This window comes from Canis lupus, chromosome 1, assembly GCF_048164855.1.
Source record: "Canis lupus baileyi chromosome 1, mCanLup2.hap1, whole genome shotgun sequence".
NCBI classification, from domain to species: domain Eukaryota; kingdom Metazoa; phylum Chordata; class Mammalia; order Carnivora; family Canidae; genus Canis; species Canis lupus.
The window spans coordinates 61063584-61135672 of NC_132838.1; the positions used below are offsets into that span (position 1 = coordinate 61063584).

At 34.6% G+C, this 72089-nt stretch overlaps 1 pseudogene; it reads left to right on the forward strand.

The window, feature by feature from the left end:
* Positions 1-37098: 37098 nt before the first annotated feature.
* LOC140609078 (U4 spliceosomal RNA) lies at positions 37099-37247 on the forward strand (annotated as a pseudogene).
* The last annotated feature ends 34842 nt before the right edge of the window (positions 37248-72089 follow it).

A 72089-nucleotide genomic window follows, 5' to 3' on the forward strand; every position in this document is an offset into this window, starting at 1 on the left:
ACATTACACAGAGAAACAAATACATCTGAATACAAAATTTTAGAAAACTCTTGGTTTTCCAATAACTTAGTAAATCTTTAATTTTATCCTATCTCTTTATCCTTTGGTTACTGCACAGATTTTGAAGAGGAGCCTAGACCTTCAGGAGGACCCGGATCTGAGCCTAGAAATGAAAATACTTTGTATTAACACTTTCTAAAGTTTTCCCTTCTTGAATATAAAAGTTGTTTTAAATTACTTATCACAGTTTATCATTCTAATCTCCTGGAAACCCTTTCTGGGTAACCTAAAGAGGTCATGATTTAATATTCTTTACAACTTAATTTTAAATTGAGCTTCTTTCCTCATTATGTACATAACAACGTAATGCCAATATCAATAGGAATATCAGCAGTATATAAATTAAATTGTCTGGCTAACTGAATCATGCTTTTTATACCTTTTTTTTCAACAATTCCTTATTGAAAACAAGAAATGTGCCCCAAAATACATCCAAAATGCATAGAATATAATCTTTATAAAATTAATGGTATATACTAAATGCACTAATAATTATCCTCTGACTGGCTATCAGTTCCTGCTATAAACCACAGCACTGTTTCTCCAATGAGGGAAAAATAGTGCTCACAAGTGTCTGGTATTGATCTAAATAGCCTACATTTCATTTCTGTCTAATTTCTCTCTATTTCACTGGCATATATGTTTTGGGGTTGATTGAGCCTACCTTTTGAAATACAAAGCTCTTAAAAATGATGGGAACTTGACTCTTCTGTTCCTGATTGTGATATGTCTTCTCTCTTGCACAATACAAATTCTGTTGAATTATGAGACAACCAAATATTGGTTTCATTGATTTTTCTTTTTCTTTTTTCCCTTGATTTCCACTTTTATGTTTAATTCTTCTATATGCTCTAGGGTGAATTTTCCTTTTGTTTTTATTTCTAAATAGAGAATTTTAAGTTATTGATTTAAGATAATTAAATAATTTCTTTTTTTAAATGTAAATATTTAATAGCACCTGGGTTGTACTATCTGTTAAGAACCTGACTCTTGGTTTTAGCTTAGAGTTGTGATCTCAGGGTTGTGGAATGGAGCCCCGCATCAGACTCCATGCTCAGGGTAGAGTCTGCTTGTGACTCACTCTCTCTCTCTGTCTGTCTGTCCTTCTGCATCTCCCCCTGCACATGCCTTCTCTCCATCTCTCTCTTTCCCTCTCTTCTATAAAAAAATTAAATACATTTTAAGCATTTAAAAGCTACAAATTTTTCTCTGTGCATGGCTTTATACACTTTATCTATTTGGTATTTTGAAGTCTTACCAGATTCTAAAGATTTCAAAGATGGATTTTAACTTATTTGTCACAAATATAGTACAATAATCTCTGTTTACTGTTTAAAAAACCCTTAAGACAAGATAAAAAACTAATAATCATAGCATGAATGAGAAGCACTCCACACTACCCATGCATACATTTTCTAGTGACCGCCAACCTATCTTCCATCTTGAGTCACAACGGAATATATGGTTCTCAGTCTAATTACATCCAAACAGACTAAAGAGGGCTTCACAAACACTCTAAAATTTTTACTTTCTCCTCTTTTCCTCCTTTATATATTGTTCTTGAACTTTACAACTCTCAAGAACCAATCTTTCTTTGGCAGAAAGCTGCATGAGTGATAATCCAACTGAGCAGTGTCATTCACCTGAAGGATGACACTGGAAATTGCATGATTTGTAAGGGAAGAAATTGTCACATTCTGAATGGTGTTTCATTATGAGTCTGAGCTAAAGTATATCTTCATGCATACCACTCTTCTCACACCAATCCCAAATTATCCTGCTTTATGGAGTTCAAATCATGAATGTTCATATAGTTATAGCTCAAAAGGGCAATTTATACTTTAATTAATGTTCTTAAAAAATCTTAAAGGTGAAAAATGCTATAAGTTGTTGGAGGTAATTTGATGAGTCCTACATTAATGTTAGTTATTAAAGAGTTGCAGCCAGTATGTAGCATTTTCTTAGTTTTAAATACAGATTATTTAAGTCTAATTCATAAAATATGAACTTTATAAAGCAAGTACATAAGATTTAATTATTTTAAACATGGAAAATTTCTTTGGATTATTTGAAAGCAGATTTTTAGTCGGGGATTGCTTGCATATGATTAATAATTTGTTAAAGAGCCGAAGGTTAAGGAGGATTTTAATACTAAAATATTAACCTTATAAAAATATTAAAAATATTTTTAAAAAAAGGTTAGATATACACGTTTTAAAGTATTTGTCTATTGTGAAAGAAGAAGTGCATATTTTTCTGGAAAATGCAGCAGAATGGGACATTTTGATTTTAGCAAGTTACAAATGCTTTAATAGTATTTGACTTGAAAGTCCTTAGCTGCAAGTAAAGAACTTGTTGTTAAGGTCTGTTCTAGTTATAAAATCACAGTTTTATTTTTTGAATAGATATTTCAATATTCTTAATTCATATATATGATATGAATAGGTTTAAATTTATATCTTATCTGAATGTGATGAATGTTGAAAAAACTGCTGAAGTTTTTATATTGGCTATATCTATTATACTTGAATTTTGATTTAAATTGTCTTTATTTATATAATTCAGCTTTACATTAATATTTTCATAGTTTAAAAAGCTTAGAAGAATAATTACATTCAGTCATAGCTCCCAGAGAGTAGGCTATTTTTTATTAGGCAGATATCTACTATATCATTTTAATTCCGTTGTTGATTTTTGCCCATTTTTTAAAGTCTTACTGGCTGCTGTGGAGATTATAATATGTATTTATTTCCTCACAATTCTAGTCCAGATTAATACTAATTTAATTCTGGTAAATACAGAGGTATTCTTGGCATTCCCAAAATTTCCACCTTACATAGTATAATCTTGGGGATTTGGGGGCCCTTTCTGCTTTTTTTTCTTGTTTACCCTTTGCACCTTAGCTGGTATAGCAAAAAGAAACCTAGGGATCCAGTGAGCCAACTCTCCTGGGATTAGGTTTATCATTTTTCAATTCTATTGGTAAGTTTCACCTCTCATAAGAAATCACAGTTTAGCTTCTATTTACTATATGGGGGATTCCATAGAAATCCAGGCATCAGGGTTTCAGAATCCCTACCTCTTCCTCTTTTTTTCCCCCAAATAACATATTAGTCATACTTCTAAGAATGGAGATAATTCTAAAAAAAATCCATCATTGTTACTACATGGGTTAGGTGGTTCCCAGGTCCATTTGCATATTTGTTGATTTGTCAGAAGGATTCAAAGGACTTGGATTCTATTAAACTCATGGTTGTCAGGTATTACAGAGAAAGGATACACAACAGGATCAGCAAGGGGGAAAAGACCACATCTGGCAGAGCCTGGAGGAATCATCACAAACTTTCTATGTGCTCCTCAGAGACCACATGAAACACACCCCTTCCTCCACCAGTGAATTGCTATTTCTGCACAGGAAAGCCACTTTGAGACTCAGCATCTGAGGTCTTATTGGGGGTCACACAGGCACTGTGCCTAGCCACAGTGAACAAAACTTTAGATTCACAGAAGCAAAGTGGATGTTCACCATAAATCATATTATCAGTACAAACAGTCTAGATAAGATAGTACAGAGACCAGTGTACAGAATGCCCCAAAGTCAAGTTTCTTAAAATCCCCAGCGGATTCTGCAAACTGAGGCTTCTAAGGATTAGGCCTGCTATGCTAACCCTGTCTTGAACATTTTCCCATGTTGTCATTACTCAATTCCCACCCAGTATTTAATGCTAAGTCTTTAATACATGTTGCTCTATTAAATTCTCCCAATAATTCTTTGAGATATGTATTACTATTCCTTCCACTTTTCTGATTAAAAAACTGAGAATTGAAGAAACAAAATTAGTATATGTGCTGCTGAAGCAAGTACTGGAGAGACAAAACTAACTTCAAAAGTTCATATAACTAGAAAGAGGTAGCAAGGTTTGACTTCAAACCAGGATTTTAATTATTACAATATACCCATATGATATATCTTCAAGAAATATTTCCTGAATGAGTGGAAGCCAAGTGAATTGGGGCTGACATTACTGCGATATTGAAAATTACTGTATATGTACACAGTACTATTCTCTTACTGTAACTCTGTGAATTAAGTATAACAAAAGTTCTTATTCTCATTAGGCAGAAGAGGAAATTCAAGAGCTGAAGTATATAAAAATACATACTGTGTATACATAAATATGTACATATCATTATATATATTTATAATATTACATCATTTATATAATATTTATACTCTACATACTTACATGTATAGCTCTTTATTATCACTTAGGATTTAACTAAAATTCCTGATTCATTCCATGCTTTCTTTCTATGCCTGGAAATACGTGTCTGTCATTACAACTGTGGCTTTTAAATGTTCTAATTAATATGCCCACACACTGTCAGAACAGGAAAACTGCTTGCAATTTTAGAGGGAGATAAAGCTCAAAGGATTAAATGTAAGATGTGATCGCTTTTAGAATGCAGTTCAGTTGGATAGGAAAGCTTCTCTAGATTCTGTTCTTCAGGGGTGAATATTAATCCAGCACACAGTAATCTGCTCACATATCACATCAAGGCAGAGCTACTAATGTGTGGCAAGCTTGAACTTCATGGTACTCACAGAAACAAATTCATTCAGAGAACACTCCTCTTTTTTTTTTTCCTATTGTGAAACTAAATTATGCACAGTAAATATAAAGAAAAAGAAAAATGTTAAAGATTAATCCAACAATCAATATAATTTGGCTAGAGCAAAATAGAGTATACAAAATACTTCCCTTTATACAAAATAATTTCTTTATACTCCTTGAAAAAATCACAAATATTTCTCTCTAAAAGATAAGAGCTAGAAATTCAAACATTATGAGGGAGGTGCCTTATGCATCTATTCCAGTCATCTCAAAGAAGCTGGCTAAGAATGTATAACAAAGAGTGTGCTTTTAGAGAAGGTTTAGCTCTCAGAGAATACTTAGCATAAATTTCCTTTCTGATATCTTTCTCTCCCCCTCAATGTTAGCAGATTATCATAATTAGTACAGATTTTATTATTTATTGTTAGCCTCTTAAACTAATAAGAGAACTCTAAATTAGCATAGAGAATGTATACGAGTGCCTAGTATCAATTAATTAAAACACTTGCTAGGTATTTTAAGGTATAGCTAGGGCTGAGAACTATTGAATTAGAGGATTCCCATTCTGTTATTTATAGAATCTTTTGCAATTAACAATTTCAATACATTTCTATGTCAATGATACCAAATGTGCATTTCCTACATCTAGATAGCGGTTCATATAAAATAAATTATAATTTTGAAGAATACAAGGCATGTTATTATATAAACGTCTTTAAGTATCAATTTAAATTCCAACATGACATTTCGCACAGAGAATTTAGAAGACTGAAGCTTTTCAGTTTCATATATATAGTAATAAACAATGTTCTTATTGGCAAACATAATGCTTTCAATTTACATGGTAACTTGTCTCAGAGTTGATAAGAAAAAACAATGAAGTTCCTGAAATCAGCTAAGAGATCTATTTGTTCATCAGGGTCCTAAAAGGCAGTGCCTTTGTCTTTGTAAATGTTACTATATTGATTAAAATTTGTATCTGTAAGTTCTTTGGTTTGGCTTACAATGCCCTTTACAAACTAACTTCTCATGCATTCTAACTCTAGTGCCTGAGGCAGCGTGCTCTTTCATGATTCCAGACCCATAGACTCTTTTGTCTTCTGGAAATATCCTTCTTTTATCCCTTCTCATTCAAATTGGGATCTTAACACTACAAAGTCTTTTCCTTCGTTCTTTCTAATCAAAACTAAAGGTCACATCTCAATATATATGAAAAAATATATTTCAATGTATTGCAATTTGTCTCACTATAAATCTAATATACTACTTCGTGATTTCCTCTAAGGAAATCCGTTCTATCTTATTCATTTTTACATCATGTAACCTAGACTATTAATTCTTTATACATTCATAGAAGCTGCCTGGGTAAATTTTTTAAGATAATTTATTTATTTATTTATTTATTTATTTATTTATTTATTTATTTGACACAGAGAGACAGAGACAGAGAGAGAGTGGAAGGATGAGTGGGGGGCGGGGGGTAAGTAGACTGCAGCTGGGCATGGAGTCCAACAGGAGGCTTGACCCCATGAGCCTGAGATCATGGCCTGAGCCAAAATTCAAGTTGGAGGCTTACTTGCCTGAGCCACCCAGGTACCTCTGGATAATTTTTATACTTGAAGAGATTGGATTTGGCTTACACAGTTTCACATGGGACTGTTGGAAACATTGCTTAGTTGAGTGATTCTACAAACTAAGCAGCACATCAGAATCACTTATTTGATACAAAGCTATGTGCCGGGAAAACTAGCCAAGTATCTGGTAATTCTCATGCTAATATGAAAAACACCAGTTAATTCAATATATACCTATCCAATATGGTACTTGCAAGGTTCGAGGGGGGGTAACGGTGAACAAAACAGCCCTGGTGCTTACCTTTAGGGAGATAACAGAAAAAATATAATCAGGAGTGATAAATGCTTTCAAAGAAAATATGGGGAGCTTAACCAAAGCTTTCAAGGGGCAAGCAAAGCTTGTTTGAGAAAAAAAACATTTTAAAAAAGGACCACACAGGGATCCCTGGGTGGCGCAGCGGTTTGGCGCCTGCCTTTGGCCCAGAGTGCAATCCTGGAGACCCGGAATCGAATCCCACGTCGGGCTCCCGGTGCATGGAGCCTGCTTCTCCCTCTGCCTGTGTCTCTGCCTCTCTCTCTCTCTCTCTGTGACTATCATAAATAAATAAAAATTTAAAAAAAAAAGGACCACACAAAAATAAATGGAAGCTAAGTAGGTGAAGTCACAGGAAGCAATTAGGTGACAAAAAAAAAAAAACAAAAAAAACAAAAAAAACCATCTCAAATAGAAGGGAATTCATCAAAAAAAAAAAAAAAAAGGAATTCATCTACACTCTGAGGCAGCAAGACTGATCTTACAACTTTGACAAATCTATAGATCCCTGTGACTGGATCAATGGAGATTTGTGCAAAGTTACTTCAGAGTTGTGTATGGGCAGAGGGAGGAATCATTCAGGCTTTTAAAGTCAGGTTAAGGATTTTGATTGTTATTCCAAAAATAATGGGAAGGATTTTAAAGGTTTTCAGCAAGACATTTGTATGATCAAACTTGGATTTTATTTTTTTATAAATTTATTTTTTATTGGTGTTCAATTTGCCAACATATAGAATAACACCAGTACTCATCCATCAAGTGCCCCCTCAGTGCCCGTCACCCAGTCACCCCCACCCGCCACCCACTTCCCCTTCCACCACACCTAGTTTGTTTCCCAGAGTTAGGAGTCTCTCATGTTCTGTCTCCCTTTCTGATACTTGAGAAAGAACCATGTGCTGTGTGAAACCTCAGCAGGTTTGGGTGGAGGGTGGTTGTGGTAGGGACAAAGTGGAAGCAGAAAGGCCAGATAGAAGCTTAGCACAGGGACACCTTGGTGGCTCAGCAGTTGAGCACCTGTCCCTGGCTCAGGGCGTGATGTGCAGTCTCAGGATCGGGTCCCACATCAGGCTCCGTGCATGGAGCCTACTTCTCCCTCTGCCTGTGTCTCTGCCTTTCTCTCTCTGTGTCTTTCACAAATAAATAAATAAAATCTTTAAAAAAACAAAGAAGCTTAGCACAGAAAGTCAAATGAGTAATAATGATATCTTAGACTATGGTGACAGTCAGAGGTAGACAGAAGTAGACTTAGTCAAGACATATTAGGAATTAATGATTGTTTTTCATCCTTCAAAAATAGATTTCCTTTCTAATTCTATTTGAAGAGGAAATAACTTGAAATGGAAAACATAAGTGCTTTGAATTTGTAGGACTCATGTCTTAGCTCTTAGACCCCTATTGACTTGTCCCTTAAGTAAATCTTTCAAGCTTTCTCTTCCTCAATTCCTCATAAGGAAAATAGGGACTATGTTGACTAAACACAAGTTTTGATGTGTTATGAGACTATTCCTTATTTTTTCTCAAAGGGACTTGGGTCTTTAGTATAATTTGGTTATAATTTAGAACGCTCTTTCAGATTACTTGAAAGTTTTGATTTTCAGGAGACATCTTTGTCACATTTTGCAATTTATTGTCCTGAAGTATATTAAGGTAAACTTTGTAACACTAGCCCTGGAAAAAAAATCTCTCCACCTAAAATTAGGCTTAGTGCTGAATGATAGTGATATAATTACTTCCCTTTTTAAATAAAATACAGAGTATAAAAAGTAACTATTAAAATGATAGCTTAATTTAATGGAGTGTACACTTAACTTCATGTGCTATACAGTCCTAAACTCCTTGGAAATGATTGATAGCATAAGTCTTAATATACAAATGTTTTACACAAGGATTCCCAGCTTCTCCAAGAATTAACCAATATTAATTTTCTAATCATTTATTCATTCACTCAATTCATATTTATTAAGTGTCTCTTGGACACCACATATAAGTATCATGCCCTAGAGGACAATACAGGCCCATTACTTGGGGAAAATGGTGTCAGGGAAGGTTAATCAAAGGAAGTAGCATTTAAGATGAGACTAGGAGTATATTAGCTTCCTACTCCTGTTAAAACAAGGTACTAAAAACTGGATGGATTAAAATAACAGAAATTTATTGTTTCACAGTCTGGAGGTTAGAAGTCTGAAATCAAGGTATCAGTAAGGCCATGGGAATCGTCTTCGCCTCTTCTAGCATCTGCTGTTTGCAGGCAATTTTGGCATTCCTTGCCTTATGAATACATAACTGCAGTCACATCACCATTGTCTCCATGTCTCTTCACATTGTCTTCCTCTGTGTGTGTCTGTGTCCAAATTTCCCCTTTTAGTAAACACACTGGTCATACTGTATAAGGTCCACCTTAATGGTCTTGACTTTCACTTGACCACCTTTGTAAAGACCTTACATCCAAATTTGGTCAAATTCTGAGGTACTAGGAATTAGGACTGCAGTATATTTTTGTTGGGGCAAGGCAGGAGAGGGAACACAATTAAACCAGAACAAAGAGTAAAGTTAACCAAGCTAAAAACAGTAAAGCAGAAGCAAGAGAATTCCAGAGTTAAATGAGCTGTATGCCATTACTGACTTAAAATTCATGCTAAAAATAAGAGAGTAAAATGTGACTCATTAACAGGATCATTTTATATTTGTTAGAATAGTACCCCAAATGTTCTAATGAGTCTTATAGGGAAAGTTTTTAGCTAATGGTATAGAAATGTGAGACCCAGGAATATTTCTAGCACTCAGAGTTGAAGACTTAACTTCTCTCCTTTCTTTCCTGCCTCTCCTCTTGATGGCTGCCTCTCTGAGCTGCTGTTCTGTCACTTGTTTGTAAGGGTGTATGAGTTTTTCCTCCCCTGGTCAGGGATTTTTGATGTTTGCAGTGGGATGCCCAGGACAAAAGATGATCATGTCTGACACACTACTGGGCATTCTTCACTATCTTAAACTCCAGTTTTGTTTTGTTTTGTTTTGTTTCTTGTTTTCTATTCTCAGGAATAAATCAGATTGCATGAGAGTGAAAGTGGGTTTATTAGAAACATATCCTTGATATAAAACATAAAATACCATATTTATTTTTAAAGGAAATCACTGAAATGGCAATACTTGGCCATATCTTAATAGCCGTCATAACCTTTGAAAATATCAGGCTCAGCCACTATTCTTAAGAACATCTGACACCTGAAACTAATATTACACTGCATGCTAACTAACTGGAATTTAAATAAAACCTTAAAAAATAATAAAAAATTTTAAAAGAACACCTGACATCATTTGATTGCAGTTTATTCATTCATTTAGCCTTATAGCCATCAATTCGGCTCACATTTAATTAATGCCTAGCACTGTCCAAGGTAATGAAGATAAAAATATAATGACGCAAATATGAGGATATGAGTATGAGGAAGCCACTGAGTGTGCCTGTAAGTAGTTCACAATCTATCAGTGTGCTCAAAGGAGAGCATGAAGTAACTGTCATTCTGTCTTGATAATGTTGATTTTACCCCATCAGATGCCTAACCAGAAATGACTGATGCAAAGTAAAAGGTGATATTAAAAATGTTCTAATAAAGAGAGTATCTAGGTGGCTTAGCTAGTTGAACACCTGCCTTCAGCTCAGGGGTGATCCCAATCAAGTCCCACATTGGACTCCCTGCTCAGCAGGGAGTCTCCTTCTCCCTCTCTGTCTTCCCCTCCCTCTGCTCATGCTCATTCTCTCTCTCAAATAAACAAAAGTTGTGTTTTTTTTGTTTGTTTGGTTTTTTTTGTTTGTTTTTTTAAAAAGGTCTAGGGTAGCCCTGGTCTAAGGTCAGTGGTTTAACGCCATCTTCAGCCCAAGGCCTGATCCTGGAGACCTTGGATCAAGTCCCATGTCAGGCTCCCTGCATCTCCCTCTGCCTGTGTCTCTGCCTCTCTCTCTGTGTCTCTCATGAATAAATAAATAAAATCTTTAAAAAATTTAATCTAATTTAATTTAAAAATGGTCTAGTAAAAAAAGTATAAGAAGAAAAACTTGTTTTGTACTTACCTGTAGACAAGTTATATTTCTAGGCATTTTCCCTATTATCTGGTCCAGCACCCCCATCAACAAATATATTTGCATTTTTGTCTATTTTAATTCAAAAAATTCTCTGAACTCTCAGTTTTCTCAGGTCTATGGAGGATTCTAGGGATGTAAGGTTATATGGCTGTAAAGAGCCCCACACTTTTTATTTCTTTAATTTGAAGATTTTTCTTAATTTGAAGAAATCTCATTATATAGAGAGGCTAGGGAAGAATTTGCTATAAAAAATGAATCTTGTGAGTTGTCAGGCAGAGGGTTAGAAACTTGAATGCATAGGGCAGTAAAGTAAAAAGTTTAGGGGGTCGATTGTGAAGAAAAAAATTTCAGGTTCATCAAAGGATGTTTCAATTTAATGAATCATTCAAATAGATGGGATATTTTAGGGCAGAAGGAATAGGTGATCCAAATGCCCATAACCAAACATTACCTGTCCAAGACCCTCAGGGACACAGTAGACTTTGTGGTCCATTTTTAATCTGGTAAGAGACAGGGTTAGTGTCTTCCCAGTTCAATGCTTGTAGGCTGCCAAGAAAGGTTACTGTCAATGATATAATTATCTCAACAATATCCCTTCGAAATAGTATTTTCCATGAGAGATGGGCCAAAAAATTATATAACTATTAGTTTGGGGCAAAACTGTAAAATAAAGTGACAGAAAATGTATGAGAACTATAAACTGTTACATGATCTTTGTATTTGGACCACTGAAATCTGCTGCACCTATTTCAGAGGATAGGAGAGAAAGTCAAGAGAATTAAATGTGTTATGTCTCTAGTTAAGTAGTAAACTATGAATACATCTTGTGACTCTGATACCCAGTGAAAATTTTTTAGGTACCTGACATTAGCATGGACAGGTAAACTCAATGAGAACATTCACAAGGAATTGTTAAGAAGATCTGAGTAGCAGCTCATTTCTTAACGATTCTGAGGATAAAAATATCATCTTCAAAGTGTTAAGTGTTGGTGCCAGTAAAGAAAGAAGGTAGAACTTCTGGGGAAAAAAAAATCCATTTTTGAACTTATATAATGCTGAAAAGTGAATTGTTTTCCAATTGCTCTTACAAGATACACCTAACAGATTTGTAGAATATGCTAAGGCAGCCTTGACTTTGTTACCCCAAAGAGCAAGTGACCCACTTCTAATCTCTGCTATATTACAAGGCCGTATTTTATTAATTTAACCCTGGAAGTACATTTCCAGTTGCCTCTTCCCAATTACTAATTTCAGTAGAGGCAAAGGTAGTCATAGCACAGATATATCGGTGATTTCGTTCCAACTAAATATAAAACAATCATTTATACAACAGTATAAGTAAATGTTTACTATTTTCTTTCATAGTCTAGAAGAAGTGAATGGCTATGTTAAAAATATCCATTCAAAAAAAATATCCGTTCAGGGATGGACTTGACATTCCAGAGGAGTTACATATCTCCCAATAAACGCCATTTGTACTATTTAAACTAGGAAGGAGGGGAGGTTTTCATGGTTGGCGTTCCATTTATTTGTCTAAATGAATACATAGAAACACACCTTGAAGCTTTCTTACTCTCGTCCTACCTCAAGATATTAATAAGTTTTCCTGAACCCAGGAGACAAGACGGTAAAAGTTAAAATATAGGGGATCCCTGGGTGGCGCAGTGGTTTAGCGCCTGCCTTTGGCCCAGGGTGCGATCCTGGAGACCCGGGATCGAATTCCACGTCAGGCCCCCGGTGCATGGAGCCTGCTTCTCCCTCTGCCTGTGTCTCTGCCTCTCTCTCTCTCTCTCTGTGTGTGACTATCATAAATAAATTTAAAAAAATTAAAAAAAACTTAAAATATACTGTTATTAGGCCCAATCCAAATGTGGGTCTGTTGCAAGCATGGGCTTCAGTGCTGGTGCTGAAATTCTCTCTGTATTCTATGTCTCCTGAGTGGGACAAGTCCCTCAGGTTGGATATGATAAAAAAAAAAAATCTTTGTCATCAAATTCTAAGAAATATCATTTTGTTAAAAAGATTGATTTATTCATTTTATAGAAAGAGAGAGCAAGTAGGGGGAGGGACATAGGGAGAAGGAGAAGGAGAATCCTCAAGCCGACTCCCTGTTGAGCACAGAACCAGAAGCAGGGCCAATTCCTGGACCCCAAGATCATGACCAAAGCCAAAATCAAGAGTGTGCTCCTTAACCGACTGAACCACCAAGGTGCCCCTTAAAAAAAAGTCATTTTTATGTTGAATTCGCAAAAAACTTTTGTTGTTTACTATAACAAACTATTAACTTGACATGGCATCATTTTATCCCTTGTAACTGCATCTGAAATACCTACTCTAATAAAGGCTCATTAAAGTATTCCTATGTTAAAGGATCAAGTATTAGATGGTTTAGCAGTTTTCAATCAATTGGTCTTTTCTCAGACAGTAATATATAAGTTTTTAATGAATTTAGCAATTTAGTCTATGGTTTTCTTCCCATGAAGCATTGAGTTATGATATTACATAGGCAAGCAAGATAAATCTCTCACCGATGATGGCTGATTTATAACAAGGCTTTGTAAATTGAATATTCATGTTACAAAAAGTTCTTTTAAACATGAATGATATATAATGACATCCATAACTCATTTTTCTTCTTTTACTTCTGTTCACTGCAACACTGGTGTATTTCTTTCTTCTCCTTTCACTTTTATATGCTTGATTTACGATTTTCTTGAAATGGAAAATATATTTAATATGCAGTAAGGTGTATGTGTGTATGTGTTATGTGTATATGGTTGTGATTATATCAGCATAATCAGAGTAACTGATTTGATTTTGACTGAAGCATAGGAAGATTAACATTTGAGCTCAGGAATAAAATACTTCAATTATAACAAATCCTGAATAAGTAAATAACTGATATAAAAGCCCTCATGCATGCAGTGTAAATCTTGGATAATAAGGAGGAAGTTTTACTCTTTTGTATTTTAGGATCTAAAATGTTTTCTTGACATTCTCCATTACATTTAATTTTTAGCCTTTTCATACACAATTAAATTGGTTTGGACATATCTATAAAAACATTGGAAAATATTCTGATTTATTGGTTACTTTTGTGACTAATATTTGATCCAGACAGTATTTATAAACTGGGAAATTTCATACAACCTGAGTTTCCAGATTTTCTTGAAAAATCAGAAGATGGCAACATTGAGCTCATATTCTTCATGACAAAGAACTGAATGGTTCTTAGTAGCAGCATCTTTCGATAAGAGGGAAATCTTTCTCTAACTTAAACATTTCAAATGGTTGCAAGAGTCAAGAAGGGAAAGTAAATAAGTGAAGTCAGCCAGAAATAACACATTAGGGTGTTCCAGGGCTATAGCAAATGCACATCTTTTCTTGTAGGAAGCAGCTGCTACCCTGCACTAGTGTTATTGTGAGGGAATGCTGTCTCGATGTTGCCACATCTGACATTTCAAGAAAATCTGGAAACTCAGATTATAAGGTGGACTTTCTCAGTTTTAGAGTTCAGCATGAATAAAATGTTGGCTGCCTGTATCTAGCCTGCAGACTGCCAGGTTGCAACTCCTAAGGTGGATGATTTTTTTTTTTCTGCTTATTAAGGAGAATTTCAAACATACGTAAAAGTGGACAGGTTGGTATCAAGAACTTCCTTGTGCCCAACAAACATTAATCTATAGCTAGATCTGGCCCATCTATATGCCATCCACTTCTCTCATCCTGTACTGTTTAGAAGCTAATCCCAAACATCATTAACACATTATTTGTAAATATTTTAGGCTATATTAGAGTTGTTTTAGGAAAAATAGAATGGTAATATGTTTCAGCAAAAAGAGTATTTCTACTAGGTCACATAAACAAAAGTGATCCACCAATGTTTTATCTGATAAATCGCGTAAATCAAAAACTTACTGGAAGCACCCAAAATTACTTGAAAACTCAATACAATTCTAAAGAGCAAGAAACAGTGATACGGTTGGCCTTTTGGATTCCTGTCTCATTCTGCTCTCTCATATCAGTGAAAATGAAATAGGGTGCATGTTGATTTGCACACCACCTCAGGTAGAACTTATGAAATAACTTTATCACTGTGACTCCAAATTCTGGCTCATTTATAATAGTTGTCAGAGACTAATGTTGAAAATTCTAGTATTGACACCTAGATGAGCAAGAACAGAGCTCATGATAGAAAGAAACATCTGCTTGTGCCTTACTGACAAAACCATGATATTTAGAGAATTCACTCAGCTGATAACTAGAGCAAGTGAAATAGTTTATTCCTTCTGTGATTTCTTTGCTCCTGAGATTAGGTTTCTGGATGTTATAGTTTCAATGAGTATCCTTCTGAATCCCACTGTTTATAAAGTCACCCATAAAAAGTAAGTAAAACTTGAGGATAAGCCACTCTTACTTATTTCTAACTCATACTTTGAAACAACATATGCACATGAATTTTCTAATTATTTTAAAAATTATGTTTACATTAAGTGCAAATATAGTTTTACCATAAGAGAAAAAAAAAAACAGTAGAACTCTCCAGAGACCCCATTAGAAAACTGATTTTAAGAAAAGTAACAAAGGATAGTTATTTGCTATTCTGAATAAATTTTTTGAGAACATGCATCTTATTTTAGAAGGCATTTTACATTCAAGACTGCTCTGCCCCTGGACCGTAGGCACTAAACAAAAAAGTAGACTAAAAATTTTTAAATGGAAGGAATTTCACATAATTACCACGTGTTTGTTCACAGAATGTGGATATTATAATGATTTTGCCTGGCTCTGTGCAGCCATTTCAGAATGAAACTATAATAATCATACTTTTTCCTTCATTTTCAGATTCAGCTGAAGTGTTGAACTTCATTAACCTTGTTGGAAACTTAGAAATATAATAAATCTGCTTTTGAATGTCCCCTTTAACCTATGATTTAGATGAAACTGAAATTCAAAGCAAAATGGAATTGAAACTAGACAACACATACATTTGCAGAATTAAAACTGTAGTGTAATTTCATGCCATGGTGCCTTTATCAGATTTGCAATAGCAGGGGGTAATGCTATTGGGGACGAGAGCAAGTTTAATCACAAAGCTTTCACTTAATTACAGCTATATAAACAACCAAACTTCATATCACTTTTGATAGCCTAAATCGGGAAAAAGTATTTCTTTCCAGCAGGAGGCAGACATGCCAGTGGTGTGCTCATTGCACCTCTTGGATGGGAAGGTGAAGGGGGAAAGACAGAGCTTTTTCTGTTGTTTGCGTGGCTGGCCTTCTCAGCTCCCACTATTCCCATCATCATATACCTGCCAATCATCCTTACGAGATGCAGCTGGTCAACTAATTGGTCAACACTACAATGTTCACAACTATAAGCTGCATTCCCAATAATACCAAGGATTTCATAACTCGATGATTGCATATAGTAATGGGAGGGTGGAGGGCAGACAAGGCACTAATAACAAACTGCTTTAAACAACAACAGAGAAACAGCCTTTTCACACTTAGCCTCACTGCTCATTTGCTTTAACATCGCTGAGAATAGTAGTTTCTGGTTTAAATAGAAATGAGAGGCCTATTGGGAGGAGAAACTTGTTTCTCTCATTAAATCAGTCTTGGTTTGAATACAGGAAGAAAACATGGGTACAGACTGTTGCAGACCAGATACTAGACCAGTGAAGTTTGAGGGGTAAGAATCACTGAGTTTAAACAGTGCTATAGAAAAAAGCAGTGTAAGGTAATAGATTAATATATTAAATTCTTAGGGAAATTACTCATATTTGATGTGGTTCTTCATATAATTTAGTTATATCAAATATATATGGCAGTTATAAAATATTTATCATGTTGCTGCTTTAGCTGATTTTTATTTCCTCAAGATGTAGTAAATATATAATATTTTCAATTATACCATTACAGAAAATAGAATAAAATATCCATAGTAATAATGCAAATTTATAATAAAATTTCTCATATGAAAGCATTTTATTATGTAGCACATGAAGTATAATACTTCCCACCCCTGAAATGCAATTATCTCCGGACCAAAAGACAGCTAGTGTTTCAGAGCCTAGAACATCAGTACATAATAAAAAAGAAATGACTTCTTTAGGCTGGAATCAGAGAGGGATTTTAGGCATGCAGAATTTAATTATCTTCCTTAGAATCAGGCCAGGAGGCAAACCTTTATTCTCATGAGGAGCCCGATGGTACTTTTAATGATCACAATCAAGCACATTTGAGTTTTCTATATCATCTATATTCAACTTCTTTCCTAGAATAGCATCCTCTGTTCCAGGAGCATGTAAATACATGCAGTCATTTTGTCTCGGAGTCTAGCTCTTTTCCTTGACCTAATTTTATCCCCAAACTGACCAGGACTAGTCCTTGTGGTCCACAAGGTTTAATAAGCCTGGCAACATAAAACGTGCCTTACACCTTTTTACATGTTTCTAAATCAACACTATAATTCAGATTAACATTTAAGAGACAGCCTGTACCCAGAAAGTACACACCACCAATTCTAATTCCCACTGTCTTTATAAAATATACAACTCTGCACAGGATAAAGAGAAGTTTTTATTTTGTTAATTTGAGAAACCCATACTCATTCTCTTTGTGTGTTCCTAGACTCCGGACTGATTTTTTTAAGGAAAAGAGTTTAAATTATGTTTGTAACTAGAGGGAGTGAAACATGAGGTATAATGGACGACAAGTGCTGAACAGTGAATGTTTGAGGGCTACTGGAGGCTGGTGTTCTTTGCTCTCTTACTCAGGTATTTCTGTGAAATGTTGCTTATCACTGATCATTCATTCTTTCCAAGGAAAGGCTGGAAGTTCATTTGTTCTGCTTCGTGTGTTTAGAGATTAGAGTTGTCTTCAAAACAGCTCAGGGATTTTTGCTTTTTATCACCTCTAATGCTCGGTTTTGTCAAAGGTTTAGAGAGTATTTTTTGTTTTGTTTTCAATAACTTTTGGAAGAATCCACACAGATAAATAAAATCTTGACACTCTTAAGATGCTTTAAAAGTTGCTTTTGATTGTTATCTTCTTCAAGTTTAGGGTTTTTTTCAAATAGTTCTCGGTAAAATTTTGAGATCGCTTTTACAGGTTAAAAATATATAGCAATATCAATAAAAGTTTACTAAGCACATGTAAACTGCCCACATGGAATTACATATCATATTTTTAACCATAGTAATTATGAGTGTTTTTCCTTCCAAAGTTTGCAATTTAACATTTCATATTTTTTTTAGTTATGTGATTCTTTGGGAGATGCATATAATTCTTTCTTATATCATCTTTATTTTACATCACTCTGCTTCTTCTATCACTTTCATCATATACTTAAACTTGAGATCCAAGCAAAGATATCAGAATTTTGTTTCAGTAAACTCAAATTAGCACCAGAGTTTGGAACAGCAGGGAAATATCTGTGTAAATTGTTCAAATCGTTCTTTCTCTCAAATATGAGAAAATATGCATTTTGTGCTTTTTATGCTTCATACATTTCTGAATAATATTTATCCCACATTCAACTATTGTTGGCAGGATGGAATGGGAATATTTTAGCAGTAATCCTATGATATGAAGAGGACTTGAAAAGAATCAGTCCACTCCATAGTGTGGTAAAATCAGAGCTAAAGAACTCAGAATAAAAAGTGATCTTTTCTTTTTGTGATGGTTTCTATAAAGATTTCAAAGCCTTTCAGAGTAAGTATTTTAGTTGCCTGCATGCCAAACCATCTTTCCTATGTCATATATGAATTTAACTCATAATTAAAGCCCATTTTTGCATTTCAGAAGATATGGTGAACAGCTGTTCCCTTTACTTCTAATAATCACCTTAAATTTTCTAACATTTCATTACTGTCACCCACTCTGTTTAAGTTACTGTCTGGCATTCAATTTTCATTTTATTTTATTTTATTTTTTTGGAACAAAATGAGGCACAAGTACTATCTTTCTCAATACCTATTTTTTAAAAAATCACTTTCAAACCACCCTTCTGCAACCTTTTTATATCATTTCTGCCTTTCAGAGTTACATACTCTAACCTACCCAACAGACGTCAACCAGTGTTAATTATTGCATTTGCACTTATCAAATGTTTTGAAATGATGCCTCTACACCAGTCGCTACATGAAGCATAAAAGATATGACATCAAAGAAGAGGCCAAGTCCTGGGCCTCATGGAGTTTATAGTCTAGTGGGAGACGTAGACATCAAACCAACAAATATCCATGAAATAGGTCATGTGATGATGAAGTGGGCAGAAAAGACTTAATGCAGCAGACCTCATGCTGCTTACTTCTTTCCTATCTTTAGGAGGTCCTGCTTGTATCGTGGACCCTTGGTTGGTCCTGGGAATTTCTCCTGTTTCTAATTGATAAGGATGTTCTCAAAACCTGTGGCTCTGAATCAAACAAGTTTGTACCAGTTTGTCTTGCTAGTTTGTGGAAACAATATGATGAATGTGGACACCTGCTTTCCTTCTGGTCCTGGAGTTTCAGCAATCATGACTGGCCACCACACAGGTGGTATATATCTATAGGAGCAGCCTTCTTTAGAAGGCCGGAGCCCTGAGATTCAAGCCAGCTTTGCTGGGCAGAAACACCATATATACATTGTTATTACTTATTGCCAGAGGACTAAGTATGTCTTGGGTGCTACCTTAGTGGAAGAACTTCAGAAGCCTGCATCTGATTTCCTCTAGACTCCATCTGATTTGGCATTTTCCCTGTTGATCCAGCTTTATAACTATTTTATGTAATAAACTATAACCTTGAGAATGACTACTAATCCTGTGAGTCCTTTTAGCAAATCACTGAATGAATGATTGATTGGTCATGGGACCTTCCCCCAAACATGTCAGTGAAAAAAAAAAAAATGCAGCAGAGTAAAGGGTTAGAATGGTAAGAATGTGAGATTTCAGACAGGATTATCAGGAAGGCTGTCTCTAACAAAATGGCATTGCAGCAGAGACCTGAATAAAATGAGGGACCAGGTTAAGAAACTATGTTGGGGGAGAATGTTCCAGCTAGAGGCAAGAGCAACTGCAAAACCCAGGAATAGTAGCATACTTGATGTTTTCAGGGTGGCTAGAGATAAATAAGTGAGGTGGGGAGATGTATATGTTAGAGAGATAGTCTGGGCATGGGCTGTGTTTAACATAAAACAAATCAAAGAAACATTTATAACATGTTACGTGTCAGCAATTGATTAAGAAAACAAAGAATATATTAAATGGTTTCTGTTGAGAAAGGCCATATGTTGGCACATGACATTTTTCTCACTAAATGACTCTGAAAATGTACCTTAGTAAAGGACAGTGCAAATGAGACCTTATTAGTAAGAGATATAAAGCTTTTCTCTTGGAGTTAAATGAATAAAATCTATTTCATAAGTAATATTAATGTCCAGGAAAACAAAACCAAAAGGTTATCTATCTATATGACAACAGACTTTGAAGAAAAACAAAAACTCAATTCAAATTTATCTGAGAATCATTTCAAGGGTATTAAATCGGCCCAGTATTTGAGAACTTACAGAGTATTTGATAAAATGAAAAGAAAAACCCTACTAGACCAAGGGAGCAAATATTTGCTTTATGGCAAATGAGGGACAGTATGCACTTATGACCATAGGACCGAATAGTCCTATTAAATACCACACAATCCAGGGGCACCTGGGTGTCTCAGTAGCTGAGTGCCTGCCATCGGTCAGGTCGTGATCCCAGGGTCCTGGGATCGAATCCCACATTGGGCTCCTTGAAGGAAGCCTGCTTCTCCCTCTGCCGTGTCTCTGCCTCTCTCTGTGTCTCTCATGAATAAGTTAAAAAATCTTAAAAAAAAATAAATACTTCACAATCTAGAAGCTGACAGACTATTTAGAATAATGAAATAGACTTTTGAAGTCAGCCTGTGGAGTATCGTCTTGGAGATGACACCCTGCAAGCATGGGAAGCTATCCTTCCGGATGCAGTACATACCTGGTGAAAGGAAGCCGGACCTTGGATGCATGTTTATCTCTAGGGATGCCTGAAGCCTTCATACTTACCATTGGCCAAATTAAGGACAAAATATAGCACTTGATAATTTATAATGGTCAGTTCAAAGTCTGAAAGTAGCCTAGAGGCATCCTGTGCTTCCTTGTTTCTATCCTTTCTTACAAATTTACTAAATGATGGTTTACACCTGATTTAACTTGTTACACAGATCCCTCATATGTTGGCTTTTCTGAAACAAAGTAACTTGGCATGTATCTTCGTAGTTCATAATCCCCAAAGGAAGTGCATCCTGTACAAAGAACCCAGGCTGCTGTGCCTGAAAGTTTTTTAACGTTTGCCTGAATTTTTTCCTCATTCTTATCATATCCTTTACCATTATTGAAGTCTATTTGAGTATACCTTCTGGATTCTCAACAATTATCTGGCCCTGTACAATTTCTGTACTTTGTAAATTAACAATGATATTATAGTACTCTGTCCACAGAGTAGAATGCATGCTCTGAGATCCAAGAGATAGAACTGAGTAGTCAGCTTACTCATAATAAGGCTTCCATAAATAGAAACTATTTCTTCATTCATTAATTTAATAAATATTTATTGAGGGCATATTAATAACAGATACTGTCATGCAATATCATGAAGTAAGAATATTGTGGTGAATTGTCAATTTTTCTAGGCCACATACATGAAAGTACATGCCATGTATCCAAATCATTTAATATATTCTATTATGAAGTTTGAAATTCATAATATTTAGGCTTCCCATTTATTTCTGTAAATGATTAATAGCTTTATAGAATGTTTTTGAGGAGTTCATAATGAAAATGCTATACTGATTTTCTATTCTACTTGCCTTCTCAAAGCCATCTTTAGAAAAAGAAAACACCACAGGTAATGCTGGAAACCGAATTTAACCAAGAAAGAAAAATCTATATTTAAGCAAGGCATTGTATATGCTCAGACAAGCATCCTTAGCATAGCTTTAATCTTTTCTCTAAAGGAAGTTTATGACTGTAATACATATCAACTTTATTTTTATATGAGCAATTTAAAAAGAGAATGAAGGAGATTATACTGACCTTTGCAACAATATGGTTTCTATTCTTTACTTAGGCTTCTTTGGTTTATTTCTTGCTAAATGACCTGGTGATACAAAGACAACAGGGCAATTTATTATTTTTATTATACAACAGCTCATATCACATAGAGATATTGTCATTGAAAAAATTGGCTTGTGCCTCCAGATGCAATAACAAAATGACAGGTTTTATGACGAATTTCTTATTCACCAAGCTCCTGTATCTGTTCTAGTCCTTCGGTTACTAGAAACTAAGAACTATACAATTATATTCATTAGCAATAGTCCTTGTTTATTAGATATTTCTGTTTCTGGCTTTATTTTAACTGCTTGTCAGTCATAATTGGCAACATTTACTAAGACAAATGATAGCTTGTCACATTATTTGGAACCATATAATAAAATAGCGTTAGCATTAGTTCAAAGGCGCAATTCAAATGGCTCAATTGTATGACTATAAATTACAGTGGAAGTCCAAACTGTTTACTGACAGTGGAAGTTTCTCTCATTTAACATTCAACCTGCCATTTACATTATTTTAACTAAAAATAAAGGATGGTCCCATGACATGACATTTGCTAGAATTGTGTATAGAGCCAATTTAGAAATTATGTGATAAATTCAAGTAGTTTTAAAATAAAATCCCTAGTTTAAATGAAACAAAATGAATCTATCTCATTACTGCATTTTAGACATGGACACATTGTTTTATGACAGCTCTGAAAAAATACAGGGACTACAATATGCTTTAAAAGTGCAATGGAAAGAGCAGAGGTAATTAGGAAGCCTAGTAGGGACTTAAAATGTGACTGTTTTAATGGCTTTAAGACATTCCCAAAGTAAATAATGACGGAGAGAAAAAAAAAAAAACCTTCAAAGTTGACTTATTGTCAATAAGTGAGCAGTCCCTGATTTAAAAGATTACAAATATTCCTTGCTTCCACAATGTAAAATTGTCTCAAAAAATAAATTACCTTATGAAGATGCTTAAACATAACACACTTCTATAATGCTACCCCTACATCCACCTAATTCTAGTTATTCAAATACTTAACAGCTGTTTTTAAAATGTTATTTGATTGAATTCCAATACCACTTTGTATAGTTTGCTCAATTACTTCTAAATAATTTATATAATTGCATTTATTTTAATAGGTGTATCTCCTTATTTCATTTTCTAAAGTCCAATGATTATTGACTGATGAATATATGCCAAACTTTTTATCATTACCCACCACTTTAAGAGAAATCGTGTTTCTCTCTACAGAGCAATTCTCTAAAATACACAATGTTTAAATATACCATTTTTCTCACTGAAGGTGAATTATGACTATTTGGACGAAGAAGTGTAAACAGAACTGCATGTGAAGACATTTAAGCATTCTAAGGCTTTAATATGAACATATTTTTGAGAAATAAAAAGGAAACATTTCTTAATTGGGATGGTTGATGAGATTGGGAAGGGGTAATAACAAAATTTCCAGAGTTCTTTGATTAAACTAGTCATTATGGAAAATTAACAGTTAAAATGTGTTCTGCTAAAGCCAGGCTCATACGAATCTCTTTAGAAAATCAAATGCACCATTAAACTGAATTTATATTGAATTTTATGTATATCTGTTGATTTTGGTACTTTTAAACTAATAAGATACATGGGGATTTAATTTTATTCTTAATTTTATTTAAAACTTTAACTTAACTACATATTATTGTAGTTAACTACATGTTAACTTGTTTAATATTCCATACCTATGATTTTCATTATTATAAAAATTTATATACATTTTAACATTATTATAACAGTTTTCCATAGAAAGGAGAATTTGATAGAGTTTTATTTGTAATTGCTTGCCTGAAGGATTTATAATGATCAAAATGTATCCAATATAATTTTTATGCTTATCAATTGAAAATTCTGTGTAAATGTTTTTTATTCCACATAGCAAATGTATACTCAGTGTCTTTTCTCATGTGTTTATAATTTTCTCCACTGACCTGAGGTGAAAAATATGCAATTCCCAGCTATCTTACTTCCTCTTTGACATACTTGGATCACATGACTTATTTGCTATTTAAACATTTTTAATTGCTATAATTTCTAAACAAGATTAAACTTGCACCACTTAAATTTGCATCTTTGAGCTGAATTTTATTCATTAAGTACTGAAAAGAACATATATAAAAAATGCTCCCTATCATGACTAAATTACTTTGCATATTCTTAAAATTGATCCCTGTATCTTTGACCTTTTTGAAAAAATAGAAATCATAGAAGGAGTACATTTGGAGTTCCAAACTATTATTTCTTTATAGTACACACATTCCTATTTTTTTTCAGTAAATTTTTTTCTCTAATTATATTAACAAAAATAATCAGGTTGACAGTTGATACAACGTCTGCTTGTTTTGCAGTTTCTCTACAATGCCTGGAATTTGATGGCTCTCAAAAAAAGGTTTAGTAACTACTTCCAACTAGGGGAATAATAATAACATGCAAAAAAATAATTCAAGAAGCCTATGGCACACCCTCATTTATGGATATAAATTACCTCATATTTCAAAACTATGTATTCTTCATTAAATAATATAGATGGGGGAAAAGTTTTGGGAAGGAAAGGATACAGATGCTAAATATTATCAACGTTTGTCTGGGTCAGAACTCCATAAAGATTTCTGATTTTGTTTGGAAACCGCAAATTCTAGAACTAATATTAAAAAGTTCCACTATAAGTATAAAAATAACATTAAAAAAAACACATCAAAATCCCATAGAAAGATAAACACACTTTTAAATAACTGCAATTTTCATTTTGCCTTTGTCTCTACCCTTCTCTATTGGTCAAAAGAGGAAAATGTTAACTGAGGTAAATTAAGATAGTAACATTTAACATACCCGAAGTCAAAATTTTATCAAGTAAAAAACTGCCTTAGAGTAGAAACGCATTAATACATGCATGCCCTTATGGGTAAAATTTCCTAATTAAATCATTGATTTTTTCAAGTTTTTCAGTTTGAGATATGTGCAGAGAAGAGTTAACAGCAGTCCTGAGATTATTATCCTTCGAAAAGCTGCTTGTAAGATTTGCCCTTGGCTGGCATCTGGGAATTTGGATTTCAGGAGGCAATGAAAGGATCATATGAGCATGCACTTAGGCCAATGGTTCTCAAATATTTATGTACATAAGAATCAACTGGGATTCTATTAAAATGTAAATTCTGATTCAGTGAGTCTAAGGTCAGTCCTGATATTCTGCATTCCTAACAAATCCCCAGGTAATATTGACATCATTCCTTCCAAAACCACCCTTTGAGTAATAAGAACCTAAGAAAACCAATTCCACATTTGGAAGAGCAGGAGAGGCCAATGATAGAGGGAGACTAGCAATGAATTTTTAAATTTTTTTACTTATAACCTATTCTAACACATTGCCAAGCTTGTTCTAATAAAGCTGTATTTCCAGTACAAATAAAGACCGTAATACAGTAAAAGTAAATCATGTGAGAGGAAAATTGGATAAGTTGACTTAGTTTTTTGATATAGCAGCTCTTTATGTTTAAAACAATGATGTCAGAAAAGTGTGACATAAGTTTTTATCTCATATGCTAAGAGAATAGTGTCACTTTCAGTAATTTTATAATTAAAATGACACCAGTTAGTTCTTTAAAAAAAAATTTTATAAAACTACTGGATGAATATAGGAGCCTAAAAATTAATATACAGTTAAGGAAACACTATCATTTTATTTCAATAAGAAATAAAATCATGAAATACAGAACTAAGACCAAACAACTGTGGAAATTAAGTTAAAAATACTTCAAATATTATAAATAATAGCCATGTAGCAGTGATGCAACTAACAAGAATTAAGAAATAGAAAAAATTTAACTCTGCTAAATTTATATTTTTTATAGTAGGAGCCAGTAGATAGATGTATTTGAATATTAAAATGACAATGTTTTAAATATTTAATATATTTAATATTTTTATTAACTTCATACAGGCTTTTGGGAAACAATGTAACTTATTAAGAAATATTCATGTAAATTTCAGCAGTTACCTCAGGTTCAACTCATATATATTTAATATAATAATGTAAATTATTTATCACTTCTCTTTTTGATAATAGTAATTCTAACAGGTATAACATAGTATCTAATTGTGGTTTTGATTTACATTTCCCTGATGATTAGTCATGTTGAGCACTTTTTCATGTATCTGTTGGTCATTTGTATTCCCTCTTTAGAAAATGTCTCTCTGGGTCCTTTGCTCATTTTTTAATTGGGTTATTTGGGGTTTTGGCTATTCAGTTGTATGAGTCCTTTGTATATTTTGCACATTAACTCCATAATAGATGTTTGAAAATATTTTCTCCCATTCCATATGTAGGTTATCTTTTCATTTTGTTGATGGTCCACTTTATTGAACAAAACGTTTTTAGTTCAATGTAGTCACATTTGTTTACTTTAGCTTTTGTTATCTTTGCTTTTGGTATCAATCCTAAGAAATCTATTGTCAATGACCAATGTCAAAGGGGTTACCCCTATGTTTTATTCTAGGATGTTTACTATTCATGTCTTTTAAAAGACAAGGAATAATAAATGCTTGCAAAGATGTGGAGAAAAGGGTACTCTTGCACACTGTTGGCAGGAATGGAAACTGTACAGCTTCTACGGAAAACAATATGGAGGCTCCTCAAGAAATTAATAATACAACTACCATATCATCCAGTAACCCAAAGGGAACAAAACCATTATCTTAAAGAGATATTTGTACTTGCACGTTCACTGCAGGATTAGTCACAATAACCAAGGTATGAAAACAACCTAAGTGTTCATCAAGAGATGAATGGATCAAGAAAATGTAAAATAGGTACATAATTGACATTTGAACAATATGGTTTGAACTGTGTGGATCAACTTCTATGTAGATTTTTTGGATACAGTATAGCACTGTAAATATATTTTCTCTTCTTTGTGATTTTCTTAATAACATTTTCCCTTCTCTAGATTACTTTCTTGTAAGAATATAGTGTGTAATACATATAACGTATAAAATATATGTTAATTTAGCTGTTTGTGTTATCAGCAAGGCTTATGTTATCAGTAGTCTTCTGGTCAACAATAGGCTATTAGTTAAATTTGGGAGGAGTCAAAGGTATACGTGGATTTTTGATTGCTCAGGGAGTCAGCATCCATAATCCCCATGTTGTTCAAGGGTCAATATGGACATATGTATATACAATGTATACAATAATATATAATGGAATATTATTCTGCCTTAACAAAGAAGGAAATCCTTTCATTTGCAATAATATGAATGAACTAGAGGGCATTATGCTAACTGAAATATAGTAGACAGAAAAACAAATACTTCATAGTAGCACTTTTATATGGAATTTAAAAATGATTAGAACTTACAGAAACAAGGAGTGGAAAAGTGGTTGCTAGAGCTAGGAGCTGGGGAAATAGGAAGAGGCTACAAACTTAAATAAATAAATAAATAAATAAATAAATAAATAAATGTCTACAAACTTTCAGTTATAAGATGGGTAAGATCTGAGGATCTAATGTATAACATGACTATGACTATAGTTAATAACACTGTATTGTATAATTGAAATTTGCTAAGAAAGAACTTAAATGTACTCACAAAAAAAAGAAGAAAGAAGAGGAGAGATGGATGCGTTTTAATTAAATTAACTCAGTGGGGGAGATTCTTTTGTAATATCTATGTATATCAAATCATCATATTGTATACTTGTAATATGTTACAATATTGCTTATCAATCATATCTCAATGAAGCTCAAAATATGTATACATAATACAAAATATGTATACATAATACAAAGATTATATATGAATAATATTTATATAAAATATAATTTCCATATTATATATTGTAAATATCAAATATATATGTAAACATAAAACATATAAGTACATGTAACTTAGATTTTACATTAAAAATCTACATTTTGGGGCCCAACTCTAGATTTTCTAATTCAGTAGGTTAGAATAGAGGTTCATTAATTTGATTTAAAACAAATCCCTAGTAAAACTGATGCTGTTGTCTCAGGTACCATAGTTTTCAAATTGGTATTACACAGTGCTATAAATCGCATATTTATATAAATATAAATATAAATAAAGTGTTTAATAGTAAGAATTGTGGAGTATCTGGCATAGACTAAAATCTATAAATGATTGTCTTTGGCAAATTAATTAACCTATCTCTTCATCAGTATCCTCATTAATACACTGCTAGTGGCAATATTATTCCTCTATATAGGACTTATTGTGAGGATAACAAAGTAAATATTAAATAAGTACATCAGATTCATGCTCCTAATTATTGCCCAAATAATGAAGTCTTTAAAGTGTTATTTATTTTGAATAATGTGCATTGAGAGCTGCCTGGAATGATGTTGCTAAACATTGTTGAAGGTTATTGTTGGGTAGTAAGATCCAGATTTTGTCATGGTTTTCAAATTTTCTCTATTTTCTCTTTAATTTGATTTTTTACAGCTTTATTTATAATTAATATAAACTGGACTTGAAATATAAGTGATATATTTTGACATTTTGTGTTAAAATGTATGTATATATGCACATTTTTCTCTTTAATTTTTTACAGATTTATTTATAATTGATATACAATAAACTGCACTGGAAATATAAATGATATATTTTGACATATATATTAAAATGTGTCACGCGCTGGACCTCCTCGTCCCCGCCTTCACTTTGCTCCGCGGGCTCCCAGGACCCGGCCTTTCCGAGTCCTGCTCCGGACTCGAATCTTTAGGTGCCTTCCCAGGGTTGTTGCCCTTAGGGTGCACCCATCCATCCCCCCTTCACTCTGCACACTGTCCCGGAGCACTGTCCCACTGCCAACCTCTGTCTCCAGATGCAACGGTCCAGCTCAAGCCTCCTGTTCACAACTCAGCCTTTCTGCTGCTGGCGTTGGCCTCAGCCTGCCTTCCCCCTTTACATTCCCCCTCCGACCAACAAATACACATGTGAGCTCATTCGTCCTCTGATTAGAAGCTGTCAGTGACTCCCATCTACCTTAAAAAAAAAAAAAATCAGCGCGTATATACATTAAAAATATATAAATCACTGAAATTAATATCACATCACCTTATATTTCCTTTTATCACTTATAATGCCTCCTTACTTCACTTTAGCTTACCTCTTATCTACACTGATTTGCATTTTATAAAATTATGTATAAATTGAATTATGCATTTATACTCTTTTTTGTCACATCTAGTTTTTTATCTGCTTTTTGTTGAGTAGAATTATTTTGAGATTCATTCATGTTGTTGTATGTGTCAGGAGGTTATTCCTTTTTACTATTTAATAGTATTCCTTTGTGTGGATATGTCACAATTTTTTTTATCAATTCTCTGGTTGATGAACTTTTGTGTTTTTTTCCAGGTTTTCACTATTAACAAATAAATCAATGAACGGTTAAGTCTTTGTGAGGATATATCCTTTTATTTCTCTTGGGTAAAAGTAAAAGAGGAATGGCTGGATTAGATGCTAGGCATATGTTTGACATTTTAAGTAGTTTCCAAGCCATATACCAAAGTGGTTGTAGTATTTTGTATGCCCATCAGTGGTGCATGAGAGTTCTAGTTATTCCACAATCTGTTTTATACTTGGTGTGGTCAATGTTTTAATTTTAGCCATTTTGGTGTTATGTGCTGATATCTCTCATAGTTCTAATTTTCATTTCCCTAATGACAAATAATGTTAAACTTGTCTCATGATGTGCTTATTTTCCATCTGTCTTATTCTGCTTAGCTGACCATAGCAAGACCCCACAGACTGGGCGGCTTAAACAGTAGAAATTTATTTTGTTCACAGTTATGGGAGTTGGGGAGTCCAAGATCAAGGCTCGAGGTGATTCAGTTTCCAGTGAGAATTCTCTTCTTGGCTTGCAGACAATTGCTTTCTTGCTGTGTCCTCTGATAGCTGCTTAATGTCCTTCTCCAGCAGGGAGAGAGAGAGAGAGAGAGAGAGCGAACTTCTTGATGTCTCCTGTTCCTCTTCCTCCTTCTCTGCTATTGTCTCTGTTCTGGGTCAGTTTTGATTGATTGATTTCTTTGCCCCTTTTTGGTCACATTTCCCTGGTCCTTTGTATATTGGTAAATTTAGTTTGTGCAGTAGGCAGATCTTAAAATGGCCCCCCCAAATCTCTGCCTCCATTATTTATGTCCTCCTATAATCTCTTCCCGAGTGTATGCTGGCTCAGTGACTTGCTTCTAACAAACAGAATATGGCAAAGTGATAGAATGTCACTTCTTTCGTTAGATTACAAGAGATTGTAACATTTATCTTGCTAGCCTACTCTCTCTCCTGCCTTCCTAGCTTGCAAGGCAAGCTACAATATTGTGCAAGCCCATGTGGCAAGAAACTGATGGCAGGTTTTGGTCAAGACAGTAAGATGCTGAGGCCACCAGTTCAACAGTTTCCTGCAAGGTGTTGTACTGAATCTTGCCAATAATCATGTGAGCCTGGTAATGAATTTTTCCCTAGTTATGCCTTAAGATAATTGGAGCCCAGCAGATAGATACCTTCAAAGCCTATGAGAGAACCTGAAGTAGAGCCCCTAGCTAACCCATGTCTGGATTACTGATGCAGAGAAACTGTTTTTAGCACTGAATTTGTCATGCAGTTTGTTATGTGGTAATAGATAACTAACAGCTTTCATAGTGGACATGGTGAACATGTGAATATGAACTAATAGTTTTCATGATATACATGAAAGGTGGGGCCAGGACAGTGCTGGCTAGTACTGTCTGAGCTTGGTATCTTGCCTTTTCATACTGAAGGTTCCTTCACGTTCCTTAGTGATTTACAAAATAAAATTCTTTGAGACTGGTTTTAAAGTATGCTCTGCTCCACTAGAGAGTGTTTCAGTTTGCTTCTGCTGGGTGACTAGAGTACCACTAGCCCGAAACCACGTTTAGCAATATACTCAGCTTGGAGACTTGGAGATTACATTGGTAGTATGATTATAGTTCCAAAACTACATGAGAGGTAGTCTGTGCTTATAAATTCAAGAAAAGATTAACTCTTTACACATAGCAACAAAATTAAGTCAAGCAAGTTCCCTTAGACTCTTATTTTTTGTTACCTATTTTGTTCTGATTAAACCTTTCACTGACCATCTGGTCCTTCACAGTTCTGGCTTTCTGTAGAGTTTAATAAAACTCCCATAGACGTATCTCCTGACTTGTATGAACAATTAAAATTAAATATCTGGATTATTGGTCATCAAATTTTACTTGTGTTTGCACACCCCCTAAAATAATTTTGATAAGCTGAAAATCTATGGTATCTAAAATATTTCAATCTAAAATTTTAATAGTCACAAAATACATAATCTTTTGTTTTAATATTAACATTTCAGAATGAAATTGTTACATCACTCTTGGATATGTGTTCAATAGAATCTAAGGCAATACCCACCATTATTCCTGTAAAAGTATATTATAATGTTATATTTCAATATTCATAGATGTTATATTATTTTCTATGATAAGATGTGTAGCCTTAACCTGTTGTGCAAAGATTGCTGTGCAAAGATTCCATGATCTATCCTGTGGGTTAGCAATAAATTTTACTTGGAGGAAGCTACGATGGCCAGGGTCAGCAACAGAAAAGACCCATCATCTAATCGAGAAGACAGAGTGCTGTGCTGGATATGCAATGTGTACTGTATTCCAGTTGACTGGACATTCTCTCCCATTTCTTTCCTTACAGGAAAAATGAAACATTGTGAGTGAAGAGTCACATGAATAACATGCATACCTACAGGTCTATATTTAAATGACAGCATTTAAAAGAAAAATATCTGGGGGCACGTCGGTGGCTCAGTTGCTTAAGCCTCTGACTCTTGGTTTTGGCTCAGGTCACGATCTCAAGGGTTGTGGGATTGAGCCCCACATTGGGCTCGCACTCAACTGGGAGTCTGCTTGAGATTCTCTCCCTCGGTCCCTCCCATCTGCTTGTGCGTGTATGTGTTCTCTCTCTTTCTCTCTCTAGTAAATAAGTATATCTTTAAAAAAGTATCTGGAACACCAGCTTCTCATCTCCTAGGAAAATTGCAGACCCTTATGAGAGGTGGAAAAGCCACTGATCCTATTGGAAACTTATTCCTGATACAGCCTCTGCTTCTGAGAAAATAAGGAAAGAATCCTACTTAGTTCACGATGCACAAGAATACCTTGGATCATTTTCAGTCAACCCTGAGCCTTCCATTACCAGCTCTTATTTCCATGACATCTCCTACATAGAAATTTATCCTATTAAGCTATATTTTATGCACAAACTTTTTTGTGGCCCTATCATATTCTCTTCAACTAAATTATATTTATAAATTGAAATTGATTTTCCAATTCCTCTAAAGCTCTAACTGCTAACCAAGTTCCATTGTATTAAATTACTACATAATTATTAATAGTATACAATTGATTAAAACATGAAAAATAAAATTTTACTGGAAATGTACTACTTAATGAGATGGCTAGGTCTCTCAAAATTAATTCATGTACTCATAGATGAATATGACTTGTTGGTAGAATAAAGTAAGTTTCAATGGAAATAAACAGGAAATGGCAAGAGACTATATGGGCCATCAATAAATCCAGGGCTTACAGAACATGAATTAATGATTATTGTTAAGTACATTATATACAGTAGAATCCTCAGCATATTCCAACTAGATTAATGCAAAACAAGTAAGTACTGAATGCACAAATTAGCACGCAGTTGGTCAGTGATAGTGAGACAACTTACACCCAAGTTAAAAAAAAATGCATGAGACTTTTTCAGTGCCAAAATTTAATGAAAATTCCTTTTAGAAGTCTTGATAAACATCTAAGCTAACATCTCTGCTATCTGTTTTTTGAATCAAAAATATAACTTTGCTATGTCAGAAGTAAAATGGAAATTTTTTTACCTTCTATTTGAAATTATGCACAAGAAACACCTGAGGCAGCTCTCTAATTAGAGACTGTGCAGACAAAATTATTTTGGATTGTTCTTTTCTAGTATTTGTTTTGTTTTGAATCTTTTCTTTTTTCTTTCCCTTTTCCCTTTTCTTTCTCCTTTTTATAAACACTTCAAAAGTTTTGTTTCACATACTTGGAAAATGGAATGCAATCAAATTCAGGTACATTAAAGTTATGACTCTAAAACAATTTTTTTTTTGGAAAGTGGGAGAATTATAAGAAAGGGCAAGAGGAAAACTAGAAATGAAAATGCTGCTGGGAACTTTGACCACAGGCAAATTTTCAGGCAGATGATTTTTTTTAAAAACATACAGGTAGAAGTTAATGTGGAAACTGACTTTCTAAAGAGGGGAAGTCTGTGTCCATGTCCACTGGAAAGATTTAGTGTAATCTGGAAGCATCTAATGTAGTTTGTGGGCCTCTGCTGTGAGCCTTCAGGATCAGATGAACAAAGGCTACAGTATACTTCAAACCAATTAGTGCTTCGCATTTGTACTTTCTTGTCATTTGGGGGGCTCTAAGGATTTTCCTGACTTTCCTGCTAGGTCAGCAGATTACCATTACTTAAGGAAGTTAAAAAAAATTGAGTATATAATTTTTTTTAAATTTGAGGTGTTTTTTTTTTTTTTCAAACTGGAAGACTTTTTTGTTTGTTGTTGCTATTTAAGAAGGAAAGGAGGATGGCTAATATGCCAATACCCCTAAAGCAGGATGCACTTCCAGGTTATTTTAAAAGAAATTATATATAATTTTTTACTTATATAGGTAAAATGTATCATTTTTACTTGGTATTTTGAAAATATTTATTTTTCCCAAAATCTTAGATCACTTGTCCATTCAAATATTTGAAATTCATAAGAAAAAGAAAGTGGTTAATTAGTCAATCAGTTATTAGGTAGGTTATTGCCGTATGTTCAGCACTTGTTTAATTGATGATAAAATTAAGGTTTTAAGTGGGAGACAGAATAGTGTCAGATCTGTGGATAATAAGGATTTGTTTATAATAAGAATCTTCAGGCAAACTGCTTCTTATGATAACAAAAAATGTATTTTTGAAGGACACCTGGACATTGTATCTATATTCTGTTTTTTTCTTCCTGAAGATAATATGGATCTAATGTTTGTATACATTCCCACAAAAGAAAGGTGGTTAGCATAAAATATTTTCAGGATCACTGACACAACATATGAGTGTAAAACAATAGTGGCATATAAGAATTAGCTTTCAGCTTTAGGATCTTGTCAGAGATTCTAGGCACCCAGAAAGCTATTTGAAGATATGATGTATACATTCTTGTCTTGTGTGGCTACCACGTTTCTGATAAGATTTTCTACCTGAGGCTAACCAGATGAAGCATCTAAAATTAAGGGATGTGAGTGAGTATTTCTCTACTTATTAATCCATAACTACCTGACGTTCTTCAAGTGATATCAGAAATGGGTTTGGCATGACAACCCTGACTCCTATAATTAGGTTTTAAGGGACTCAGAAAGTTATAGAAGAGAACAGTGAGCTAGGGATATCTCTTAGAGTCCAGCTAATAGAGTCCTTGAAGACTCTCAGTTTTTGAGGGGAAATTGTATGTAGTGGAATTTGGCTCCATTCACCTCCTTCTGACTGGTAGGGTTAGTGGATAATTTTTTTTAAGTTTTTATTTATTTATTCATGAGAGACAGAGACAGAGAGAGAGAGAGAAGCAGAGGCATAGGCAGAGGGAGAAGCAGGCTCCCTGCAGGGAGCCCAATGTGGGACTTGATCCCAGGACCCTGGGATCACAACCCGAGCCAAAGGCAGACGCTCAACCACTGAGCCACCCAGGTGCACTGGCTTACTGGACACTTAACTCCATTGTGTGGGTCTCTCTAAGAAGAAAGGCTATCAAGGATCTTCAAAAAGAGTTGAAAATCCAAAGGGATGGGTAGTCTTTCACATATAAGGCATACATTTGATCAATCTGGAGGTTTTAAATGTGAGAGAGGATGAGTAGAACTGAGAAAATTCTGCCCCTCTGATTGAATCTATTGTTCCTGTGTGATTCTGCATCAAGGAAAAGCCTAGTTCCAATGTAAAGTGTTTTGTTATTGTTAATTTGTTTTATCTTAAAATAACACTGTTTTTAAAATCTCTGTGTTAGATTTCCCCCTCACACAATGTCTACTTGAGAATGTGCAATACAGAGAGTTAGGTTAAAATTAGTGTTCAGTGGGATCAGAGTTTAATCATATAGGACCTGTGAGATAATAGAAAAAATATATATATTGGTTCTGCCCTGGTCCCCGGCACAAAGCTCCTAAAACCTTTGTAATTTCCTGAGAGATAGTAGCACTAAGAGTATCCCTTTTTCTAATATTTATCTTCAACCTGTCCCTGACACAGGGCTCCTAAAACCTGTATAAATTCCTAAGTGATAAGAGGATCAGGAACATCTTTTGTTCTATTGAGACAACTCTGAATGAGTTCCTGGATGGCCCCTGGACAAGAGTTGGTCACAAAAAAAGACTAAGCTATGATTAGAAGCTTGGAGTTTTCAGCCTCACTCTCTATCCTCTAGAGTCGCAAACACATTGACATCAGGAAAGTGACACATCCCAACCCCATGGGGACAGAAGCCCCTGTGCTCAGTATTCCCTCAGGCTTTGCCCTATTTGTGCCTTCATCTGGGTTTTCATCTGTATCCTTTAATAAACTGGTAAATATAAGTAAGTGTTTCCCTGAATTCTGTGAGTTCCTATAGCAAATTAAATAAACCAAAGGAAGGTCATTGGAACCTCCAATCTATAGCCTGTTGGTCATAAGCACTGGTGATAACCTGGGCTTACAACTGGCAATCTAAACTTGGTGGGGAGGAGAGTATCTGGGTAGAGAGTGCTAGAATTGAGTTAAATTGTAGGACATCTAGCTGGTATTGCACAGAATTGCTTGCTGTGAGAAAAGCATCACACATTTAGTGACCAGAGATGTCAGAATTGAAGTGTTCCGTGTGAGTAATAAAGAAGACACACAGGAGAGAAAGAGGAAGAATTGGATTTTCCTTACTCAGGTGGAATACTGAGCTTTCTATATATTTCTATATTTAATGTGGTATTAAAAAAAAAAAGAAAAGGAAAGGAAAATTTTTTATTTTTTTAAGATTTTATTTATTTATTATGAGAGACACACACAGAGAGAGGCAGAGACACAGGCACAGGGAGAAGCAGGTTCCATGCAGGGAGCCCGACGTGGGACTCAATCCCAGGTCTCCAGGATCTCACACTGGGCTGAAGACAGCGCTAAACCGCTGAGCCACCAGGGCTGCCTAGGAAATTTCTTTTTAAACTCAAGTTGCTGCCAACCAGACAAAGAACATCAGAACTATATCTGTAGTGAAACAAAGTTAGTTTTATGACTTTTCATGATGAGGATGACTGTATATCATATGGAACATGGCAGGTGTAAACAAGATTTGTTTATTTGCTCTTTACAGGAGAGTTAGTATAGGGTTTAGGTTTGTGTTAGGTGTTTTGGGAGAGGGTTCAGTGAAATGTGATTTTCTTGTGGTTTGGATAGTGTTAGGAGGAGGGAATATCAATGGTTGGGTGTGTGTGTGTGTGTGTGTGTGTGTGTGTATTTTTAATTTTAAACCTCAGAGAGAGAAGACACAGAGTGAAGCTAAAAAACAAACAAAAAAGGATCTCATGAGAGAAGTCTCTCATGTGAGCCAGAAGAGTATGACTGTTTGAAATGTCTTGTTTTTGTTTGTGCTCAAACATTTTTATGGAATGGTTTTATTTTTTAATTGTCCCATCATGGTCAGAAAGTGATTTCTGATGATGGTACACTCTGAAATTGTTGATGTTCAATATGAAAACAATCATATGATGATGGAAAGGGATACATAATACAAAAGGTGTTAGAGAAGTTATTACAACTGATCTCAAGGAATAAATATGAATTAAAAAGAATGCAACTGTATTATAATATGGATGTCATTATCATCATTAGAGTTGTGAGGTATGCCTGAAGTCACAACACAGCTATTAAGTAATACCCAGCCTCACTTGAAAGTCTGGGTACTAAAAAAAAAAAAAAAAAAAAAAAAAAAAAAAAAAAAATTCTGGGTACTTAATTAACAGGCCATTCTGCCCCATTTTCCCCAGGATCTATGATGCATAGAAATATGACCCACCAAGTTTCAAGGGATTAGATATTGTGCAAATGGATTTTTTGGGATAAAACTCAGCATAAAAATCATTATGATTCAAGGATATTATAGCAGAATTGAGGATGAAACTGTAGGAAAAAGTAATTTCCTTGAGTAGAAAAGCTGAAGTCAGAAATATTATTTAGTAAATCTAGGAGAAGCTTTGTGCAGTGGCAGTATTGTAGCCAATGAGGTTTATCCGAGGCACAATTATTGCTAAGTAAATCTAGGAGAATCCTATGTATTTGATCTTGCTGGAACTTAACTTCCATTCAAGAACTAAAGAACCTTTAAATGATGTAAGCTTCATGAAGTCACAGAGTAATTGAAATTTCCAGTTCTGATATGACCTTACATTGGGTAAATAATGTCATTAAAAGCTGTATATGTTTCTGTTGGAGTCTTGAGGTTGGAAGGGAATGGGATCTATTTATGCTGAATCTGGTCCTGCCTAGTGGTATCTCTGATTCTGATAACTTTATTCTTATGTTGACAAATCAAGAAAGTCAACTAATGTTTTAAAGGTTGTGCGTTGGCAGGTGATAGGGCATGGCATGTTCTCTTTCCCCAGATATAATCCATCTGATAAAAATAAGAAGCCAATAACTATTCCCGAAAAAATGGAGTGGGTTGATTAAAATGGCACTCTAGAAATAGTGATATGGAAATAAATTGCAGGCTGCATTGGATAATCAGAGAAATTAATGTTAGGTTGGAAAAGAAATAAGAAATTTGCTGTCACAGGCTATGTATTTTGACTAAGAGTAGGCAGTGGGAATGGAAAAATTACTTCAAATAAAATGCAATAGAATTAATCATGAATTAACACTGAGGCAATGAAAAATAAGAAAGAAAATCCTGAGTATAAAGTTAAAACTATTAAGTATTCCACAGAAAAGGAGCTGAAAAAAGAAAAGAAAGAACTAGTTTTTGTTTTTGTTTTTAAAGGAAGAAATCACAATTCAACTACAGACAACCCTTGAATAGTGTGGAGGGAAAGGGGTGCTTAGGGGCATTGACCCCAGCAAGGTCAAAAAATCCACGTGTAACTTTTGACTCTCCAAAGCTTAACTACTCGCAGCCTACTGTTGACCAGAGGACTTACTAATAACAACATCTATTAATACATATTTTGTATGTTATATGTATTATGCCCTATACTCTTATAATAAAGTAAGCTAGAGAAAAGAAAATGTTATTAAGAAAACCATAAAGAGAAAATATATTTATGGTATTGTATTGTATTTATTGGAAAATATCATGTACAAGTGGACCACTCAGTTCAAACCCATGTTGTTCAAGGGCCAACTCTAATTATACACTTATTGATAAATTAAGGAAATATTTAATGAGATCCTATTTCATACCAGGCACACCTCTAGGTGTGAGGCTCCAGCAGTGATCAAGAAATTGAAAGACAGGGGCCCAGTGAGTTACCTGTTGACTCTTGGTTTCAGCTAAAGTCATGATCTCAGGGTCCTGCATCAAGTCCCACACAGAGCGCCATATCCAGCAGGGAGTCTGCTTTAGATTCTCTCTCTCCTTTTCCCTCTGCCTCTCCCTCTGCTCGAGCTCTCAAAAATAAGTAAAATAAAAAGACAAACTCCTTACCTTTATAGTACTTCTATCATTGTTAAAGGAACAGATAATAGACATCTAATCACAAATAAGTTAAGATGGTGAAAAGTGCAATGAAGTTGGCAGGGTTGTGATTAAGAAATAGTATAAGTGTCTCAGAAACTAAGTTTCCCAAATTCTCTAATTTATTTTAAAATAATTTGGTTTAAAACTCTGAAAGAGGGCAGCCCCGGTGGCTCAGCGGTTTAGCGCTGCCTGAAGCCCAGGGTGTGATCCTGGAGACCCGGGATCGAGTCCCACGGCGGGCTCCCTGCATGGAGCCTGCTTCTCCCTCTCCCTGTGTCTCTGCCCCTCTCTCTCTCTCTCTGAATGAATGAATGAATGAATGAATAAATAAATAAATAAAATCTTTGTGTAAATAAATAATAAAACTTTGAAAGAAATTGGTTTAAAATTAACAAAGATCAAAGGTAATTAAAAGTTGTAATGTTTTAATGAATTAACGGGGACAATTAGTCTCCTAACAATGGTATTACTTCAGGCTATGCGTGTTCCCCTCCATTATATCTGATTCTTTGGGCTACCAATCCCAATATTAGGTCTTGGAAATTTGTGTTTTCTCTCTAACATGGTATATAGTGTCCTCAATCATTTCCTTTTAGCTTGGTTCCTCAAAGTTTTGGTTTGCATTAAACATAGGTCTGTGATTTCATAACAGTCTTGATTTCCTTTCGCATCTCAGCTACTGTGCACTTGCCAAGTCTGGGCAAAAGTCAGGAAATATGACTCCAGTCCCACTTTTGCCACTTACATATTTATAAGTTTGGACAAATCATGCAAACACTGTGAATCTATTTTATCATACATAAAATGGGGATAATAGTACCAAATAAGAACTATTGAAAGAATCAAATGAAAGGTTATGTAGAATACTATTTTATAAACCACAAAAATTCACTACAAATACAGTAGGGTATTATTTTTTACTGTGTTACTTTGTAGTAGCTCACCAGGGCTTCTTAACACTAACACAACTGAGTAAAATTTAAGATTCATTTTGCTTTTCTCCCCAGACTCCTGCTTTCTTTAAAATTTCTGAGCATTGCATATTAAATGAGTTACAATGACATATATAAAAATTGTCATAACTTATATTAATACTTCCCTTTAATAACTTCTTTTTTAAAAATTCTATAACCTGTAACAGATTCTGGAGTTCCTATCCTCTATTATCAAACTAGTTCTGCCTCATGGAAATCCGGACTCTATTTACAACCATGGACCACTCTCATTGCATATATGATTTTTCTAGAGCTGCTCAACTGTAAGTGGCTGACTTTGCAGTCTTATTATTTGTGCCAGTTTTCAGTTTCTCTTCCACATTCTTTCCACCAACAGCATATGGCTTTGCATGGTCTATTCAGTAAATACTCCTAATTATTCCACGGAGCTTTGGTGACGATGAATGTGTGTGTTATTGGAGATAAATTGTGCAATCTGCAAGGAAAACAAAGATGAGTTTTTGCTTGGATATTTTTACTCATTTTGTGATGGAGGCAGATGCTCCATTCCATAGTGAAGCGGGGCATTGCTTTGGGGAGAGGGATGCTGAGTGCATCACATGCTTTGCTGCCTTCTTATTTGTGCTTCATGACTGATTAGCATGCCTTCCACAAACACTTCTGGTATATGGATGTAACTACCTTCCATACAAGGTGATAAGAACAACATAATGCTTGCAAAGGAGTATTCCTTACCATAAGCAAAAACTAAACTAAATCTGAATGTAAATATTGCATGATACAAAATCAAAATATTTAATACCTCTTGATTAGATATTAGCAGTTGCTTTTTTTCTTGTGTTCGGACAAAATGAACGCATAGTCAGATAAAGGCAGTAGCTGAAGTTGTATCAGCAACCAATAAACGATTTTTTTTGTTTGTTGACCATTACTCTCAAAACTAAGGGAAAAAAAATGAAACCTCTCCTTTCTAGGTTTTACAGTGGTATGAACTAGTAACAAATAGCTCTAGGAAGCTAGTATCACTACTGTCAAGAAAACCAACTGCCAGTATTTCATATTTTTGAATACAAGAAAATATGAAGTGTGATCCAAATTCATTAGTGCATCAAAGTTGGAAATACACTGGGACTGTCTTTTCTTTGAGAAAATAATTCTTTATGAGAAAAAGGATGAAACAGTTTTAATGTGGATTTGCTACTTCCATTGCTAGCCTGGTAAATCTTCACATTTTACTTTTGAACCAAAAAAGAAACCAGCAAGTCACAGAAGGAGTGAATGAGCCTTTTACACAAGCTTGAGATCTGATTCAGTAGAAATGTATCCACAAATTCTATGAATAAGGATATGACAGTCTGTGTACACTGAACCTGGAGGTTCATAAAAAGCTAATAAAATAAAAGGAAAAGAAAGAAAGAAAAAAAATGACTCCTCTTTTGAAAAACATTCTAGCAAAGTCAATACATATTACCAAGAGTCCATTCCAGCTCAATATGATAATACCCAATCTTTACAACTTGTTTTAGTTTTTAAAAATTACTGCAATCTCATTTTTCCCCCTAACACTTCTGGAAAGCAGTATAACTTATTTTAATACTCATTAGTTACCCAGCTGAATGATGTCAGTTGATCCCAGTTATAATATATGGTGTTAGTATTTTCAAGGAGGGAGAAAGAAAATTCTGAACTAAATGATAGCTTTACATAAAAGGCCTGGTTTAATTATATCTTCATAAAGTCCTTTAAATGCAAGGCCATTTACATAATGCTTTATTTACTTTGTAATCTCTTTGGCTAGGTCAAATGAAAGGAAATAGGGTATTTCTGAGGGTGTATGAGCAGAAGGAAATCATGAGGAGGGATGAGGAAAGAAAGGTGGTCTCATTTACATTCACTGATTTCTTGACTCTTGCTGGCCAATAGCCTTTGCTCAAGGCTCTACGGAAGGCATTCAAGATGTCTCTAGGCATATTCAGCTGACTTTTAGTAAACTGTTGAGTTCCTAAAATACAGGAACGATGGTTGTAGGCCATAAGGATGCCAATGCCATTCATTCCCCCCCTTCTGTATTATGTCTTTTGCTTTTGCCTCAGAATTAACAATCCTCAGAGAGCTAGTATCTAGACTGAAAAATGAAGCTTGATGAACTCTGAAGTGCCCTAGGGATGCACTAATAGCTCATGCATGAAGCAAAGATGGCCTCTCTTAAATTAGGCAATTTTATTGCTTCCTAAGAGAACTCACAGAGAATTTAAATTTTTGTTTGTTTCTTTGTTTGTTTGCATACATGTGGGAAAAAGAAATCTTCAACTTTAAGGTATGGTACATTGGGAGATGTTTCCTTGGTTCCCAAGGACTACATTTAGAGATATTTTGTATGGTAGAAAAAAGAAGCAAAACATGAAGTTTCCATTAAAAAGCCACAATGAATAGATTTTGTGTGAGCAGAAATATCCCATCATATATGGGGAAAGTTTGATCTCTTTCATTTTTCACTTACTCATCATTGCTCAACTTCTTTCTAAATTGATTTAGGTTGGGACACCTGGGTGGCTCAGTGGTTGAGCATCTGCTTTCTGCTCAGGGCGTGATCCCAGAGTTTCGGGATTGAGTCTCACATCCAGCTCTCTGCCTGGAGCCTGCTTCTCCCTATGCCTGTGTCCCCGCCTCTCTCTCTGTGTGTCTCTCATGAATAAATAAATAAAATCTTCAAAAAACAACAACAAAAAATTGATTTAGGTCAATTTGTAAAAAAAAAAAAAAAAAAAAAAAAACAAAAAAAAAAAAAAAAAAAACCTAAATACAGGGGGCATGCTTTAAATTGAGTTCTTCAGAAATAAATTCTAAGATGAATATTCATATGAAAGTGAAATATTAGGAAGTGTTCTCAAAAAAAAAAAAGAAAGAAAGAAAAAATAGTAGGAAAGAGGGGAATTGGGACGAGGAAAAGAACAAGGCCAAGTAGGAATACAAAACCAAGTAGTTTTTGAGTGTGTATGGTATCTATTCCACATGAATTCAACTAGTTCTGATTTTCTTTCCTAATGAGTACTAAAGAGAATACATATTTGTTGATCAATTTTCATATGAAGTACCAAAGGTCCTATTGATCTATTCTAGTAAAGATATCACATATAGGCAACGGTGTCAACATATGGCCATAGATTTTTTTGTGGAAAGACTGAAGGAATTACTACCATGTATGCTCGCCATTGTGTTATAGGGTCCTTTCTGTTACACAATTATATTCTCTTGGACTCTGCTTCTTGAAACTAGCTAGGAGTTAATGTCTTATGTTTATGTTATAGTAATTCAGTGTTCCTTTTCTCTAAAAGCTTAATGCCACTTAGTCTGTGCTGTTCTGGACTCTCATTATACTTATTATCTCTAGAGAGCCCAGTTTCATAAATGCAACCTCGATCATTAACTGATCTGTAGAGGACAGCTCACACTGAGCTTCTTCACAATGCCACTGCCTCTACCATCAGAGTAGTTCTTATAACTTTCGCGCAGGTAGGGTCTTCTGAGCCCTATTAGAGACAAAAGAAAACTGGAAGAGGACATTGAGGTTATTGAGTCTTTCATAATTGATCTGTTGAGAATAGCCATCCTCTTAGGCCACGTTTATATCTCTTCCATAATGCAATACTAGGGCATTTCTAGTAGTATTACTTTACTCTCAGTATGAACCATTATATTTTCAAAATTTAGAAGACCCAACCTAATTACAGTCAATTATAACCAGATCAGTAATCTCAAGCATAGGCTTAGTGGTTATAGTTATAGAAAGGACTAAAAAAGGGCTAAATTGAGAGTCCTTGCACCTCTCTAATTTTAAAGTTGCAGGCCAAATAAAGAAGTAGGACTCTGAGACTTGGGATAAGGACATCTGAGTAGATTCACTAAAGAACATTGAACCCCAGAGCATTCTTGGTCTACTAGAATGAATTGTTATGGGACAGCAATATAGGATAGATAGGCTGAGGGCCATACAGAAGATTCAACTGTGTTAGATGCTTTGCAAACTGGTAATTTTCTTCTTCAAGATCTGACATCCAACTCTCCTGGTTATTAAACAAATAACTAGGTCAAGTTGCAGTAAGATCAGGTGAGAAAGATAGGTTTTATTAAAGGAATCAAAGAATTATCAACCAGAAGAGCTACAGGATCTGACAAATATGTGATAGAAAGAATAACAGAGAATGCCTGAGAAGGTATCTTTCTTACAAAAGAACAGGGAAGTAGGACCAGGAAAAGAAGGGGGCAAGGAAGTCTGTATTATCACGCATAGTCCTGCTAAAATTAACTCTGGCTCAATTTCAGAGAAGCTGTGGAAGTATTGTAGATCTCACCTCCAAATGGTCTGCTCAGAGGAAAAAGTATGGATTATTTATACTCCTATGTCCCTCAGGTATTGATTAAAGCTGCCCCTCTTAATCAAAGAGAATCTGTAAATTCTAGGCAAATTTAGCTCTCTGTGGGCAAAGGTAAAGTACTTTCTAGAAGCCTTACCCCCCCCCCCAAAAAAAATCGGCTTCTAAAATAAAAGCTCTAATGTGCATAAAAATTTTCTAGAGATTCAAAGGTACATGTGCAGAACATTGACAGTAGCAGCCACAAACCCTTCTTATTATGCTCCATGGTTCATATAGAAAATTACTCCTGTATTCAGAGTGAAGTAAATTTCCATTACAAGTTGCAAGGGATGATCAGAGGAATAATAAATACACTGTCAATTGGTTCCATAGGTAATAGTTTTAATCTATTTTCAATTGGATGTGTGCTTTTCCAGTTGTTTTGATGGGTTTGCGTTAAAATTAAGCCATTCATGACTTACAAGCAACGTGTGGGTGATTAGTGCAAACAGCTGGGTTTTGGTATGCAAACTGCAGCTGTAGAATAGATTGTTTTTTGTCCTTTAATGAGAATGAAGGCTTAATACAATTCTGGACTCCTTGATTCTATGCACTAAGCCATTTAGTAAATAACTTTCTGAGAAAACTAGATGAGGGATGAAGGTAGGCACAGCCAGGCGTAGGTTTATTCAGGAGAAAAAAAAAGAAGGTGAATAATCAAATTGGAAAAAAAAGAGAGCCTAGAAAATAGGCACTCCTTGTTAAATACTGAATAAAAGACACATTTAGTAGAAAATTAAAATATTCTCTCAATATGATGTGAAAATTTGTACAGATTTCCAAAAATTTATACCCAGTCACTAGTCTTTCAGTAGACAACATGTATACATGCATTTTCTAAAATTACATTATGAATCAATTTATTTTAGCTATTAAATTAACTTAAATTGCAGAATAGGGGAAAGGGAGAAACAATATGAAGTAAGAAGTATTGCTATAGGATGACTATGTACCTCATAGTTTCTGGTCCAAAAAAAGGAAGAGATATGTGGAAAAGACCAATATTATTTCCCAAAAAGTCCACTTGGCACCCTGCTGAAGCAGATTTGCCCCAATTGCCATGGACACACAAATAATAAAAATAAAAACTTTTCTGGCAAGCCACTAAGATTTGGAATGGTTTGTTATTCCAATAGGAGGTTAATACAATAGTCCCTAAAACCTGAATATTTTACCTTATTTATACCCACTATTTGTTCTGATACTACAAAAATATGTCAATCCTTTGCAGAAAAATTTTATGCATCTCAAAGATCTGTTGGGGTCAGAAAAACTAAGGTCTAAATGGAAACAAACCATTGTTTTTCAGTTTTGCCTTTTAAGAAAGAACCCAAGTCACCTTGAACATAATTCCACATTTCTGGGCCTCAAGTGAAATGCTGGAGTAGATGATCTCTTAAATTCCTTCAATTCCAATATTCTATGATTATTTGCATGATGGTCCTTGTTAAGACTTGCCGCTTAGCTATATGAGTAACACAAAATCTAAGTCTTGTGGTAGAAGGCTAACTGTTAGAGCCTCAATCCTTTCACTACCTACCTCATTCCCTCAATATCACTTTAGTGAAACAGATGATTTATTTCAGCTACTCAGAGGTGATTTGCCCTCTGCAGAAGTCATGGCTACAAATGAACAGAATAAGTCAGACAAGTTGGTTAAAATGACCAAGTTGCCAATCTGTATAAACAAGAAGAAATATACAGGTTATGAAAATTGGTCCTGCTGACATCTATAGAGCAAATCATCAAGGATGAGGGTGCTACACATGGCACTGTGTTTACAGAATTTGTAGTGTGCCTTCCATTCTTCTGGGGATTAGAGCCTGATTGACTCAACACATTTGGAATAATTCACATATAAGGGCATAAGAGCAAAGATGAACAGTAGGTGATTTGGTGCACTCTGCTACACTCAGAGGTAAATACTCTGCTCCCTATCTCTGTCACCATCAGAATTAAATTATTCTGTCATTTTCTTCAAGTGGGATATGACTTGAAGAATGTCAGAAAGCCTCTTTCTCAAACTGTCTTCTCAACTTGGCTCATAAAAATAGCTCAATATATCGCCACTAGTCCATTTCTAATATTTTCTTTAAATCACTTCTGGAAGAATGACATATTACATCATTTTGTAACTTGATATATTAGGGGAAATAAGTGTTCATATTCCTACAGTAGGTATATTAGCGGAGGTTTCCTTCTTTATCTCTGTTCTCCAAAATATAATTGTGCCTTAGTGACCACTAAATGAAATCAAGTTCCTTTAGATTCCTTTAATTCAAGTTTAACTCCTCTTTTGCAGTTTACATTCAACTACCTTCCATGTTCAACCATCTTCCTATATGTATTAATTCTAGATTCAAGTCAGATGTGGTTCTGAGATTAAATTCATATTCTCAAATACACATTTTCTTCTTTTATATATAAAAGTTTGCTCAGATAATTTCCATTCACTATGGCATGTTATATGATGTTAATTGCTATTGAGGAAAATAATGCTGAGAAGAGGAAAGAAAGTAAAATGTTGCAATTTTAATTATAGAGATAAGGGAAACATCTTGAAGTAAATAGCATTTGAGTAAAAATTTGAGATTGTGAGAAAGTGGACCATATGTTTATTTGGGAAAAGAACATGCCAGAAAGAATTAGTGCAAATTGGAAAGGCTCTGAGGCGAGCACCAGCCTTCTGTGTTTATGGTTTGAAATGGAATAAGCATAGGGAAAATTGTTAGGAGATGAGGCCAGAGAGGAGATGAATAGATAATGTAGGACCCTGAAGGTCATTGTAAAGAGTTTGTTTTCACTCTAAATGAGTTAGAAAACCTTAGAGGGTTTTGAGCAGAAGAATGACATAATATGATGTAAGGCGATTTTGGCCACTGACATGGTCATTGATCTGCAAAGGCAAAGGCCAATGGCAAGGAAGTTAGGAGTTTATTGCAGTGATCAAAGCGAGAGAGAATAGTGACATGGATAGCAGTTATTGACAGATGATCAGATTCTGCAGAGATGATGAAGCTAAAACCAATGAACTTCAGTATCGAATATAACTTGTGAATAAAGAGAAGCATAAAAAAAGGAGGATTTGGGCCTTACAAAAAGAAGTAGAGTTTTCACTAACTAAGAGGAAAAGATAGTGAATATAAACAGGCGTGAAGGGAAATATCTGGAACTCAGTTTTGAATAACTTACATTTCAAGTACCTAATAGGTCTTCAGATGAAAGCAGAATAGAAAGTAAATATGCAAATCTGTAATTCAGTGTACAAATGTAGGCCAGAGATGTGAATTTGGGAGATGTGACTACATAAATGATACTCAAAACCTCAGGCTAGATGAGCTCACCAAGAGAATGCAGATAAAAAAAAATAAAAAATAAATTAAAAAAAAAAACATTGATCTAAGGAAAAAGCTACTAGAAGATCAAAATGAGAAATGATTAACAACTTCAGGATTTAGCAACATAGAGATTATCAATAAGCTTACTCCACAGTTTTGATGGAGTAAGCCTTATTTTAGTAGGTAGAAAACACAATTTCTGGACCGAATCCAAATAAAGCAAGTCTAGGCAATTTTTTTTAGGAGTTGTGCTATAAAAGAGAGCAAATATGAGGTGTTTTGCTTTAGTTTGTTTTAAAGATAGAAAAAAAATAATCTTTGCATAAGTTAAGGTGATTGATCAAGAAGTAAAAATTGAGGGATGCCTGGGGGGCTCAGCAGTTTAGCGCCTCCCTTTGGCCCAGGGCGTGATCCTGGAGTCCTGGTATGGAGTCCCACGTCGGGCTCCCTGTTTGGAGCCTGCTTCTCCCTCTGCCTGTGTCTCTGCTTCTGTGTGTCTCTCATGAATAAATAAATATTTTTAAAAAGTAAAAATTGATAATGCAGGAGAGAGGGGAGATAATTAAATGAGCAATATCTTAAAGAGGAGAGAGGAAATGGGAGTTTATTTTATTTATTGTTTAGATTATTTGAGAGACAGAGAGAGTGAAAACGTGCAAGTTGGGTAAGGGAGAGAGAAAAGGAGAAACCTCAAGCTGACTCCATACTGAGCGGGAAGCCCCATATGAGGCTAGAGCCCCAACCCATGAGTTCATGACCTGAGCCAAAACCAAGAGTCAAACTCTCAACCGTCGGATCCACCCAGGTGCCCTGAAATGGGATCTTATAATTAAGTGAAGTGTTTTGCCAGGGTTAGGACCATAAACATTTAATTCAAATCAATGAATTAATTTATTTAGTTCATAATAATAAGAGAAAGCCAATTTTACAATACAAGATTTAGTTAGAGAGGCAGTTGTGGAAGTTCTTATAGCCTGTAGAAATTCTCTTTTATATTTTCCGATTTAAAGGCAGCCATATTTATGTGGAGGAGAATTTGAAGTTTGAAGAACAGGTAGTGTACATGCAGTAAGGGGAGAGGGAAAGTGAACGAACTAGGAAAATATAGTCTAATGCTGAGTGGTATTCATGGCCCACTTGAGATGAATGATAGATCAATATACCTTGTGTGCAAATGTGCACTGGTAGGTACACATTTGTGTGAAAGTGTGTATGTAAGGAAATATACTCAACAATAAAAATAGTTTTTGGATGGGTGAATTATCAATGGTTTTTCTTATCCTTTTTCTTTTTTTTATCCATTTCTTTTTTGAGGTGGAGAGCTTCTAAATTTACTATGATGGATATATTTTACTATTAAAATTAGGGGGAAAAGTTGTAAAGTGAACATTGAATAACAATTGTAATTTATTATTTTATAATATTTGTTCTCAACCAGCTAGCTCTGTAGGAAATAACAGTATAAATGTTAACTGACTTTTTCTGTAATCTCATGTTTGATCAAGAAGATAAGATATACCTGGAAAGATTTCTGGGGAATTGAATAATTCTCTTGAGTTTAAGTGTTTTCATTAACTATAAATGTGAGCTAATTTTATATTATTTTCTGGAAAAAAAAATTTCCCTGATGTGAGAGGAGCTGTAAAAGTTAAGAAAAATAAGAATAGGACAACACTTAGAAACTAGCACATATGTAGGCCTTTGCCCTTCATTCTATAAATCATAAACATGGACACTTGATACATTTGCATCATAAACAGTGAGGAAAAGAGAGTATCTGTTGGAAAATTAAGATGTTCCTTCCCTTCTTAACCTTTTTTTTTCCTTCTTAATCTTTTTCATAGTCTCTTTAAATATTAATGTACTTAAGGAGTATTTCCCAATCAAGTAACAGGGTTAGATTTTAATTAATAAGAGGATGGTAGAAACTAGCTGGAGTGTCCAAGATCAGTAAGATTTTATCATACAAAAGACCTTTTCTCCCTATAGCATATGAAGATTTCTTCTTTAGTTCTTTGGTGACATGAAAATTGTAACTATGTTGCTTAAAGAAAGGAACAAAGAGACTAGAGTTTAATTATACTGTTTTATTTCCCTTGCAGCTGTGTCCCATTAGCTACTGAGCAATGGGAAAGTTCTTTGTAATCTTTGACCCTCCTACCAATACAATCTTGTGCAAACTGGTAATTACAATCAATTATAGGCCACAGAGTGAAAAAGACACTTTTTTTTCCTTCTTACAGAGGCCTATGAATTAACTTTATAGTCAAACTATAACTCTTCAATTTCTGGGCCTGAAGCTACTAATAAGTTCAAGATATATGGTTGTCTTTAATATTGTAATAAGCTGCTAAGAATTGTGATGTTTCTAACTCTAATTTTCATTATTAGAAGTTGGTTTTTTATGGGTGTGCATATTTTCACGAGTTCTTGCACATCAAAAACACACAAAGCTCCTATCGGAGATTTCTGTAACAGAAAAGAGCGGGTAAAACATTTTCTTAATACAGTTCATGTATTAGTGCATTCAGTTATCACAATCAACTTATGACATAGGTACCAATATTTACTCGCTTTGATACCTGTGGAAACTGAGGCACAGAGTAGTGAGTAGGCACAGAGTAGGCCTCAGTGCCTTAACTCGCTAGTCTGTGCCTTAACTGTTGCACAGTTAAGAAGTACTAGCTCAAGGAACTGTACTTAAATCATCTAGCTTAGGGTTCATCCTCTTAACTAATGTGCTAACTGTCTCCTTGCAATTGAGACCTTTATGGAACCATAAAAAATTCATGGGAAAAGAGCCATAGTAAAAAAGAGAATAAACAGGTAGAGATAGCACTTACTACACTACTGAACTGCTCATGGGGATCAATAGTTTCTTATCGACTGCCTTCTCTCATTTAGCTTTTAAAGGAATGTGACTTTCAACTGAAGATGTGATTCATCAGATTCTCATCACATACCCACTGCAATGTGACAAAGGAAAGGCAAATAGCTTAGGTCCTAGGGTTTAGTTGTGTTTAAAGATCGTATCTTCCAATGCATCCCTGGCCAGTGCAGCATTAAGTATATGCTGGAGCAGCTTGAGTGAAGTAGAGGAAAGAGATGTGAGTAGATGTTTTGGGGCATATTCTCATAATTTTCTGGGGTTTGGAACAGCTTGCATTCGAGAGGAGGGAGGAATAATCTCTTGAAACTGTTAGAGATGTTTAGCATATGATAAACTAACAACAGCTTATAACTCCTCCCTCACAGAACCTCATTATTTGTAGAGCCAAGTGCAAAATAAAAAAATGTAGGACTTCTTGTTTAAAGAATATTAAGAATGGCAAAACAGTGAGAGCAGAACAACGCATGCTTGGTTATAAGTTGTTGTTAGCTTATCATATGCTAAACATCTCTAACAGTTTTAAGAGGTTGTTGGTTCCTCCTCTCAAATGCAAGCTGCTCCGAACCAAGTGTGGAGCCTTCCTGAGCTTGGGGTCTTGTGTGACTTACTGTACAGGTCACATCTCCATGAAGCTGGACTGACTCCCCACAACTTCTTAATGTTGATTTTCAGTAATCTGACAGTGGTGCACTAGTCTCACTCGCCCAATTCTAATGCAGCCTTTTCCAAAGTCCTGTCTGCTCCTCCATTTTAATAGCACAAGACACATCCTTCTCCTGTGGAAGTGATACTGCATGATTTGCAATCAGAGAAATGTTCTCCATCCCATCTATGTCTCCTACACACTGAGCTGGACTTTGATTGTTCCTATTATGTGTATAGGATGAGACAGGCTAGCAGCCAGTCCCTTCTTAGTCTTAGGCCTGGCTTGTCCTGGAAGTACTGAAAGAGAAAATAATCAGCTAAACCACCCTCTTATCATTCTCTATGGTTTCATAAAAAGCTTCTTTTCTAAATATGGTCAAGAAACCTTTTCCATTATCCTTCCTTCACAAAAGACTGAAGGATTAAGACTCTATCAGTGATCTTTCATTCTTCTACTTTGCCGGAAACGAGAAATAAACTTTGTAAAGGTCAGCTCTAGGAAATGCATCTCAAAAGGCAGAAAATTGTATGATAGTTGAATGTATCTTCATTCTAATCTTTTCTCTGTATTGCTGTAAAAAGAGAGCTCGCTCAAGTTTTCTTTCTTGGGGCTATTTCATAGTCACTTTTTTTTTTTTTTTTTGATAGCACTTTTGTAGACAGTTTATCTTTTATTAGCTTTTAGGCCTCCAGTCATCATGCACTGCAAAATCCTTTGGGGCATGTTGAACTTTCATTCTAGTGTTGTCTCTCTCTCAAAGTCTATAGTTATCATTTCTTTGAAAGGCTGTCCCCAGCTTAATATCTGAAGGTTAGTCTCTCATAGAACCTTTTAATCACATCAGCAGAGAACTCAACCAGTAATATTACTATTCCAGTCTCATATTTATGAATTTAATTAGCTTGGTTAGATATACAGCAGAGAAACTTTAGCCATTAAAAAGAATTTGTTGATAATTATTAAATTCTTGTCTATTTTTTAACAGTATACCTGAATATGCTTATAATTAAATAATCAAATATAATGCTAACAGAATAATTAAAAAACACACTGATTATTTATACACATACATTAGGAATATAAATTTATATTTATGCCATATTATATTATTTTTCTTTGCAACTTTTTACCTGAAGATTTCTACTGAGGAGCTGAACACTAATAATAGCACATTATATATTTCCCTTAATAAATGAGTGCCACTTAAGTAAGAAAACAGACTGAAAAATCACATTAAGGTCACACTCTCAGAAATATTATTATATGCCTCATGCAGAATTTAAATGTTATTTAAATTAAGTAATTTAATTAATAATATAAATTAAGTATTTATGTTATTACTCTGAGGGTAGTGGTAGTCTTTGAGGCTCATTAGCAGGAGAACACACAAAACCAGAAAGATATAAAGGAAGCTTATTTGTTTTTGTTGCTGGGCTCCAACAAATGCATTAAAATAAAAACCAGTACTTTTGCCAGCTTTAACTCTCATGGAAGAGTAGGTAATCCTAACTCCAACCTTTTGATGTCATATATCTGTTGCCAAGTCTCTTTTCATAAGTGCCCTGAACAAATACATAAGCCAATTAAGCAATATAAAAAGGGGAGGAACTTGTACCTCATGCCATTTCTTTTTAATTCTAGGAAATGGCTGTGGGACTTCTTCCCATTATTATCCAAGAGATTAAATGACATCTTCCCTCAGTTGAATCAGGTAAAAGTGCCAGGTTTACTTTCATCTTGGATTCTATACTCTTTGAATGAAGACCAGACCAAACAGTGCCCTTTGAGGCTGAAGATGCCTTTCTTCATAATGTCATCCATTAGAGAAAGGTTTGAGAAAAGGTCAGTTTTACCCCAGTGCGAAAGAAAATGTCGGCAATTCATGTAAAGTCACTTCTTGCTGCTTAGAAGTATCTTTATTTCAAAACTTGTCACAATAATTTTCCCACCAAGTATATTTGGAATACCAAATAATAGTATAGAGGTATATTCACAGGTAAATGACATATATTCTTATTTTAAATATGTCATTGAAATATTTTAAATACTTCCTTTAAGATAATGTAATTTTGAAGCATGAAGGAAGAAATCATCAAATAGGGTAGAGATGACAGTCCGTATCAGTCTACATTCAGATAGGAAACAGCACAAAGTGTTCATTGAAGTGAATATAAAACAAACAAAACAAAACTATGTCCACAGTGCAGCCAAGAATAAGAGAATCAATAAGATATTATGAAGTTCACAGTGACTAAAGACAGTGGGAAACAATGAACATCTCTAGGTTTATAGGAATAAGAGGATGGAGTAACATAACTAGAACTGGGCAAAAGCTGTGGTCTTAGGAGCTCTGGCTAGAAGTCAAGGGCCACTGCCACTGTCAAACCATGGCCAGTGAACAGGTACGGGGGGAAATAAGAACCAAATGTTCTTTGTGATGTCCTAATGGTACCTTCCATTGAATAGAGTAAATAGGAAGCCAGAGTGAAAGGCAGTATTAAAGATTAAAATTTCTTTAGGGCAGAAAAGAATAGAAAATTAATCTGTGGGGAAATAGAGCAAAACCGGTACCCACATATTTACCTTCTTCGAAACTGAACCCCATGTTTTTTTTTCAGCATCCTTGACACTTTTTTTTTTTTTTAAAGATTTTATTTATTCATGAGAGAGAGAGAGAGAGAGAGGCAGAGACACAGGCAGAGGGAGAAGCAGGCTCCATGCAGGGAGCCTGATGCGGGACTCAATCCTGGGACTCCAGGATCGCCCCCCCAGCTGAAGGCAGGCTCCAAACGCGGAGCCACCCAGGGATCCCCTACTTGACACTTTTTGAATAGAATTCAGAAACAGAGGTCTGCCAAGATAAGAATGGTTTGAAGAAAAGAAATAGTTTTATGGTAAAAAACATTAAACATATAAGAAGTTCCCTCCATTTAAATGAAATTGTTATGTTAATAATTACATTATTTTCATATTATTGATACTAGGATGTCCTCTTATCATAATAAACAGAGACTTCCATTTTGAGTTTAGCCCGATGGCATATTAATTATATATTCTTACTTAGAGATGTTGGAATAACAGAAGTTGGCCCCACATCAAAGAACCAGACTGGAACTTTTATTCACTTTATAATTCCTTGTTATATTACTCATAAAAATGAGCGATTCAACTGATATCTTATTTCTCTTTTCACCTTAAGTGTTACAGCAATGAAGATAGGAAACAGCTGCACAGATAACCTATATTGGAAATAGCCAAGTTACAGAGATCTCAATATTAACACACTAAATTTCCTTTATATTTCAGAATGGGTATCTCACCCTTTACTTACTTTCAATTAATTTATTACTGCCTAAAAGGCATATAATGTGCTGTTGGAAGTAGAAATGTTAATCAAATTTCTCTTCTCAAATTAATTAAAATTAAGATGAGAAGATTTAGACAAAAAGTTTCACATTCATACCATTGGGTCAGCAATATGATACAAAATAAAATAAACCCTATCATAGGAATGAGGCTCACATATTGCAGTTCTTACATATCCCAACCAGTTCTTTAAATGATGCTTATTTAGCATGTATCCCTTTGAAGGAAAGATCACATGAATATGCTCCATGGCCTTGGGAAGAAGCAGTCTCAGATCACAAAAGAGGTGGAGTCAAACTATAAAACCTACTGATAAAAAATCGAAATATTGGCTTTAGGCTTATAAATCAGGATAAAGGGAAGGAAGACACTGAGAAAAACAGCAATCCAGAATCCTCCTTCCCTAGGATTGACCTAATATGGGTATTACTTTTCAAATATCAATTTGAGATTTATCTGCAATAATCTCTACAATGACCCCATATGTATCTGCTTATGAAAATAATTAGCCTCTTTTATTTGTACCGTAAGTCCTGATTAATCTAAAGTAGTTATAAATAATAGGGTTTTTTTTTAATTTTCAAAAATGTGTTTCCAGTATGTAGTACCTTGTAGGCACTGGCTTTAATTTTATGCTTTTAATTTTTATACCGTAAAAATCACTCTTTTTTTGATACAACTCCAAACTCCATTTATTGTGCTTGATAAAGACATGGGTCCATTTCATCTGAGTTGCCAAATGCACATGCCTAGAGTTTACATATTCCTTTGTTGTTCTTTAAATACCTTCACAATATATTGTGAAATTCCTTTCATCGCTGGTTTTGGTGACCTTTGTCTTCTCTCTTTTATTTCTTAATCTTGCTAAAAGCATATTAATTATATTTATCTTTTCAAAGAACTAGCTTTCAGTTTCACTGTTTTTTCATTAATGTAAGTCTGTTTTAAATTTCATTGATCTCTTTATTATTTCCTCTCTTCTGATAATCTGGATTTATTTTCTTCTTTTTCTCCTTTATTCTAAGTAAAGGTTTAGATTATTGATTAGAAATCTATTCTAATATAAACATTTAATACTATAAATTTTCCTCTATGCATTGCTTTAATTGCACCCCATAAATTTTGATATATTGCATTTTTGTTTAGTTTAAAATATTTTATTTCCCTTGAGATTGTTTTCTTCAACTGTATAAATTATGTAGAAGTTTGTTGATTAATTTCCAAAGTATTGCTATTTTACCATTATTGTTTTCTAATTTAATTCAATTATGGTCAGAGATATACATTTTGATTCTATTCTTTTAAAATTGTAATCCTTTTTATGATGCACAATATGGTCTACCTTGATTATTGTCTGATATGTACTTGAAAAGAATGCACATTCTGTGGTTGCTGGGTATTATTTTTCTTTAAACATAAATTCCTTTCAGGTGGTTTGTGGTATTGCTCATTTTTTTCTATATTCTACTTGATTTCCTGTCCTCTAGTTCTACAGATAACTGAGAGAAGAGTGTTGATTTCTCCATCCTATAATTAAGGACTGGTCGATTTCTCTCAGTTCTGGAAGTTTTTTGTTTTAAATATTTTGAAAGAAATATACGCATTCATATTTAGGAATCTTATATCTTAGTTTTGCTGATTAGAATCAGATGCACGCATGTGTGTATTGGGGCTCCACCCAGGAGTTTTATAGATGACTTTATGGGGTTTATTGCCTGAGCTCCACCTTCATTAACGCTCTCCTTGGTATTTTAGGTTCCTTGGGAATCCCCTTTACTTTCCTCAGAGAGAGTAGGTGCTTCATTAAGCCAGCTCTGTCCCACAGTTCTATAAATTCATCACATCTGAAGCAAGGCATTATCAGAAGACAGAGAGAAAAAAAAAAAAGCCAAATTGCTACAAATGGGCTTGTAGCCACACTTTTTTGGAACACAGTTCCATCAATCAAAGAAGAAATTGTGCCTCCCCAAGTGTTTTGGTTCCTATGACTCCAATGCCACATTTGCTGCCATGTTTGCCATTGTTTGGAAGCTGGAGCATGAGAAAATGGAAAAAACAAGTAATAACAAGGGAGGAGGGTGAATTCTGCACTCTTCCTAAGTGTTAACAGGTCCTTTTTGCCACATCCTGAGCCAAAACTGGAGTACATTCTTTGTACCAAGTGGCACTTCTGGGCTTCCTATTGTAATGTGTTCAAGCTGGAGAACATTGAAGGAAAAAAAGTGGTGAATTTGCTGTTGATTTGCTACTTTAAATTCTAATCTTCTTTCCCAACTTGCCTATTTGCTTTTTGGAGTCCCCCAAAAGTTGGTATATACATCCCATCCAGGTTTTATAGTTGCATTCGGTGAGAAAGGATGGAATGCACTTATTCATATTATCACACACCCTCAGTCCACACACTGAAAACTGAACACGATGAAGTTTTTGCAGAATAAAATTTATTTGCTAATCAAATTAAGAAAATATAATGAAAACCAAGAAAACGTTATTTTGGAGGATTTTAACATATTTCAGGTATTTTATCATATTTCAGTTATTATTCTATTGGCAACAATTACTCTATTTGTATGATTTGTATACCATCTTTTAGTTTACAATGTATTTTTTAAATATTTTTTTTTATTTATTCCTTTGAGAGAGAGAGAAAGAGAGAGCACAAGCAGGAGGGAGGATCACAGGCAGAGGCAGAAGCAAATCTCTGCATTGCAGCCCTATCCAGGACTCTGGGATCACGACCTGAGTGGAAGGCAGGCACTTAATGGACTGAGCCACCCAGGCGCCCCAGTTTACAATGTCTTACTTAATAATCTAAAATCTAAACCATTTGAAATAGCTTGATGGGACTTTGTGATATCCTATAACACATTTTCTGCAAGGAACATATAATGAATATAAATTCAATTACAGGTTTGGATGAGAAGTTATTTCTTTGTTCCTTTGTTTTCATAGATGGAATTATTCCATAAGAATATTTTAGTTAACCAATCTTTTTGTTGCATATAATAGAAATGTGATTGTTGATCATTATATTATAGTCAGTCCACTAGAACTGTGGTCAATTTACTAGTAGTAGTGAACTGTGCTAGCTTTACCTCTCTTTCTTGGCAATATTCTTATCAAAAAATAAAGGGATAATTTATTTAGTGACATAGATTTTTAATTTAAAAATTTTCAAGCTCAAGTTATTTTTTAAAGTTTTAAATATACATGGTGTTTGTTAAAATAAAACTTTCTATTTATAAAGACAAGGGAAATATTAGATCGTTTCCAATATAATTCCTGCATTCTTAACTAGTGAAGATCTACATATAAAAAGCAAGAGATTGTTTACTTTTTAAATGAGGGCTGGTTTTATCTTAAAGTTGAACAAGACTGATAGCAGAAGAACTTTAAAGCAATTAGTCTGTCATATGGCTTTCTTTTCTGAACATATGTTTTGAATTTTTTTCTATTTGCAAAAAAACACCATAAAATAAAATTGAAATTGTAAATTAAAACTAGAGATACCTGGGTGGCTCAGTGGTTGTGTGCCTGCCTTGGGCTCAGGTTGTGATCCTGAGATCCGGGATCGAGTTCTGCATTGGGCTCCCTGTGAGGAGCTGCTTCTCCCCTGCCTATGTCTCTGCCTCCCTTGCTCAGTCTGTTTCTCATGAATCAATCAATCAATCAATCTTTTAAAAAATAAGTAAATTAAAAATAAAGAAAAATACTTCTTTCATAAAAGAACCTGTATCAATGACTTTAACCTTAGAGATTTAGATGATCAGATTAATTCCCTATCATGAAGAAAAGAATTGGGCAGTTGATATTTGGGCATATCCACACACAAAGAAAATTTAAAATTTGTTGCATTAATTTGACAAATTATGGAAATAAAGTCAAAAAAGTTCTTACAATGAAACCAAATTTTCAACTTTTTATAATTTATTCGAATGGTCTCCAGATTTCGAAATATGTTTTTAAGTAGGCTAGCAATGGTGTGTTCAGGATTTGCTCAGATGCATTTTGAGGACTTTATAAATTGTCTTTTTTTTAACCACTACATTTTTTTTTTTTGCCAGTAAGAAGTAAACCCTTACTAAATCTATATATTTAAGTAATAAAAATAAAATTCCCACACAATTCTTTCAAGAGTTTCTATTGTTCTCTTTGTGATTTTTTTCTAGATTTTTAGCAAGTAATATCCTTTTAGAACCACTGCAGGTATAATGTTGGATCAGTTTAATACCTGTGAAGGAGTTAGTATGTAGTAATGTAGCTCTGCCTATAGATTTTTTAAAGAGTGTGAACTTACTTTATATGCAATATATAAGGGATATTATTCACCTTTTCTTTACCCTTTCATCTATCAACAGGGCTGCTTCCATATTTGGCTATTGAAAATAATGATACGATAAACATATAGATCTTCTCAAATCAGTGTTTTTGTATTCTTGGGTTATTACCCAATTGTGTGATTAGTGGATGATATGGTAGTTCTATTTTTAATTTTTTGAGGAACCTCCACACTGTCTTCCGCAGTGGCTGTACCAGTATGCATTATCACCCACAGGGCACTATGGTTCTTTTTTCTCCACACCCTCACCAATAGTTGTTCTTTCTTATATTTTTTATTTTACCCATTTGGACAGATGTAAGGTGATATCGCATTGTAGTTTTGATTTGAATTCCCCTGATGATAAATACTGTGGAGTATCTTTTCATGTGTCTCTTGGCCATTTGCATATCTTCTTTGGAGAAAGGTCTCTTCATGTTTTCTGCTCATTTTTTATTAGGATTATTTAGGTGGGATTGGTGTTGGATTGTATAAGTTCTTTACATATTTTAGATACTAATCCTTGATTGGATGTCATTTGCAAGTATCTTCTCCCATTTCATAGGTGATCTTTCAGTTTTGTTGACTGTTTCCTTTGCTAAGCAGAAGCCTTTTATTTTGATATAGTCTCAATAGTTTATTTTTGCTTTTATTTCCCTTGTTCCAGGAGGCATAGCTAGAAAAACATTGCCACAGCTAATGTCAGAGAAGTCATTGCTGTGCTCTCTCCTAGGATTTTTCTAGTTTGAGTTCAGGTTTCACATTTGGGTTCTTAATCCATTTTGAGTTTATTTTGGGGTATGGTGTAAGAAAGTGATCCAGTTTCATTCTTCTGCATGTTGCTTCCAGTTTTCCCAACACCATTTGTTGAAGAGACTTTTTCCCATTGTATACTCATTCCTTCTTTGTTGAAGATTAATTGACCATATAGTTGTGGGCTTATTTCTGGGCTATGATTTCATTGACCTATGTGTCTATCTTTGTGCCGTACTATACTGTTTTGATTACCACAGCTTTGTAATATAACTAAAAATCTGGAAATGTGATACCTCCAGCTTCGTTTTTAATTTTCAAGATTGCTTTGGCTATTCAGGGTCTTCTGTGGTTCCAAAGAAATTTTAGAATTGTTTTTTCTAGTTCTGTGAAAAATACTATTTTTTGTTTTTTGTACTGAGTAGGTTCCACAGTGAGCATGTAGCTCAAAATGAGGCTTGACCTCACAACCCTGAGATAAAGACCTGAGCTGTGATCAAGAGTAAGACGCCTAACCAACTGAGCCACTCAGGCACCCCAATGCTGTTGGTATTTTGATAGGGGTTGCACTAAACCTATAGATTGCTTTCGGGAGTATGGATATTTTAACAATATTTGTTCTTCCAATACGTGAGAATGGAAATTCTTTCCTTTTGCTTGTGTCACCTTCAATTTATTTGATCAGTGTTTTATAGTTTTCAGAGTACAGGTCTTTCAACTCCTTGGTTAAGTTTATTCTTAGTTATCTTACTATTTTTTGGTGCAACTGTAAATGAGATAGTTTTGTTACTTTATCTTTCCTCTGTTTCTTTATTAGTATAGAGAAATGGAATGGATTTCTATATACTGATTTGTATCTGCGATCTTACTGAATACATTTATCAATTCTAGTAGTTGCATGCTGGATTATTTAGGGTTTCCTGTATTATAGTATCATGTCATCTGCAAATACTGAGAATTTTACTTCTTCCTTACCAATTTGGATGCCTTTTATTTCTTTTTCTTGTCTGCTATTGGGGCTAGAATTGCTAGTACTATTTTGAATAAAGGTGGTAAGAGTGGACCTCCTTCTCTTGTTCCTGACCATAGGGAGAAAGCTCTCTAAAGAAGTAATCTGAGAGAAAAGTTCACAGGACATTTTATTCCTGACATCATGTTTGTTGAAAAGAGTTTGGCCTCTATAATCCACATAGAAATGAATTTCAATACCATGTTTGTTAGTTGTTTATGACCTTGGATGGATAAATCTAAATCTCAGTTTTTTCAACTAAAAGCTAGTATAATAGTACTTACCTCATATGGTCATTACCCTGGTTTAAAAAGTGGACGAAAGCACTAGAATAGTCTAAAATGGAGCAAATATTTTTTAAAGCATCATAACATTTGTGCTTTGTTTAATAGTAATTAACAAAATAGTCATTAAAGTGCAATGAGTGCTATGATAATTTGGACTCAGGCTCACAATTGGCTTATCCTAAAAGAGGCTGGCAGTGTTCAAAAGAAAGGGAAATGATTTCAGGACCTATGTCGTACAGACATAAAGAAGCTGATAAACCTTAAACTGGCCTGCCAGTGAGTTCCAAATTGAACTTGGCACTGTCTACTTCTTGGCTAAATGTAATAGTACAGAGATGATGAGTATGTAAAGCATCAGAAAGTCTTTAAACTTTTTTTTATCACAATATACATAACAAATATTTATATGCATGAATGAAATAGTCCCATGAATTCACTGATTACAAGAATAAGTGATGTTAAAAAGGTAAAAAGGACCACAGGTTATGTCAATCTCTTGTTTTCTCTTGTTTTCTCTTCCATCAGAGAGAGTTCATAGAAGTGTATATGACAGCAAGTGGGGCTAGTATATGGACCACCTTAGAAGTATGCCAATAAAAAAATATTTATACAGTTCAATAATTTAATTGTAATTGTTATAATATTATTTATCAAATCCACAATGGCATATAATAACACAGTTAAGCACTGCTATTTAAAGGACAGAGGCATACTAGTGTCATATAATTTTAAAATCCTATTTTTATATTATTTCATCATTATTATTTATTGTAGAATATAAATAGCAGCATTTTTATAACTTATGGAATTATCACTCTGCTTTTGTTACATCTCATTTACCTAAAGCCATTCAGGCTGCTGAGCTATACACTACTTATTGAAAAGAATGGTATCTAGTAATAACTCCTTTGAATTACATATTCAGTTAGATCCTGAAGTACCTGTATCATCATCACCCAGTTTGTATTTTAAAATTTTTCATTTAGCTTTTTAAATCCACCTCCTCAGGACTAATGTTGAATTCCAGGACAAATTAATGTGAATGTGAAGAATGTGAAGCCCCCACCCCATATCAGTATATCTATGAACTATGTAGGCTCTGCTGCCTCTGACTATATGAGCTGTTAGATAACATTGCTTCCCATAGTGACTACCTCTTTACCAAAAAGCCTGCCAATAAAGGTCAAGGAGAACAGCTTCACTGGATCTCTTTCATCCCTATCATCAACACCATTATGGTGTGCTGAATCAGTTTCAATTTTGTCCTCTTTTAAAAGGCACTGACACAGCAAAGAAACTGATGTTTTGACAAGCATAGCACATTAGAGCTACCAAACAGGGGAAAAGACACTTCTAACATCATTTTTATAGAATGAGGGAATCTTAAAAGAATTTTAACTCTTTGCCCAAGAGGATCCTGTCAATCATTTGTTTTACCAATGTCATATGTGAACCTAAAGTCTTGCTCTTTAAGTTAATCAGTACTCATACATTCAATATTCACTAAACAAATATTTGCTTATGCCTGCTGCGATTCAGATACTCTGCTGAGTATTATATATATCCCTTTGCTCTCTTTGAACTGAGAAGAACGTCTCAGGTCAGAGGATATCCAGGCAGTTAAGGAAAAAAATCCTCATTTGAATACAAAAAATGAAGAAATGCACCTGAAACCTTTAATCTATTATTCTCAATTAAAAAAATTTAATGTAATTTTGTATATTTACTCTTCTTTGGGCAAACATTTAAATATCACATGTGAAAAAAATAAAAATAATAAAAATAAAAATCACATACAAAGCTGGATCACCTAGCAAGTTGACTTTTGCCAGCCTCATTGTGACAGACATATTCATACTACGCTGCTTCTTCAGCATTTTAAGATTTTTCTATTCTCTTTTTTGGCATATATATGTTCAGAATAAGTTTTTAATGATTTGTCTGCTTTTTGATTTGCTTGCTTTATAGAGGGAAGTGATAGCTATGTACACCAGGTGTTTTGCTTCAGGGAAGTGATGGTTGGCTAACTGCTGTTCTCAGATGTTGCTTCCACTCAAACTCTGTGTATTGCAGGTAGGGAGCTGGACCAAGCATAATTCTTATGACAGCAATTTTCAGCAAATTGTTCTGCTAAATAGAAATATATTACTTGAAGGCTGGAAAAGTGATGATAAACCTGACCCTTCAGCCCTGACTTTAAAGGTCATTTTGGTTAAATGTAAGCAAATTGTAGTACAAAGTACCTTTTACTTGCTGTTTCTCACTTATATCTCCCCTCATACCTCATTATGCTAATTTAATGACTTATTTGACAGAGTAGTTTCATCCATAATCTTGGAAATATATAATGGATTTAATTTTCAAGGTTATATTTTCAGAAAACTATTAATGTCCCTTTCAAAGTCATTGAGGCTGAATTATGTTTCAGCAAAATATTAAGTACATTAAAGGTCCCTTTTAGATTTGAGTAAAGCCAATTGGCAATCCAGTTGCAATTATTTAACAGCTTTGAGCCCTGAATTGTTAGACTTATTATGAATTATCCATGCTAACCATTATCTTGAAAAATTAAACCTCTCTGCCACATTCAAACTTCATCAGCGACTGTCACCAAAATAACTATGGGTTTTTTTTTTTAAACTGTCAGAGCTTTTCATTTTTAAATGTTCATTAGATAATGATCCTTAAATATTCAGGAAACCTTACCTGAATTGAATAAGATTGCCTCTTATTAAAAAGTGACTTTTCACCTCCAGTAGGAAACATGTATTTGCGTATGCCATCTCCTCCATCTGCATGCATACAACCAGATTTCCATTCATGGACATGATATTGACAAATTACCAGCACCAGATTACTGTAATAATGACTAGGCCTTATAATTAAGCATTAAAATCTCTTTGGTCTTGGGATTGTTCTCATCAATAATCTGGCCAAAAGCTCTAGACAGAATACATGTCATCTGGTGGAAGTATCTACTAAAGGGACTAAGAAGACAATCTCAGTGATTCTTAGCTGATAAGAAGCCTATTAGAATCAAGGAGTCCACACTCTCTTTGCACAGAGACTGACCTCTTCCATTTAGAACTTTTTTTTCCAAAAGATAGGACAAACAAAAACATATTAAGAAAGTGTATTTTGCTGCCAAGACATCTACCAGTCGAGGAGGATTAAAAGCCTTGATCACAAGTAAGTGGTAGTGAAATAAATTTTGTTAAAGTTGAAGTACCACTTACGAGTTAGTCCTTCTAACTCAGAGAGATTATTCTATTACTTCAAAAATTGAGATGGTAGGGGAACTCTGTTGTACTAAGTCAATAAAGTCCAAGCTTGCTGAAATTGTTGCTTCACTATTTCTAGTAGGTTGGGTTCAAACATTTCTACCAACACATATGAATTCTAGCAAGTGGGAAAAGGGGACAAGGTGAAGTGAAGGGCACTCCTTATGGGAAGGAACCAGAAGGTGCACATCACTTCTACTCACATCTTCATAACCACCCTTTAGACACATGCCCACTCTTGTTGTACATGAAATCTGAGAAATCTGGTCTTTATTGTGGAAATCTATGTACCTGGCTGAAACATGTTCCTGCAATTAAGAGAGAGAAATAAAAACACAAAAAAAGCACAAAACAAAACATATATGCTATGTAATTAGAGCATCTGGCATAGGTATTTAAAACAGGACAGACGGCGGCCTGGGTGGCTCAGCGGTTTAGCGCTACCTTCAGCCCAGGACCTGATCCTGGAGACCCGGAATCGAGTCCCACGTCAGCTGCCCTGCATGGAGCCTGCTTCTCCCTCTGCCTCTCTCTCTCTCTCTCTCTCTCTCTCTGTGTGTGTATCACTCATTAATAAGTAAATTAAATATTTAAAAAAAATAAATAAAAAATAAAACAGGACAGAGATAAAAATAAGATGGCCAGGCCAGCCCATGAGAGGGAATAAGGAGAAAATTTAGAAGGTATTAATGTATATAGGGGGCAGGGTAATGAGATTACCAGTTAGCTGTTTTCATTAGAAAACAATCAAAATAGGGGTGCCTAAGTGACTCAATTAATTTTGTGTCTGCCTTTGGCTTAGGTCATGATCCCAGGTTCCTGGGATCAAGCCCGGCATTGGATCCCTGCCCAGTGGGGCGCCTGCCTCTCCCTCTCCCTCTTCCTGTTCGTTCTCCCTCTCTCTCTCAAATAAATAAATAAAATCTTTAAAAAAAAGAAAGAAAATCAAAATCAACTCTGATTATCCAAGTGGAAAGGGATTTATTACAAAGTATTGGGTAGTTCATGGAAACATAAAATGAGTAGGTGTTCAGAAAGGCTGGGCAGCTTAGTATGCACCAGATCATTACCCAGGGCCAGTGTAGTTATTGAGCCACCACCATGGGCACCTTCACTTCCAGAGACATGCTGCTAGGTTGCTGGACTCTCACCTCTATGGCTCAAACTATGTCAAAAACCTTTTGCCATGTATTTTTCTATTCCTCTATATTGTTCTCTATATATCTTTATATTCCTCAATATACAGTTGACTGAACAGGAATACACTGAGCATCTGATCATGCTTTACATGTCAGGCTACTGAGAATTTTCAGCCTCCTTTCAGCGTCTTCGATGTATTTGAATGTAATTCATCACATGCAACACACACACACACACACACACACACACACACTTTATATATTTATGTTTTCTATTGAGAATGCTAAGTCCCTGTGTATTTTACTTTCCTAGTGCAATGCTGACTGAGGTGGCCTGATCCAATTCAGGGACCTCCTACCTACCAATTCTTATTGTGTAATCTGTTGGAAAGCATATGAAATTGGGGATTTCTTCCTTGCTTGACACCATGCCCACAGTGAGTAGAATTTAGTTCTATTCTGCCTTCCCTGTGGGTGTTTCCAGTGTCTCCCAGTGGATCAGAGGCCTACTTGTACATCTTCTTACAGATGTTAGTGGTTGGTCCTAACTTTAAGTTCAAAGCCTCAGGATATAAACATGACTCCATTAACGTTCTTTAAAACAGATCTCCTCTAAACAGGTCCACCTGTTCAAAGCAAGGTAGCACAGAAGCAGCAGAGCCACCAAAGCCAAATATCCATTTCATCCCATGCACCACATACACACAATGTGCACATATTCTGAAGAGCCAGTAAATCAGAATTTCCCTTCTATCAGTTCAAAAATCTAATGATGATTTAATGAGAGAGAAATTATAATATCTGCTGTATTTTTACTGGAAAAAGTTTTTTTTCATAATTCAAAAGTAAATATCATTTATATTTTTAAATGATATATGGACATTAAGGGAAGCATAAATCATGCATTCATTTCAATTGTGTATATTTTAAATGATATATTCTATAAGTAGAATATTTATATATATAATATATATAAAAAGTAAATGCAATTTTTTTCAAATGCAATTTAACAAAAAATTCTACAAATTTCTTTTAATTACATCTCAAATTACTTTCCTCAAAACTAATATGTCAGATGAAGATTTAGAATCTGTTAACAAACTGACCAAAGAATTTTAATTTTTTCAAATAATTTTATACATTAGAGCAAGCAACAATATAAAGACAAAATTATGAATAATAAAAATCATCTAAATATTAATTTAAAACCATTTGAGGCACATCATGAAACAGACACAGAAATAATAGCTTGGGCAAATGCTTACTTCTAGAATTAGTCTGTCAAATCCCCTACAGGGAATGATGATTTAAGCCAGAATGAAGGAAAAATCAGTGAAGTAGAAAAATGGAGTTGAGCCATTCAACCAGCTGACAGTGTTATGATTAAATCTGACATACAGTAATCTAGAAATCAAAACTGCAAACTAGTTAGCACCAAAACAAATCTTATAACTTTAGAAAGATCAACCTTGAGGACAAGTAAAGTCAAGTGATGATAAATTGAACATATACACTGAAAAGAATGAAAGGTGTTTCAACTTAAAAGGAAAAAAAGTGGTTTCTTTCAATAAGAGTTAAGATGCTGAACAAAAGTATAGCATAACGCACATGTGTGTTACTGTGCTTGTGTGTATTCGCTGTAGATTTTGACTCAAGTAGGAAAGTGGTAAAGAAAAATGAAATAAAATAATGAGTTCTAGGAAATTAAAAACAATAAAAACAACAACATAAGACCATAAAAGAATGAGAGCTTATTTTGAGTTCAGGATGGAAAAAAGTTAAAATTGTAAATAGTTAATAAATAACAATTGAAATATATGAAAGCTATCTCCCAGTGAAGTTATATTTATTTTCTTTAAGAATAAGGAATCAATGAAGAAAGAAATTAAACCATTCAAAGTTGGAGTGGGAAATTAAGTTACTGAGGGTGGCAAATGAGAGTAGGTGATGGATTACTACTTTCATTACCTTTGGAAAAAGGGATATTAAAGCCATATTATTGATGCAGTTTTGTATTTGTGGTGCCTAAGATGAGTTGAAATAATACTTAATGAGTTAGAAGTGTACTTACTAAAGTATTCCATGTCATATATAAGCAAATTATCATAATACCTGAGATATTTTTCTAAAACATAATGTTGTTTATCTATTAAGTGGGGAAGGATGGGATATGGAAAAGAATGAGAAAGAATTGTGTATGAACAGAAATCTAAAATTATAAATATTTTAATTTACTTTCAATAAGTATGTGGCATAAAATCTAAAATAGTAAAAATCCAATAGTTCTCTTTCCTTAAGGTTTTGTGGTTAACAACTGAAATGAATTATGCAAAGCAGTAAAACACTGATCTTGGAATATGAAAAGTGCTCTATAAATGTAACAACAAGAACAACAAACAAACAAGAGTAACAACAACAACAACAACAACAGAGAGTAACAACAACATTAATAACAGTACCAGAAAGTTGAAAAATGACAGTCAATACAATATAATAACCAAGGAACCTAGGAAATGGGTTTATGTTCTTGCTTACATATTCCAGTGGATAATTCACTTAGCTCCAACATACCCTAGACTTTTTATTTCTTAAATGAGCATGATTCAGTAGCTATTCTTGCCCTATTCTGCTTCTCAGCACTGAGACATGCACGAGTTGCAGGAACAGCCTTCCTTCCACTCATCAATGAAATTTGACTAAATTTATTATGTTGGATACTTTGAGATGCAAGTAAGCAAAACTCATATAAGCAACCAGAAATAGTGCAAGGTTTCTAAAGGATGCCTAAGGAAGACACTATCTGATAGGTAGTCAAAGATGATCATAGTTTGGAAGCTAGCAGATATAGAGTACAGTTTACTCAGAATATATCTATCAGCAATACTAGGGCTCTATCATGGTGAGCTGACGGGGCTTGGTATTAGATTTGCTGCACAAAATAGAGCTCACCATACTGGGGAAGTGTATTAGGTACTCACACCTTCATATTATGGCCTCACAGCCAGTCTGCCATGAAGAACTGTTCTAGGGGTATAGCCATTTGATTATCACTAGCAGATTGAATTGGGCCCTGATAAATTACCTTTATAAATTCTTCATCTCTCAGGTCTGGAACCAAGCTCAGCTTTTTTTTTTGTTTGTTTGTTTGTTTGTTTGTTTTTTGTTTTTGTTTTTGTTTTTTTTTACTCAGATCAGAATCTGTATATTACCAGTAATACCTTTTCCCACAACAATTCTGATAGATGGAGAGTAAGTGCAAAGTTTACTAGCCAAATGGGATTCCAGTACTTTTAAATAGATTGTTCAAAGAATGTAGGTATAACTTCAAATAGTATACTTGCCAAATACTATAGTGGATAATGTAGATTGAAGCCAAATTAAAACTTCACACTCTCAGCAGAATCTACTCTGAGCCTATAAACCGAAGAATCTGAATAACAAATCATGGGTTCACATCTTGGATATTAGTTACTGGCACTAATGAGGTTCATGTGGTCCCTTGAGGACACCATGCCCTCTCACACCCCTGTGCATTCCTATGTTCTTCTTCCTTTGCCTGGAATGCACTCTCCCCCTAGTTCACCTGCCAAATCACTCTTCATCCCTCAGTTCTCACCTAAAGACCCATCTATGTTGTGAGATTTGTCTCTTCTTCCAACAAATATAGGTATTTACTTACCGGGCTGATATCATATAGGTTCACCTAATTAATTAAACTGATTACTTGTCCTTTAGCCATATCCCATGTCCCATGTTGTTGATCTCCAGACTCCAGACTTTTAACCTTTTTATACCTCTGCAAATACCACAATGGAGAGCCCAGAGCAGATGTTTAAAAAAGAAGTGTTTGTGGCTTAGGATGTTCTGTGAAAATATTTCCATTTTCTGATCCAAAGGGAAGACTACTGGATTCATTGAAAGGAAATAATCCACATGTATGTGGTGTATTCTAATAACCAATAAGTGAGATTAATATTAGAGCAAAAACATCTATTTAAGTTTTAAATCTACTATTTATTTAAGTACTTTGCATATTTATAATTTTACAGCATTTTAAAAGTATTTTGACTATTGATCCTCTAATATTTTTTAAAGTCATGCAAATATAAGAACTGTGCATTATGATGCAGGTTTTCACTGAATTAGTAAGAAAAGGAAACTAAGTAGGTCAACTAGTCAAAAGGTATCCAGTACCTACATTGTATATGATATTAGTAAACAGAATTACATATGACTCACGCCTTATAAATTTTATGGATATTTAAGTCATCAGTATTTGAAATACCAGATGACATAAGAGATTGATAATAACATGGTTTAGATTGCAATCAGAAAAACTGGCAACCAAAAAGCCTGCATAACTTTAAACATGGGAGTCTAATGCTCTTCTTGGGGAAAGAAATGCAAGCACAATTTGATGCATCTATTATTCTGGTAGACACTTATACCTTAAGCAAAGCAGAAAGTATACTGATTTTTCGCAACACGTGAGAATTGCTTAGCTCAATGGAAAGTATGGATCACCTGTTAAAAGAGGAGATTTTTCCTATTCTAAATGGATTTAAATTACACAACTATGCCAAAAGTAGTATTTGTTTGGAGGCTGCACATGCTTAATTTAACAGAACACCAACCAGCTAAAGAATCCATTTACCTGAAGTACATATTCATGGTAGTAGCAATAATGAAATCTAACAATATGTCACATCTACCCTTGACCCAAGAGCATCACTGGAACTTGGATATCATACTCCGCTCCCTGGTACTACTCATCACTGGCCCTCCAGGTGATTTCTAAAAGTAACTCCTTTGACTGAATGAATCACACAGTATCAGAGGGCACAAATAGGTCTCTAGCCAGTAAGCGCCTCCTTCTGGGGAAAGTTGTGTTTAGTTGATAACTGTGTCATTTTCCTATGAGGTTAGAAAGGGTAAATATTTTTAGCAGAATAACAGATGAAGAAAAGTTTCCACAAGGAGGAGGATAGGAAACTGAGGGCTGGCATGCCTCATAAAGAGTAGGCACACTTGGAAAAGAAACCTCTCTTGATGCATTAACCTTTAACTGCCTTCTCCTGTAAACTGGAATTGCAGTCAGAATGAATCTGAGGCACAGAGAGGTAAAAATTACTCACCCAGCATTGAGTGTGGTTTCAAATCCAAGTAGTCTGAATTTAGAATTTACTTCTCTAACCACTTTGTACTCAACCTTTCCTCTTCAAATTATAAACTTCCTTTATACATTGTAATTTCTCTTTGAAATAATAAGGCAAACTTCATTTGTTGGTGGGCAGTGCACTAAAGAAGCAGTGCTGTAGGAAAAAAGGAACTTAACCACACTTTCTTCTTACAAGCTTCAGTGCAGGGTGGCCAAAACCAAGTGCCCCATACTCAGTTGCCAGTAGTGAGCATGGAGTAGGAGGGTAGCAGATGGAGATACAGGAATTAGTGAGGAAATCAGCTCATTGCTAAGAAAATATCTAAGGTACACAGGCTTGAGATGGATCAAATGTTTAACCCCAGAAGGCAAGAGGAAAGTCTTCTTTCAAAGAGGAAGGAATCCCAAATCTCTGGAATAAAAAAAAAAAAATGTACACCAGCAATTTCCAAACGCAAAATCAATAATTTTCAGATCAAGCCTTTAATTCCAGAAGAGAATTTTGTTTTGTTTTTAAGAAAGGAATAGTTTGAAAAGGCAATCTTAAGGAGGTGATTTGTGAATTGGTCCTGAACTATGTACATCAATACATCTATCTGTGCCAGTTCTGATCAAAATCCTACAGAATGGTGCTCAATTGTTTATCCACTCAGAAAACTTGCAAAGTTCTAGCTAGAGCTGAAACAGGAGATTCTGACCTAAGTGATATAACCAAAAGTCAAGCCACATAGATTTAAAACCTGAATAAAAAAGATGTCCATCATCAGTAGATGGATAAATTGTAGCACATTCACATGATGAACAGTAGTTGCACGAGAGTGAGCACACTACAACAACATACAAGAACATGCATGAACCTAACAAACATAATATTAAGGGAAAGAAGTCAGACACAAAGAAGTACATATTCTATGGTTGCATTTATGTAACAACAAGCTAGACAAAACTTACGGTGTTTAGAAGGGTAGTTCTCAACCTCGGGTTAAGTGGGGGTAAATTGCATCTGAAAGGGGACCTAGGAGGGTTTGAAGCATAATATTTTATCTCTGATCTGGGTTGTAGTTACATGAATGTTCAATTTCCAAAAACCATTGGGTTGTACATTGATGATTGTTGTGTCTTAAGCATCACTAAAGCAAGTTAAAAATTTGTATATAAAATCTTGAACCCAGATGAGTCTAGTCCAGCTTAAACGTATATCTATCACTTCAAGTAGCTCCACCAATAAATGGTTTCCTCCTTGGCAAGATTTAAATTGATATTGGAGGGGGAAAAACACAGAGAGTGAAAAAAAATAGATGCTGCAACAATTAGAAATCTAATTAGTTCTGTGTTTCAATACAATTGGATGCAATTATCTGTGCCCTCAGATACAAAACATTATTCTTTTGTCAGATAACTGACATTCTAAAATGTTAAACTTATATGGGCAAAAAAGATATACCTCATTCAAAATTTGTATTTTTTACTTATCTATAAATATAGACTCTTTGTAAATGAATTCGGATTCCTCTGAAAAATTCTATCCTATAGTCTTTTCTAACACCTGAAAGAAGTGGACAGTATTATTCATATATTTATTAGACAGAAACTGGTAAGTAAATACATAAAATAAATCCCTAGTGAATAAGATTTGAAGTAACACATTTTATATGTTTCTTTTCTCTTCAGCTGAAAATATTTCTTCTTATAAGAATGTCTCCACATTTTGTGAAATGCTTTGCCCAGAGAATGTCTGAGCACACTATTTGTATCGAGATTGCTAATCAGGCATGCATGCTGTTGTGGTTTATATATCCAATTTGATTTACCCACTCAGGCAAATGTAAAGGCATCAATGCACTTGAGCAAGCTTTCTCCCTCTTTAAACATCTTGTGGTCAATAACTTCTTAGTTAATCCCATTGCACTGGGTAAAACAGTTCCCTCCTAAATTACCTCAAGAAGAGGG